Source organism: Nelumbo lutea, chromosome 1 (assembly GCF_056320005.1).
Source record: "Nelumbo lutea isolate HS-2025 chromosome 1, American lotus-T2T, whole genome shotgun sequence".
Lineage (NCBI taxonomy): Eukaryota > Viridiplantae > Streptophyta > Magnoliopsida > Proteales > Nelumbonaceae > Nelumbo > Nelumbo lutea.
The window spans coordinates 180139958-180212046 of NC_142684.1; the positions used below are offsets into that span (position 1 = coordinate 180139958).

At 38.6% G+C, this 72089-nt stretch overlaps 3 protein-coding genes across 3 annotated transcripts; all 3 read left to right on the top strand.

The window, feature by feature from the left end:
* The first annotated feature begins 6890 nt into the window (after positions 1 to 6890).
* LOC148879559 (hyperosmolality-gated Ca2+ permeable channel 1.8-like) lies at positions 6891 to 37616 on the top strand. The gene is made up of 11 exons (XM_088961136.1): positions 6891 to 7645; positions 12990 to 13142; positions 13737 to 13872; positions 29838 to 29939; positions 30022 to 30141; positions 30269 to 30349; positions 30561 to 30901; positions 33425 to 33670; positions 35238 to 35562; positions 35842 to 36075; positions 37115 to 37616. The coding sequence occupies exons 1-11, from the start codon at positions 7332 to 7334 to the stop codon at positions 37382 to 37384; spliced, it is 2322 nt and encodes a 773-aa protein (XP_088817262.1). The 5' UTR covers positions 6891 to 7331; the 3' UTR covers positions 37385 to 37616.
* An 18479-nt stretch (positions 37617 to 56095) lies between these two features.
* Positions 56096 to 61052, top strand: LOC148879560 (AMP-dependent synthetase and ligase family protein). The gene is made up of 6 exons (XM_088961137.1): positions 56096 to 57364; positions 58430 to 58619; positions 59162 to 59307; positions 59902 to 59969; positions 60098 to 60200; positions 60700 to 61052. The coding sequence occupies exons 1-6, from the start codon at positions 56300 to 56302 to the stop codon at positions 60820 to 60822; spliced, it is 1695 nt and encodes a 564-aa protein (XP_088817263.1). The 5' UTR covers positions 56096 to 56299; the 3' UTR covers positions 60823 to 61052.
* A 1501-nt stretch (positions 61053 to 62553) lies between these two features.
* LOC148879561 (tetrahydroberberine oxidase-like) lies at positions 62554 to 64518 on the top strand. The gene has a single exon (XM_088966354.1). The coding sequence runs from the start codon at positions 62635 to 62637 to the stop codon at positions 64285 to 64287; it is 1653 nt and encodes a 550-aa protein (XP_088822480.1). The 5' UTR covers positions 62554 to 62634; the 3' UTR covers positions 64288 to 64518.
* The last annotated feature ends 7571 nt before the right edge of the window (positions 64519 to 72089 follow it).

Sequence of the window (72089 nt, forward strand, 5' to 3'; positions counted from 1 at the left end):
ATTGATTTGGACAGTCAAACCGTTCAATAGTTTAATCATTTTTAATTTTTTTGCTAAAACAGACCGTTCATTTAATTCAAACAATCAAACCTTTTGACCCCAAAACCAAACCCTGACTGATTCATTATCCAGTTCAATTTTAAAAACCTTGAATCAAATTTAGCTGTCAACCCTAAAAGGCAGCAATACTTCATAGTGCTAGAGAACTATTTGATTATTCCTCTTCTTAATGGAAAGGGCTTTTGCAAATTCTAGGAAGGGCAGTTCTTCCACCATGAAAAGTTTGGTTTCTGACAAACTAACAAGGATGGATAAAGCAAAAGGGTCCACGGGCAGGCCCACAAAGCACATGTTAGTAAATTGAATCAATTGATAGTTCAAAATAACAATATTTTCCACTGTCTTAGGCCTCCCAAAGTTAAGGTTTATATGGTTTTTAATTGTTGGCACTTGGTGATAAGTCTGATGTGTTGACACTCTAGAGCTCCAAATTTGCACCGATTGCGGCACAATAGGCTCTTTAGGGATAACAAATCACACCACAAATGTCATCATCAAGAGAAGAAAAAGACTTTCTGCAGTTGGTCTTTATTCTTTGTCTTGTGCACCCTTGCCCACTCTCCAAAGTCCAACCCTTCCACCCACTTTGTCATGGCGGAGATATTTGCAGAGGAGGGGAAGATGGGATTATGTGCCAAGGCTTGTGGGAACCTCTCTCAGCCCGAGATAACATTTCCTGTGACCATGGTCGTAGGGAAATCCCGAAACCTTTCATTCAATAAAATGCAAACATGTATGTTTGAAAGAAAAAACAAAACATCACAATCAATTAGTTTTTGATTTAAAAAACTGGCGTGGTCTCTTCACATTCCATTGGGGTTGAATGCAATTGTGGTTGCAGGAATCTTATTTATTTTTTTATTTATTTATTCAGCCACTAGCTGGAGTAGAGAGGGTGAATTGGGGCAGTTTACTTTGTGGCCAATTAGCAAAAATTTAAGGGAAAATCTATGATTCGGAAAAAAAATGGTATGGGAAGAGTTTTGATCAATCAAAATTCATGAAATAACACTTGATTGATTATCATATTTATGATATTAGTTGATTGGTGGAAAATTTGCAGATATCATATCTTTCTGGCTATATTATAGTTGAAACCCAAAATTTAGATATGTGAAGAGGGTTTGTCATGTCAGTGAGTTGAGTTGACTCTGGGGCAAGGTTTATCTGTGTCGGTGCTTTTTTTTTGTTTTATTTATTGTTTTTCTTTTTGAAATCGGTCTAGAGGGGCCAGTTTAAGACCCGATTATCCTTTGAACCAGTAACTTATCCAATACAACTCCTATAAGGGCGTATTGAAAAATCACCGGTATGATACATATCGATACTTTGAACCTTGCTCTGGAGCCGGGCTTAACTCAATTTTTTTTTTGTTTTTTTGTTTTTTTTCTCAGTGCTTCTTTAAGAGGAATTTGCATGGGCTCCCACAGTAAATCTCAATAACTGTGTATTGAATGCATCTCTAAATAACAAATACGAGAGATATTCCTAATGCATGTTTAGATGTGTATATCGGGTGCCAATGTAAACTCGTCTGAGAGGGCTTTCAGTGGCAGCTTTTGGATTTGCAAGGTGGGTTCTTTCTGAAAAGCCTAGCTTAGCTGTCTTATTAAAGGAAGGCTTTTCCATTGAGATTCTTTTGATGGATTCTCTTAACAAAAACAACTCAAGCAAAGCTTAAAAGTTGATTATTTGGATACTATATTAATTATCTGATTCTTGTGTAAGTCATACCGGAAAGTAGAGTTTGGATTGTGCGCAAATTACAAAAGTCTGGGACTCTGAGCATGAATGACCCTATAAAGCGAAATTGGACTTATAACCCATTTGGGAAAGCTTGTGCGTTGCATTGACCGAGCCTTTTCGGAGAAGCTACCTGAGATCCTATTCTTGGTTTTCCAAATTTTTATCAATCGCGGTATCTCGGTTGATCTAGTGCCATAAACTGCTGTGTAAAAACTCTTCCAAACGGCCAAACGGGCACTTAATTAAGCTGAGCTTAGTTTAAAATTTAAACTCTCAGCTCAAACATGAAACCAGTTCATTACCAATCCAATCCAAGCTTGGCAAACCTTGACTTAATAGTTTAACTCATGGTTTTTAAATTGTTGATTCATATGGTCGGATCATTTGGCTCAAAAATCGTTCAAACAATTGGTTCTGTTTCACTTTTAACTCGTTCTTTGGCAAAAAACCATTAACTTGACCTGGACAATGATTTTAGCCTGATTTTATTTTAATTACTTTTATTTTTAAAATTAGAATGAGTCGTTCATTCAAACTAAACTGTCGAACTGCTGACTGAAGATCGGTGGCCAAAAGGTTCCGGGACAATTTTTAAAACATTGATTTAGTTAGCTAATAATCAATTCCTTTCATATGTTTTAACCTATTAATTCCCACATGCTGCAACAATTAAATCAGGGTTGGTGGTGTGAATGAGAATCTGAAAGGGAACCATGACCATGGAAGTGCACGACAATTGCAGCGCAAAAAGGTGCAGAAGATCAGGACTCTGCTGGGGAGAGGGTTGGCCAAAAATGTCTCCTTCTTTCCAATGTACAACCAAAGTACTCCAACCTGTTTTTCCACATCGATTTGGAATTCTAAAAAGAATGGACAGGTCCAATGTAAATTTCTGATTTTCACTGCAGAATTATAAAAGTATCAATGATTCACATTTTATACATCAACGCCCATCCGTGAATTAACATCAATTCGCAATTGATAACAGTACTTTCGACATACAAATTCTGACAACCGTTATTCTTCCTTTGAAATTTGGATCTACTCCTACTCCCAACAAACCCACTGCAATCGTACATCGGAGACATCTCCCTTGTCGCGACCACTCCGGCCGGTCAGATCCACCTCAAAGCACCTATCATCGTGTAAGCACTCATGATGAATATTGTCAACGATGGCGGATCTCCTGTGCAAACAATGTACCGAAAAGCTGCCAGCCTGCCATTTTTAAAAAGCAAGGTGTCTACCTACAGAGATGAACATTAAGTACAACGTTGAGGAACAATAAGAAAATACAATAAATGGCCATAATTATTTATTAACCAGGATAATCGGGTCTGATCTGATAAATTTAATTATACTGTCATTCATAATTATTTATGTTAATAACAAATTAAAAATTCATTTTTGATGATGTAATTTTAATAAGAATGAATAATAAAATAATATATTATTTATATATTAATGAACTAAGGCTTTGCTCACTTATAGTGTTTTTTAAGAAATAGTTACTTGGGTAGTTACCCATGTTCTTTTATTTTCTATGTAAACAAGGTAATGACCATTTAATCTATAAAAATTCATTATTATAAGGGGCATTTTTTATTCCATTCAAGTGTCGAAAACTTTCCCCCAAGGTGGGAAAATAGTTATTTATCCACATAGAAGATGGGGGGGGGGGGTAAGTGATACATAGAAAAATAAAATTTCCTTGGTCCGACATAAATCTAAAAAAGGAACATGGGATTCTTGGTCAATAAGAATCAAAATCTCATTGACCAATTTTCCCCATTTCAAAATCCAGAAAAAGAATGCCCCTAAATGTTTTCATCCAAATTTATCTATCAAATAAACCCTTTTAAACATAAAATATAATAAAAATAACAAAATAACTAGAAAACCTTTATATTTTATTAACTCAATAATTGATTCAAAACAATGATAACCGATCCTAACCCAATTACTGGTCGAAACAAAATCACAGAACCAAAACCGATATAACCAATTCGACCAATTTAGTTTTATTGGGTAGAACTGACCCATTAACACCAAGTGGCAGTTTCAACTAATGGGTCATTATTAGTGGATGCTTTTTTTTTTCTTTATAGTGGAGAAAAATATTAAGAAGAAAAACAAACTAAAGACAAACAACAAAAACATTTATTGTTGGGTTCACAACCTTGATCTAATGCCCTTGTTAACTATACTTAAAGACCATTGTTTTCAAACCATATAGGTAAAAATTGAATCGATTAGGTGATTGGTTCCGTTTTACCCTAGAATCGTTATTTCGCCAAAAACTATTGATTTGATCAGCAAACCATTGACTCAGACGATTGCATCTTTTGAACCATCCAATGGTTTTGATCGTTTTTATTTTATTGTCAGAATAAACCCTCTGTTCAGTTCGAACTATCAGACCATTCGACCTGAAAACTGGACTGGCCGATTTGGTTTTTAAAAACCTTGCTCAAAACAAAACATTTTACCTGGATCCTTGAAACATATTAAATAAATGTTACCAGGGATAAATTCATGAGGCATCCACTCGCCCTTGGTCCCGGTCCCATATGTAACAAACTGATCTTAACTCTGTCTGGTCGTATAAACACCATCCAACTGGAAACTTGTCCAAGGATTGATGCAATGGTTGATTCTCAATTAATTTCCAGGATTATAAATTACAAGAAAATCTTTTTGTTCAAACTTATTACTTGCAGTTCTTAACTTGTCGAAATTTCAAAATTTTCAATAGGTGTTGGATGAAATTGTTCAAGTAAATCTGTAAATGGCTTTCAATTTTGTTCACCTTGACTGAAAACTGAAACTTTCTGAAACTAGGGTGAAATTTAAAACCACACATGTTATACTAGATAACCTAAATCTGTTATGTGGATGATGATTTCTTCTTCTTCTTCCTTTTTTTTTTTTGTCTATTTGGTATGAAGGGGATGAGTTCACAATTCAAACATTGGATCATTTGATGATAACTTGACCAATCCAAAGCAATCAGATAAGAGGCTACATGCCTGTTCCTTGTCAACACCAGTATATTCACTTTGAATTGGTCCATCTCTTGATCAATGTTAATCATTAAAGTTTTGCATTTCTACTTTCTAAAAAGAAATCCTTTACTTTTATCTTCTTTTTCTTTTATTCTTTCTCTATTTTCTTCTTTTTCCATTTTCTTTACAACCATCAATATGACAAAACAGAATTCATATAAGCAACCTCATATAAGAGCCTGAATACAAGTAAAAATTTTATTCACATAATATTCAGTCATACATTAAGAATATCTTCTATATATATATTCTTAAATTCATAGGAAGATATTCTCAATATACAACCGGATTTCTATGCTTTCAGAGTGTATATATAGATTTTATTCGGAAAGAACCCCATCAACAATTATAGTCTTTTTCTTTCATATAAGTCAGAGACATACAGAGTAATCATATAAACAAAAGTATTGGACAGAGTAATCATATAAACAAAAGTATTGAGATTATATTTCACATTAATAAAGCATCACCTTTTCATTCTCTTAAATTTTTATATACATGTGGGGCACATTAACTTATTCTTTCTATCCATTTTTGGGGGCCACCACATGCTCCTTAGTTGGGCATGTAATTATTGACACACATGTCCCTAGCTAGTAGAGTTAGGGTTCTACATAACATATATAGTAGACCCAATTAGTGGGGTTAGTGGGTTAATAGTAGGCAAGGTTCAAAGTATCAATGTGGGTTTCACCTGTTTTTAATCTATGAGATACTTTATTTTTAATACATTTTTCATGATATAGGAGTTTTAAATATTAAATAGGAAAATCTATGATACTGGAAATATATAGTATTGGAAGAGTTTTGACCAATCAAAGCACCCCTTGAATTTTGATTAATACAATCTGATTGATCATCTCTTTTTATGATACCAGTTGATTGGCTGTGATGGATATGATAGTCTAACCCATGTTAAATATAGGACTTGGTATGATAGGTGATTCTTTCCGGTAGAGATGGAGATTCAAATTCGCTATCACCATATTTGGGAGGGGACTTCAAGTGTGATTTGGTACTCAAATTGCCCCTATGTAGGGGTGAGTAAGAAAAACCGAAAAACTAAATCGAACTGAAAATTTTGGTTAACCAAACCAGTCAATTTGGTTTTGGTTTGTTATTTAAAAAAAACAGAAGGTACCAGTTCGATTATGATTAACCAATATAGAAAACCGGCGATTAACTGAACTGACTGGTATACCTATATTTATATATATATATTTTATGTATATTATATATATATATATATTTTATATTTTCTATATATTATAAATTAATAAATTTGCATTATATATACAGATATATTTATAATATATATATTTTTATTTAAAATATAATATTATATATGTTTTTTAGTTTTTTATTATATTTATATATATTTTTATAATATATTATAAATATAAAAAACTGAAAGACTGATCTAATCAACCGATTAACCGATCAACTTTATTTCGATTTCAATTACCAATTTTCCAAAAAACGATAATACCGGTTCAGTTTGAAAAATAGAATCGAACCATGAGCCCCCGTAGCCATATAAGGGGTGTATCACCAAATACCAAAAAAGCCTATATTTTCTTCGTGACATGAACAACAACTGGACCTCCGGTATCTAACGAGCGAAGAAGAGATAAAAGGACGAAAACTTCATCAATTTTGAAGTTGAGGGTCCCCCCACCCCACGTCCTTGGCTCTTTACTTTGATTGAGGCTGCACTATTTCCTGCATCACCCTTCAACTAAATTAATTGGGAATTTGGGATTCACCAATCAGCTTCAACGATGGAAATTTCGGGATTACGTATCTTTTGTCTTCACATTCCATGGAGTTTTATTTTTGTAGCCAAACAGCTAAATCTGAAAAATAACGGATTCAGTTTTCCTTTTCCCTCAGTCCAAGCACACTGAAAGCTGCACTTTTCTTGATTGGACAAGATAAAAGGAGCTGACATCAACATCTTTGACATCTACCATTAGATTGGAATAATTTGACCCCCAGTGTTTCCACCATTAATAAAATAATCAAGAGGTTCCAAGCCAAAGGCCACCAACGTCTGGTGCCAGGCTGAGATCCAAGATGTACTCCATCAAATCCCAACAAGTTTCTTTCATCATGGTTGCAGAAAGCTTTTCAGCTGAGCGGAATAGCTGAAAGGCTGAAGCTGAGACGTGAGAGATGAGAATGGCTACTCTGGCAGCTCAACAAAGATGGCAAGCAGAGAGCCACCATTCTTTCGCACTCTAACTTATTCTAAGCATTCAGTAAAGGAAACCCAAAAAGCCAAACACCTTGTCACACCACCAACTTAACAATAATATTCTTGTTTCCACTTATTCCATTCTTGCTTTTTTTATCTTCTTCTCTGTAATTCTGTAACTCTGTTCACATCTGCACCGACCCATCTCTTCTTCTCAACCCATTTCTTCTCTGTTGCGTATCTCGGTGTTCCCCTGAGTTTCCATGGCGTCCCTTTCAGATATTGGAGTATCCGCATTCATTAACATAGTCGGTGCTTTTGCTTTCTTGCTGGCTTTTGCTCTTCTGAGGATTCAGCCTGTGAACGACAGAGTTTATTTCCCAAAATGGTATATGACTGGCGGCAGGAGAAACCCGAGGCATGCTGGGAATGTGGTTGGCAGGTTTGTCAACCTCAATTTCAAAACTTACCTCACTTTCCTCAATTGGATGCCCGAGGCTCTGAAGATGAGCGAGTCGGAGCTTATTAACCACGCTGGCCTCGACTCTGCTGTTTTTCTTCGAATTTACCTTCTTGGGTATGCAGAGTTTTCTGAGTTTCTTTTGTTTTTCCTTGAATTATATTCTTGGTTTTGGATTTCACTTTTATTGGTTCTCTCTGTTGGTATGGAGGTTTTCAGCTTTAAACATGGAAAATTGTAGTTAAATTTTGAAAACTCACACTCACTTCACTGGAAGACTTACTAGGACAGGCTGATTTTCAAGTTCATTTCCTAGAATATGCACAAGGATTTAATCATGTCGATTCTGTTGCAGAATTGGGCTACTTTATTCTTTTTTCATCTTCTTTTCCTGGGAAGTAATTATTCTAAGTGGCTCTGGTTTTCTTGACTTCAAACAAGCATAGAGAAAAGTAGTCGATTTTGACTACCTTACCCGGCGTTTGGCAACATTTCGACAGAAACATTTCTGGTGCTTCCTGGAAGAGAAAAACAACTAATTTTTGCTCCTGAGAACACCAGAAACGTTCCCCTGGAACATTACCAAATGGCGCCTTACTCTTTCTGTATTTCCTACTGAAATAGATTGCTTTGACTTTAATCTGTAACGTGCAGAGAATTTTCCGTAGATGTTACCTTTATTAGAGTAATACAGAAATGCCTGGTCTCTTCTTATTCTTTATTTCTTTCTTCCCCCCATTCGTTCCTTTGAGTTACACAGAAATTGCTGGTGCCCAAAGCCTCCATTGTGGAATTTGTGATTTATGATTCCCAAAATGCAGAAGTACTAAAAAATGATATGGAACAGTGAGGTGAATAAGATTTATTATCTGGTTCTACTAATGAATGTATTAGCACAGTCACACAACAGAGTCCTATCAATGTTATGTGGACATTCCTCTTTATATGATAGTGAGAAGATTCAAAATGGGTTGCCAGAGAATGTTATATAGGTCTTTATAAAGGCCCACCAGTCATTAGGTTTCTACATTGTTCAGCCCATCTTGTCAGGGTTACATCAACTCATCAACTTAAACATCGATGGGAATTCAGTCTTCAAAGCATTTATGGGTATATAAATATTGAAGTGAAACTATAATCAAATATTCAAACTCTTCCTGGTAACACTACACAAGACTGTACTCAAAGTTTTACTTAGAATCTCTTACAGATGCCTTAGATGATCTCAGTAATCTTCCGGAAAGAGTTTCTACACCAAACACCATGTGGTATATAGAAATTGAAGCAAATCACCAGGTCTTCCTATCTAGACTAGATCATGCAAAAAATAGGTAGATAGGGGGGGGGGGGACTCAATTCTTTACAGAATCCAATAAGAATTGAATCATTGGACCTATAAACTTTTAAGAAGTTCAAAAATCTGAAGTGCCATGTTAGATTAAAACAGTCAAGTAAAAATCATGATGTTTGATTTTTATAGATTTTCAGCCAGAAATCTCTAGGATATTTTTCTAGGCATCAAAAACTACTTGAAAAATTTTCCAAGAATCCTTAAAACCAAGAGATTCAAGAATGACAGTCACATAGCCAATAACATTATAACACATAGGCACTATTTTTAACAAAACGAACCGTTTACAGTAATTCTCATATTTACTACTTATAGAAAATCATGACTTACTATTTTTAGTAATTATTGTGTATAGTAAAATCAGATCTAGTAATAGGAACTAGGAGAGTATAGAGTGAGATTAAGAGTTGATCAAACTAACAGGACTATTGATAGAAAACCCAAAACGCTAAACAATAAATATGAACTGAATGAAATATAAAAAGAGCAATAAGTAAGAACTATAGAAGAAGAAAAATAGATGATTAAGATATTTAATTTATGGATCTGAAGTTGACTAATAAACCTGAAGACACCATCATCAACATCCTTTGTTTTTTGGTAAACATCATTAACATCTTTTCCAGACCGTGATGTCCCCATTGCTGTTAGGAAAGGGAAGCGGAAATGTACTGCACACTGCATTTCCAAACACCTTTCTTATGACCTGCTTTCTCCTTCATACTTTGCCTATCTCTCTTCTGTTGCTTCTAACCCCATTCCTAGGTCTGTCTCAGAAGTTCTTGGGATTCTAGAATGGAGAGATGCCATGGAAACCGAAATGGATGCTCTACATGCAAATGGTACTTGGGAGGTGGTGGATTTGCCTGAAGGGAAGGATCTGGTTGGGTGCAAGTGGGTTTTCACCATTAAATACAAGGCTGATGGAACTATTGAGAGGTACAAGGCTAGGCTTGTTGCAAAAGTCTATACACAGACATATGGGATTGACTACCTAGAGACTTTTGCCCCTGTTGCCAAGATGACATCTGTGAGGGTTCTTTTATCTCTGACAGCTCACTTTGATTGGCATCTATCAGTTGGATGTAAAGAATGCATTTCTGAATGGTGACTTACATGAGGAAGTCTACATGTGTCTTCCCCCAGGGATGTATGGGAAAGATATGCAAGGAAAGGTATGCAGATTGAAGAAATCTCTTTATGGTCTTAAACAATCTCCTAGAGCCTGGTTTGAGAGATTTAGAGCTGCACTTGTTAAATTCGGCTATGTTTAAACACAGTCGGATCATACTCTGTTTGTAAAGAAAAGTTGATCTTTGGCAGTGTATCTCATTGTGTATGTTGATGACATTATAGTGACTGGTGATGATGCCTCAGGCATTCTGGCTCTTAAGTCTTTCCTCCGTACAGAATTTGAGATTAAGGATCTGGGGGAAGTTGAGATACTTCCTTGGCATAGAAGTTGCCAGATCCAAGGATGGGAACCTTATTTCCCAAAAGAAATATGTTCTTGATTTATTGTCTGAAACTGGAAAATTGGGTGCAAGACCAGCTACAACTCCCATTGATATGAGTTACAAACTTTCAGCTACAAATGGAACTCTGTTGGAAGACAAAGGAGTTTTTCAGACTTCTTGGGAAGCTTCTATACCTGTGCATGACTAGACCAGATATTGCGTATGCTGTCAGTTGCATTAGCCAATTCATGCATGCTCCTAGAGATACTCATATGGCAGCAGCAGAACGGATTTTGTGCTATCTGAAAGGCTCTCCAGGGAAAGGAATCCTATTTACCAAGCATGACCACTTGAAACTTGAAGCCTATACTGATGCTTATTGGGCTGGAAATATGGATGACAGAAGATCTACTTCAGGATATTGCAGTCTGGTGGCTGGTAATATGGATCTGAAGTTGACTAATAAAACCCTTGGAGTTGTTTACCAATCCCCCCCCACGCCCCCCCCCCCCAAAAAAAAAAAAAAAGAAATAGCAACTGAATGGAAGAACAAAGGGTCCTGCAACAACTTCCATAAGTAGTTGCCAGATACAAAATCTGATGTGGTGAAAGAAAATGGTCCAAACTGAAAGTCCAATACAAGCAGACATTTGTCCAAGCAATAATAAAACCAATATTTTTTCAAATCTTTCATACTTAAAAGCTAAATGCAGCCAAAATTTGTATCTTCACTGAGATTTACTCAACCAGCAAATTAATAGAACAGTCTACCACTTCATATAGATTATCCACCAACATAAGATGAAGAGCTTCAAGAATATTATTGCCAGAGAAAACAAGAACTCCTAGTCATTAACCAAAGAGCACGTGAAACATTAGGTATTCTTTGCCAAGGTCACAATGCTCAGTGCTTCATTGTTCTAAGAAACTATCTTTCCTGCTGTATCTTAGCAATACCCCAGTGCATAAAGTTCCTTACTGTGGGGCTAGATCTTCCTGACCAATACCAAATTCCTAGAACCAGATGTACATGTTGGGTCACTTGAACCTGAATTGGTGGAGTCATAAGAATTCAGATCTAATGCCCAGTCAACCCCATTTCCACAACATCTTCTTCGTGCAACAGTAAGCCTAGTGGAAACATCAGTATCATCATTTTCATGGTTTATCCTCAGAAACTTTTCTTGTGACTTATTATCTGAGATAAAGGAGTTTCTGATTGATGGTTCATGCTTCCCTTTGACATAATGTTTTCTGGAAGCACTTAAGTTGTGTGAAGGCTCAAGTGGTATCCTAATGCAGTTTTCTCAGTATATTAGTACATATAAAACTAACTTTTATAAAGTATCAGAAAGTAATCATAAAGGAAAAAACATAAAAGCAATGTCACTTTGTAAAATGCATTGCTATCTTTAAGGGTAATTGGGATCTAAAATGTAATTTGATATTGGGGTTATCAAAGAAGTAGGAATAAGTGGACAATTATTACTTTGGTAAATTACTTACACCTTCCCTGGGTTTTTGGTCAAATACCAAGACTTCCCTTTGGGTTTACCTATCAAATTACCCCTTGCAGCATGGGGTTAAGTTACTTGTTCCACCCTTCTGTTAACATGATGTTGGTTTTAGTGAATGGAAGTACTAATGCAATGTGATATTTAAAACTTTTCAGAAGTTCATTTTACCCTTTCAGGTGACTTCTTTATATTATATGGATGAAAATACCTGTCTTTATACTTTTTGGAGGGACGGACTTTTCTCACCAAAGGCTGTAGCATTAAGGTGGGATGGGAAAAAGTTGAAAAACAGGATCAGAAAAAAAAGGAAGAAACACTAAGATGATAAAATTGTATTTTGTGTTTATAAATGAGGGTATTTTTGGAAACAGCCTCTCTGTATGTACAGGGTAAAGCTGTGTACATCTGTCCCTCCCCAGACCCAGCGTTGGTGGGAGCCTCGTGCACTGGGCTGCCCTTTAAATGAGGGTATTGTTGTTAGTTTCAAAAAATTATATATTCTTGGAGGCAGAACAAATACTTTTATTGTTAAGGGAAACTTTGTAAAATACCTATTTCCATCTTAATTTCACCTCTTCCATTAGCAAACCCCTGTAGTTTGTGGTCAAAGGGGTATAAGTTATTTGGTAAACCCAAGGGGTGGTATAAGTATTTAAATGCATTTTTCCATAATATAATCCAGTTAATATCAGTTCATTTCTTTCTTAAGTTTTCCTTTTGACTCTGAAACATATCAGTGCAGACCGGTGTACTTGGTTTTAAGGTTAGGAGTTGTTATTGGTTTAGTTCTGCCTATAAGAAATAATAAATTTGCCAAAGTACTCATGGTTGTTTGTACTTCTATTACTTTCTCTTTGTTCATCTCTCTCAATGTATCTAACTAATAATTGCTAATTTATCTTTTCACATTCAATGATACACCTTTGTTTACTTCAAAATTTTGGATCAGGACAATTTTATGGTTGATTCATTCATTTATTTTTCTGAAGGGGATATAGAAAATCCTACTGTTAAGTATATTATGGTGGCACTACAGATGATTGTATTTTAGTTTCTATTTCATTTTGTCTGATAGGATAACATCTACTAATTTGAGTTTAACAAATTATGTTTTTTTTTTTTAATTTATCTTACAGTTTGAAGATTTTCATACCTATGACAATCCTTGCAATCTTAGTTCTTATTCCATTGAACGTGTCGGGTGGAACGCTGTTTTTTCTAAGAAAAGAATTAGTAGTGAGCGACATTGATAAGCTTTCAATATCAAATGTTCAACCTAAATCTCAGAAGTAAGTTTATGTTTCTTTTATATACTGTTATCTTTTCTTAGATAATGAGAAAAACTATGTTATGACATAGTGCTATGTATAATCTTTACCTAATGGTTAGTCTTTGGGGCATAGATGGTCTGGATACAGAGATATGTTTTAGTAATAATTTTTGTTACTGATAAAAGAAAAAACTGTGTTTCTGCATGCGCTTGATATGCTATCATGGTAAATTATACGTTTTGAAACAGAAATGCTAACACTATGCATAACAAATGAATGTTTCATCTGCTCATGCATCCCTGACAGCTAATCTGGGATATTGTTATTAATTTCAGTAGTTAATTATCCAGATTGGGACACTATATTCCATAACACTGTTGTTATTGGATGCTATATGCATTTATTATGCACACATTATTATTCCCCATTTTGAAATATATAGCTGGTGTAAGGCCCACCTTGTTTTCCAGGGAAATTGGCAATATTGTTTCATTCCATCTGTTTCAAAGCCTAGCGGAATGTGTAGGCACTTAGTTGTGTTGGTATGGATTTCCATGGATGTCATTATAAAATTATAAAACCAAGAGAGGAAATGTTGTGTGTCATTTTCAGATTTTGGGCACACCTATCAATGGCATATTTGTTCACGATATGGACCTGCTACATGCTGTACAAGGAGTATGGTAGAGTAGCATTTATGCGGTTGCATTATTTAGCATCGCAACCTTGGCGTGTAGATCAATTCACTGTGAGAATCTCTTAGACTTTATTTTGGTAAATTATTGTGGAATATTTATGCATGAACTGATGCTTAAGCAGGAATAACCACATTGGAAAAAACTATGATTTGCTTGTGTCATCAATTGTAGGCTTGAATATTGAAAAAAATTACCCTGTTAAATTCAATCATCAACTTGTAAATTTTCAGTAGGTTATTTTTGTTATTGCTATCATTATTATATGGAAATTTGAGTAAATGGGTGATCTAACATGGCTGTTTCCTGTTAATAATTTCTGTCTGGTCACTACTCACACATTGTAGTTATTGGCAGAATGTTTAGGTTTATTGTTATTGCATGCTAATTGGTTTATTGTGATCTGTAGAGAAGATGGGCTGAATGGCCCATAGGCTGCTATTCTAAGTTATATTTATGTTCTTCTCTGTAATGGGCCTTATGTTGGGCCCATACTCTTCTATGCTCTGTTTTTTTTGTAATTTCTTGTCCAACCAAGGGCCTCTCTTGTAATTACTCAAAGATTAACTTATCAAAAGTGTGTTAGAGTGTTAGAGAGAGGTTTAGTTCGAACCTCTCATCCTCTAACCCTCTTTGCCATAGCTCTCTCTCTCTTAACTTCTCTAATCTTCTCTTGTTTGTTCTTTCTGGTTTTCTTGCACAGTCCCATACTTCTAGGGCTGTTTTTCATCTTGGTATCAGAGCAGGCCTGAGCTTGGCGTGGCTCTCATGTGGTTATAGTCCAACCGACTGCATGAGGGTGTTATAGGGCTGGGATTTTAGACTCATTTGCCAGATTCTTGGAGGTCATTGGAGGGTGCCCAAGACTATATTCGCTTGTAGAATAGTTCGGTGACTAGGAAGAATCAGAGAGAAGGATTGTTCGGCCTGATTTGAAGCTCAAATCAGAGATTCATACAACTGTAAGTTGCTTCAGTTATTACTGGGTTATTTTTTCTGATTTGGGGAGCTGTTAAAGTACTCGAAACCCCTCTATATCTGCTCTGCTGTTCGGCTGTTGCTGGCCCGATTTAACTCAGAGATTTCTGGGTTAATTTCTTATCTTGTTGGACTGCCAAGTGGCCGAAACTTGTTTAGACTCAGTGGTACGAGTCTCTACTTCAGTTCAGTTACTTCTTGGACCTATATAGAGTGCTCTTGAAGTGATTCCTACTAGTTAACAGTGGGGTGTTGACTGCTGCATACATATTGTTTGTAAAAAGGCCTCTTAAGTATTGTGGACTGTATTTTGCTCTCTTTGGGGCAATTATTGTTGGGAACCTAGAATCCCTAACTAGAAAGGAACTCCAATCGGATACATAGTCTTTGGAGGTCTACTAGTTGTCTCTTGAAGGCTGAATCAGATCTTCTTCTTCTTGAAAGAGCTGCCACCGAACTTGGTTCTCACGACTGTCAGGTCTGAACTGAGTTTGTGAGTTGTTGTGTTTGTTGCCGATTCAACTCAATCTGAGTTCATCAACAATCAGTACACTAGTGGAGGCTTATCGAAACCCTAATTGAAGCTTTTACATGATGGACTTCTCAGATATTGAGAGCAAGAGTACTGCTGAATATGGACATACTTTGGAAACCTCAATTGATTCTTTGTTGGCTGTAACCGCAGTTAAATTGGATGGAACCGACTATTTGGCAAGGTCACAATCCGTGAAAATTCATATTTGTAGTAGAGGAAAGTGGGGGTTATCTCTGGGAACAAGAAAGCTCCCCCAACGGATGATCCCTCTTATGAGAAATGGGTGCAAGAGAATTACACCTTGATTGGGTGGCTCATGAATTCAATGCAGCCACAGATTAGTCAACATTATCTCTGGATGAACTCAGCTAAGGAAATTTGGGATAGTGTTGCAGAAACCTACTCCCAGAAACTGAATGTAGCCAGAGCCTATAAACAGGGGGAGAAATCCCTTGTGGCATATTTCTCAACCTTGAAATCTCTGTGGCAAGAAATTGATCTGATAGAGGCTGTGACATGGGATACTCCCAATGATGCAGAAACCTACGGGAAATTAGTTGAAAGGAACAGGGTTTTTGAGTTCTTAACTAGGATAAACCCTGAATATGACATCACAAAACAAAATATTCTGTCCAAGGAAAGTGTCTCATTATCACAAGCATATGCTTTAGTCAGTAGTGAAGAAAGCAGAAGACAGGTACAGGTTCAAGGAGTTGGCACTAATGCATTTGCAAATATGGAGGTTAAACCTAAAGGAGTTATAGGGGCTCCTAGTGGCATTGGAAAGGAGGTTGTCTGTGAATATTGCAAGAAGCCGAAGCACACCAAGGACAAGTGCTGGAAATTACATCCCGGGCTTGTTCCTGTTCGATTCCAGAAGAAAAATGATAGTAGGAAGATAGGGAGTGCAAATGCAGCCACGGGTACAGATGCTGAAGTTGAGTATGCCTGTGCACAGTTGGCAGCCATGAAAGTTGAGTATGAAAAGTTTGGAAAGATGATCAGTCATCTTGAAGGAGTGACTTCATCATCCAACCCTTCAGGAAGTTCAACCACCACTACATTTGCTCACTCAGGTATAAGAGCTTCTGCTAACCATGCAACCACCTCAGGTAATCGTAGGACCCTCTGGATTTGTTTCAGGACTTGTGAGGCAATTTAATGAATTTGTTTTAACTCAGTTTGTTACTAGAATTAAGATTTTCAGATCTGACAATGCAAAAGAGTATTTTGAGAAGAGTTTATCCTTGTATCTCTTACATGGGAGTTATTCATCAAAGTTCTTGTGTTAGAACCCCTGAACATAATGGAGTTGCTGAAAGAAAAAATAGGCATATTGTTGAAGTTGCAAGGAGCCTTTTATTTGCCTCACATGTTTCCACAAGATTTTGGGGTGATGTTGTTCTCACTGCTACCTATCTCATAAACCATATGCCATCCCCCTTCAATCTAGACAATGATTTCTTCCCGAATCTTCTTTGTGTGTTTGGCTGCACTTGTTATGTTCACATTCTAAGTGCCCAGAGACATAAGTTTGAATGAAAAGCCCACAAATGCATATTCCTTTGTTATTCCCCCACACAAAAAGGTTACTGTTGTTTTGATCCAAAGAATGGCACTCGGTATGTCTCAATGGATGTTACCTTTGATGAACTTTCTCCTTTTTATGGGTCCTCTCAGGAAGGACATTGTCAACAGGGGGAGAGTTTGTCACAAGTGTTTGCTCTTCCTCTCCCTGTCCTAGTTGAGTCTCTTGATGAGCCTGTGTCCTCACCAAATGAATCAAGGGAGGATCTATCACTTCATTTTCCTTGTCCTAGTGCTCCTATCTCTTTACCTCCTCGTTCTACCCACAATCCCAAGGTTCACAAAGGCAAAGATCCGGGAATGAGCAGGTTGTTTCCCTTACAATAGATGAGCCTCATACACTCCCAATCACATATGAGACAATAGGTGCTGTTTCAACCTCTTTGGAACCATTTTTCCCGGATCTTGATGTTCCCATTGCTATTAGGAAAGGAAAACGAAAGTGCACTGCACATTGCATTTCCAAACACCTTTCTTATGGTCTACTTTCTCTTTCATACTTTGCCTATTTCTCTTCTGTTGCTTCTAACCCTATTCCTAGGTCTGTGTCAGAAGCTCTTGAGATTCTAGAATGGAGAGATGCCATGAAATCTGAAATGGTTGCCCTACACAAAAATGATACTTGGGAATTGGTGGATTTACTTGAAGGGAAGGATCCGGTTGGCTGCAAGTGGGTCTTTACCATTAAATACCGGGCTGATGGGACTATTGAGAGGTACAAGGCCAGACTGGTTGCCAAAGGCTACACACAGACGTATGGGATTGATTATCTGGAGACCTTTGCTCTTGTTGCTAAGATGACATCTGTGAGGGTTCTCTTATCTCTGACAGCTCACTTTGATTGGCCCCTTTATCAGTTGGATGTAAAGAATGCGTTTCTGAATGGTGACTTACATGAGGGTCTATATGTCTCTCCCTTCAGGAATGTATGGAAGTGATATGCAGGGAAATGTATGCAAATTGAAGAAATCTCTTTATGGCCTCAAACAATCTCCTAGAGCATGGCTTAAGAAATTTAGAACAACACTTGTAAAATTCGGCTATACTCAGACATAGTCAGATCATACTCTTTTTGTGAAAAAAAGTGAATCTCTAGCAGTATATCTCATTGTGTATGTTGATGACATTGTTGTGACTGGTAATGATGCCTTAGGAATTCGTGCTCTTATGTCTTTCCTTCGTACGAAATTTGAGATTAAGGATCTAGGGGAGTTGAGATACTTCATTGGCATAGAAGTTGCTAAATCCAAGGATGGGATTCTTATCCCCCAAAGGAAGTATGTCATTGACTTGCTCTTTGAAAATGGGAAGATGGGTGCTAGACCAGCTGCAACTCCTATTGATATGAGTCACAAAATTTTCTGCTTCAGATGGAACATTGTTGGAAGATAAAGGGGTCTTTCAGAGACTTCTTGGGAAGCTCCTGTACTTGTGCATGACTTGGCCATATATTGCATATGGCAGCTGCAGAACGAATTTTGTGTTATTTGAAAGGATTTCCAGGAAAAGGGATTCTGTTTACCAAGCATGGACATCTGAAACTTGAAGCCTATACTGATGCTGACTGGACTGGAAATATTGATGACAAAAGATCTACTTCAGGGTATTGCAGTCTGGTGGTTGGTAATGTTGTCTCTTAAAGAAGCAAGAAACAATCAGTTGTGGCTCGATCCTTAGCAGAAGCAGAATATAAGGTCATGGTACATGGAGTCTCTGAACTGTTGTGGCTAAGGTCATTGATGGAAGAACTTGGGATTGATTATGACAAGCCAGTGATGCTGTACTGTGATAATCAGGCTGCCATCAACATTGCCCACAACCCCGTACAACATGATAGAACCAAACATATTGAGGTTGATAGTCACTTTATTCGAGAAAAAGTCTCTTCGGGTGAAGTGTGTCTACCATTCATTACTTCTGAAGGACAATTGGCAAATTTTCTCACCAACGGTATTCCCAAGGCAAGGCTTCAGCATGACACTGGCAAGCTGGGCATGATTAACATCTATGATCAGCTTGAAGGGGAGTGTAGAGAAGATGGGCCGAATGGCCCATAGGCTGTTATTCTATGTTATATTTATATTCTTCTCTGTAATGGGCTTTATTCTGGGCCCATACTCTTCTATGCTCTGTTTTTTGTAATTTCTTGTCCAACCATGGGCCTCTCTTGTAATTTCTCAAAGATTAACTTAATAAAAGTGTATTAGAGTGTTAGAGGGAGGTTTAGTTCGAACCTCTCATCCTCTAACCCTCTTTGCCGCAACTCTCTCTCTCTTAACTTCTCTAATCTTCTCTTGTTTGTTCTTTCTGGTTTTCTTGCACAATCCCATACTTCTAGGGCTATTTTTCATCTTGATCATTTTCTGCTTATGTTACTTGATCTTGTTATAATTTACTCCTCTTTTTTACAACATGATTCCTGTTAGCTATTATCTCTTTGATTAATTGAAGCCAATGTTTTAGAAGGCACACATTGAAGTGCACTAGTGAGGCACATTATAAGGCTTGATTGAACCCAGGCAATAGGCATGCACTTGGTGAGCCTAGACATGTGCTTGGGTCACCTTGGGCCTAAGCCTAGGCACAATCCCTTTTTTTAATTTCCTTCTTTGGTTGTTTTTTTGTACATTTTTATGTTTTTACACCTTTTTAGTGGTCTATTAACTTATAAACTACCTTTTATTAGTGCACATGCACTGGTAATGATTTATTAACTGTTAAAATAAATAACAACAATGACCTTATGAACCTGAAACCCTAGTTTCTGCGGATTGGATCACATCTAGCAATAACAATACAACTGATCTCTGATTCATAACCCTAAAACAGAATGAAATGTGATTAACCAGCCCCTTTATATATATTGACCGAAATTTCAGGTTGGGGACACTGCCCCTGGCCTCTGCATGGACTTTCCAAAATGGCCCTTTCTTCCTGATCCAGTCCTGTCATCCCTTCATCTCTATAAAAGGCTCTAATCTCCTAGGGTTAAGAATGCAATGTGTCTAACATCACTTTAGCTACTTGAAGTAATGAAATTAGGAGAAAGACAAACATGTTGAGCCTTAACATGTTTGAATTATTGATTGCTTGAAACAATTTGGTAAGATCTACATTTGTTTGCTTTCACTTTTACTTGGAGCTTGTTTTATCTGTTTTTCTGAGCTAGCATGTTTTTTAAAACAATTAATTTCATTTAAAATTCTTATTGAATATAATATATGTATTAATATTTCTTTTTTATTTTTATTTTTATTTTTCCAAAAATATATGCCTTGCTTGCTCTGGGAACAGCCTTGCCTTGCACCTTGGGTGCTAGAAGGCCCTTGCACTTTTCTTGCACTTCTCACTTTTAAAACACTGATTGAAGCAAAAGTCAATTATCTGACTGAGCTCTAATTATCTTGAAATTTAAAATTCTAATCTTGTGCATGGTATTGTTCTGGTCATTCCTCAGGCACTATAAGGCCATTGCATTTTTCTTGTTCCTCTTTCTTCTAAAACACTGATTGGAGCAAACAGAAAATGGTTTGACTGAGCTCTAGTCACGTTGAATCGAGTTTAAAATGCTAATTTTATGCATGGTATCAGTCTTTGAAGTATAAAATTTACAAGGTGAATGCACATAATAATCTTTGGATGCATTCAAAGTAGTTTAAAGAAAAATGTGAAGTATATGGACTATTATCATGACAACGATGATTATGACAGAAATCAAGCAAACTGTTTAAGATAAGAGAGATCAACTGTCGTAGTTCACACCCATTTATTTTCAGAAAATTGGTTTTCAAAGAAATCCTTCAAATTCCTATATATTTTTCTTACCAATAATTATCTCTTCCACTAAAGCTTCCATCCGACTCCAGGAAAATGGACCACAATAAATAATCCCTTTCTCTTACTTTAAGATACATTTCTGAGAAGCTATCATTAAAAGCTTGATGTTAGTTTGAGATAACAATTTATAGATCACTTCAAACTCCTACTCGTTGATGCATTAATGTATCCCAACCTTGTTATTTTTTGATGAATGAAGAAATTTATTAATTCAGAAAAAACACCACTGAAGAGGCACGGGCTGTTACCTCTTCAGAAAAGTATTACATCAAGATAAAACAGAATTAACCATAAATAAAATTACAAAGCAGCTCAAAATAGCTGCTCCCTTGTAACCCCCTGCTTAGCTAACCCATCCGCTAAGGTGTTTGCTGATCTATCCACCCATAGAGAGGTAACAGTCATATTTGTTGTAAGCCAGTTTACTCTCCTTAATAAATCTATGTGTTGCCACATGGCTGAAGCTGGGTCTTTCAACGACCCCACCACAATTTGAGAGTCTCCTTCAACTGCCAAGCGCTGAACCCCTAATTGTTCTGCAATTTGAATACCTTGTACCGCTGCTAAAATCTCAGCTCTATTAGAGTCTCCTATTCCCACGGGCCTGAGAACAAGGCTAATATGTTGCCCTCCATGTCTCTCAGCACCCCTCCTATCCCCGATGGGCCTGGGTTTCCTTGGCTGCTGCCATCAAAGTTCAGCTTTACCCATCCTTCAGGCAGAGGGGTCCACACTACAGATTCCCTGTCCTTCCTTGTATGGCTGTTAGCCACCACTACCCAGTTTCTCCAAATATCATCAAAGGAAAAGGAATGAAAGAAGTCCAAAGTTCTCAACTAGTGAATGACCCTAGTCAAGATACAATCCTCAACAGCCTGAGTGCTTCTTTATTTTTCTTTGAAAATCCTTGCATTTCTTTCTTCCCAAATTGTCCACAATGCAGCTGCTCTAATACATCTCCACATCAATTTTCCTTTTTTTGTAGGCCACACAAAAAAGGAGGGATCGAACAGTTGGCTTAAGTCTGTGGACATATTCCACCTACACCCAAATAAAGAGAAAATCCAACTCCAAATAGCTCTAGAAAAGGAACAAGATACAAGTAGGTGGGAGTAATCCTCACTACTAGCCCTGCAAAGTACACACCAGTTAGGGGATAAACACATGAAAGGCCTTTTCCTCTGCAAGAAGTCCAAGGTATTAATCTTTCTATAAAACACCTCCTAGCAGAAAATAACAATTAGGTGTAACAGGTCTAGACCAAATCTCCTTAGTTGGAAAACCCCACTGACTCAAGGAAGAGCAAAGAGCCTTGAAAAAGGAAGCACAAGAAAAGTAACCTTTTGGATGAGGGAATCATAATCTCACATCTACACTAAGAGGTAAAAAAAAACATTGTCAAGCAGAGACAATAGGTTTGAAATGTTGGTTCAGCTGATTTAATGTATATGTTTGTCACTGCTGGGTCTTAAGTCATTAGTTAGTGGGCCTAAACTTGTTTAATGTTTTATTTGTCTAGGTGTCCCATCACTAGTCAGGGGCATTCTAGTTCATTCATGTAACACTATGTAATAAACATATATATAAGATAGTAGGGTCGGCTGAAAGGTTTGTAGCCGCCATTCTTAAACTTTCTCCTCTTCTTCTTCTCTTCTTCTTCTTCGGCTATTGTGCTCCAGCAAACATGGTATCAGAGCATTAATCCATCTCCTGGTTACAGCCACCGCCACCTTTTCTACTCTTATCTATTCCTTTTTTTTCCTTCCCTATCTTGGTCGCTGTGAAGAAACCCTAGGATTGATCGTAGAACACAACAAGATCTGTACCTAGGGTTTCCCTTGGTTGTAGGGCCCAAGGGGAGTGTGCCCCAGAAGCTGATGCCCTACTATACTCCTTACAGCAGGTAGTAGCCATTCGGCTGCTAAGAGAGATCTGTGTGGAACAGATCTAGGTGGATGACTGATTTCGATAGTCCTGGTACTGGTCGTAGGTGACTACAGTCTACGACAGCAGAAGTCAAAGCCCAGCAGAAGTCAGCACTGTGCAGCAGTGGGTTGCTCTCGGTTTCAGATCTGTTATGTGTTCTCAGGACTGTAACAACTTCGGTAAGTCTGAAACAGTATTCTTTGTACTGAGTTTGCAATCGTGATCAATGTAAGAGGGAGGAGATGTCTTCATTATCCGGGGAAGTGTCTTCTAGGGATAATAGATATGGTGGGAGGTCTCCTAATCTGGAGAATCCAAATCTGCACAGCTTGCAAATCACCAGTGTGTTGTTGGACGAATACAATTTCAGAGAATGGTCTGTTTCTGCCATGCTCTTCATTACTTCCCGGGAACTTACGGGTTATTTAGATGGGCAGAAGAAGGAACCTGAAGTGGGTAGTGTGGAGTACGCAGTTTGGCATAAGGAGAATGCTACTGTTATGTCCTGGCTGCTTGCTTCAATGACTCCAAGAGTAGCCAAGACTGTTCAACACTTTTCCACTGCTGCTAAGATTTGGGAGAAAGTGTCTAAAACCTATGGACAGAGAAAGAACAATGCCAGGATTTATAGGCTAAACCAAGACATTGCTACCTTGAGACAAGGAGATATGACAATTGCAACATATTTTGCAACCCTAGAAGGATTGTGGGAAGAACTTGATCACCACCTTATTCTTGATTGGGAGAATGCCAGAGACAAGGAGAGGCATGATAAACAAGTTGAAGAGGGTAGAGCCTTTAAGTTCTTGGCTGGTTTAGACCCAATGTATGAGAGCATAAGGTCTCAAATTTTGGGAAGGGATGAAATGCCAAATTTACATCATGTTTATTATCTAGTAAGGAATGAAGAGGTTAGGAGGAAAGAGATGCAAGTTGAACAGCCTGTTGAACATTCAGCCCTGATTTCTTCAAATCAAAAGGGGAACAAATATTCAGACAAGAGGCATCTTAAGTGCACTCATTGTGGAGGTGAAAGGCATGTAAAAGAGAAGTGTTGGGTTCTTTATCCTCATCTGAAACCTGCTGCCTTGAGGAAAGACAAGAAGCACCAGAAGGGTCAAGCAGCAAGTGGGAACCTTGTTATTAGTCACAGTGGTGATAGCACACAAAACACATCAACAATTGCTTCTTCTCCCATGGGACAGACTGCTAATTCCCCTGTATCCGGGTCCTTGGGTTTCACTGCTGATGAGGTAGAGGTCCTTAGCCGGGCTTTAACCCGTCTAAGGACTAACTCTCTTGCTTTCACCTCTCTTTCCAGATCAGGTATTGTCTCTGCTTTTAGTGCAACTAGTTCTATTGACCCTACTTCTTGGATTATTGATTCCGGTGCAACTAACCACATGACACATATGTCCTCTTTATTTTCTTCCTATCACTTATTGTCTGGTCAAGATAAGATGAGAGTTGCTGACGGTTCTCTCTCCACCATCTTTGGGAAAGGGGTGGTTGACCTAAGCAAGGACCTCTCTCTTAAATCTATTCTGCATGTTCCCAATCTTACTTCCAATCTTTTATCTATTTCAAAGCTTACCAAGAATTTGAACTGTAGCATAACCTTTTTTTCTACTCATTGTGTCTTTCAGAGCAGATTGACGAAGAGAATGATTGGGAGCAGTCATGAGTATGGAGGTCTCTACTATTCTGATGCAGACATCAGTTTGCTAGTTGTCAGAATAATGTGGGGTCAATAGCTAGGTTACATTTTTGGCATGCTAGGCTAGGTCATTTACCTTTTTCATCATTAGAAGGGTTGTTTCTTGAATTATTTAAGGATATTTCAAGTAAAAGTTTAGTTTGTGAAGTGTGTCAGTTGTCAAAACAATGTAGAACTGTTTATATAGTTTCTAGTAATGAAATTCAAGTTCCTTTTGATTTGGTTCATTCTGATGTTTGGGGCCCTTCACCTCTTGTTTTTGTTGATGGCCTTCATTACTTTATTAGTTTTATTGATCACTACTCATGATGCACATGGATCTAGTTGTTAAAAGGACATGATGAAGTGCCACGGATAACCATGGCATTTTGTAAAATGATTGAAACACAATTTGACAAGAAAATTAAGCAATTCCGGTCAGACAATGCTACTGAATATTTTGAAAGATCCTTGAAGCTATTCATGGAGGATGCTGGCATGCACCATCAGTCATCTTGTGCTAGTACCCCTCAACAGAATGGGGTTGCTGAGCGCAATAATAGACACCTATTGGAGACAGCTCGAGCCTTACTATTTCAGAACAAGGTTCCCAAGCACTACTGGTCTCAAGCAGTCCTTACTGCATCATATCCGATAAATCGGATGCCACCCAAGGTGTTGGGTATGAAAACTCCTTTCTCTGTCCTTTGTCCTAATCTTCCAGACTTTCCTCTTCCACCTAGAGTCTTTGGTTGTGTATGTTTTATACATGTAAAGGATCCAACGAAGACCAAGCTGGATCCTAGGGCTACGAAAGGAATCTTTTTAGGGTACTCTCGTAAATCCTCTTCAGGGGGAGACTAGTGGGATGGAAGAGGATTCTTCTTCCCCCTCCTTTTTTGTGCCTCTTTCTGCCTCGGGTGAACCTAGTGAGGCTCCCATTGTGCCCGTTACCACTCTTGATGTTGCAGATGTTCTTGAGGACTCCAGTAGGCAACAAAAAGATATAAGAATCACTTACAACAGAAGGAAAAAGGGCCCTCTAACTCATGGCAGCAACCAATCGGACTTGGATCAACCTGTCTTAGCAACTCCAGGTAATCTTATCACACATACTTCTGATTTGGATCTTCCTATTGCTCTTTGTAAGTCTACCCGTTCTTGTACTATCTGACACCCCATTGCTGATTTTGTTTCTTGCTCACGTTTGCCTCCTTGTTATTATTCCTTTGTGTCTGCTTTCTCCTCTGTTCATGTCTCTACTAGGTACTCAGAGTCAGTGTCTAACCCAAGATGGAAAGAGGCTATGAATGAAGAAATGAAAGCCTTAATGAAAGTAAGGACTTGGGAATTAGTGGATCTACCAGAAAGGAAGAGCACTGTCGGATGCAAGTGGGTGTTCACTGTAAAGCATAGGGAGGACGGTTTCATTGAAAGGTACAAGGCCAGACTTGTGGCAAAGGGGTTTACTCAAAAGGAAGGGATTGACTACAAAGAAATTTTTGCTCCAGTAGCGAAGCTCAACACAATCCGGGTTTTATTGTCATTAGCTGCAAACTTTTCATGGGAGCTACATTAGTTGGATGTGAAGAATGCTTTCCTAAATGGCGATTTACATGAAGAGGTATTCATGGATCCTCCACCAGGCTACGTTTTTGATAGGGAAGTGTGTAAATTGAGGAAAGCATTATATGGTCTTAAGTAGTCTCCTCGGGCTTGGTTTGAGAAGCTTTGTGGGGTCATGAAGAAAGTGGGGCTGATCATACCTTGTTCATAAGGAAACAAAATAGCAAACTTACAACGCTCATTATCTATGTGGATGATATGGTGATTATTGGGGATGATCTAGAATAGATAAAAAGATTAAAGGAGTTCTTGGCTTCTGAGTTTGTGATCAAAGACTTGGGCCATCTGAGATACTTCCTTGGGATTGAAGTTCCTAGGTCAAAAGAGGGCATCTATATATGTCAGCGGAAGTATGTCCTTGACCTCCTAGAAGAGACAGGTATGATGGGGTGTAGGACAACAGATACTCCAATAGAACAAAACCATGGTCTACAAGAATCAGTAGGAGAGGACTACCTTGATAAAGAGAGATACCAAAAGCTGGTAGGGAAGTTGATATATCTGTCTCTCACTCGACCAGATATTGCTTATGTTGTACATGTTCTCAGCCAGTTCATGCACTCTCCAAAGATCCCTCATATGAGAGTAGTGGAAAGGATTCTTAGGTACTTGAAGACTTGCCCAGGAAAATGAATTATGTTCAAAAAACACAATAAAATTGAAATTGAAGCGTATATTGATGCAGAATGTGGTTGCTAGATCAAGTGCAGAGGCTGAATATCGAGCTATGACTCATGGTGTTGCTGAACTTCTGTGGCTTAGGACCCTTCTTAGTGAACTCGAGATAAAGATCGAGTGTCCTCTCAGGTTGTACTGTGACAACAAGGCTGCCATCAACATTGCAAATAACCTAGTGCAACATGATAGGACGAAACATATTGAGATTGACCAACACTTCGTTAGAGAAAGAATAGTCACAGGGGAACTCTGCATTCCTTATACTCCTTTCGAGATGCAGATTGCAGATGTGCTAACAAAAGGCTTAGCTTCAACGAAATTCTTGGACTTACTTGGCAAGCTAAACATGACTGACATCCATGCTTAGCTTGAGGGGCAGTGTTGGTTTGGATGATTTAATGTATATGTTTGTCACTGTTGGGTCTTAAGTCATTAGTTATTGGGCCTAAAATTGTTTAATGTTTTATTTGTCTAGGTGTCCCATCACTAATCAGGGGCATTCTAGTCCATTCATGTAACACTATGTAATAAACATATATATAAGATAATAGGGTTGGCTGAAAGGTTTGTAGCCGTCATTCTTAAACTTTCTCCTCTTTTTCTTCTCTTCTTCTTCTTCGGCTACTGTGTTCCAACAAACATGAAACACTATTAAGTTCATCATCCCTCAACTCTCTCCGAAAGCCAAGGTCCCGACTTAAGGATGAGGGTGAAAAAGGAGAAGGGAGAAAATGAGAGATAACTTTTTCCTTGTAAAGGGAAATAGAATAAAGGGATGGAAATTGGTCCTTTAAAGCAACAGAACCCACCCAAGTGTCTTCCCAGAATAAAACAGAGTTACCAATCATACCTGACAAGGTTGAGAAATTGAGGGAGGATACTCTGGATTGCTTTCCAAGGAGATGCCAACGTTGCTTGCCGTGATACACCTGCATTCCATCCATTTTCTAGTCTGCCATGTATACTCGCTATCACTTCGTGCCACAACCTCTCCCTTTCTCTAGGCCATCTCCACAACCATTTTCCTAAGAGGGCTTTATTCTTGAGAGTTAACCTTCCTAACCCCAGTCCACCTTCCTCTTTGCTCATACATACTATTTCCCAATTAATTAAATGATCTTTCTTTTCCTCCCTTGGCTCCCACGAAAATTTCTCATTAATCTCTCTAACTTCTTAGCCTCCCTATTAGGAATCCTAAAAGCAAATAAGAAATAGATTGGTAGGTTTGCTAGGATGGCTCTCAATAAAGTCACTCTACCCCTATGGAGATATAGTTCCTTTTCCAAGCAGCTAATCTTTTCTCAAACTTTTCCAAAACTAAGTTCCAAAAACTACTCTCTTTTGGGTTAGCCCCTAGATTATATCATTAGCAAACTGTAGATGGGTTACCCGGACATTGTTCATTCCTATCCTCCAACCACTCACCTCCTCTTCCCTATATGCCTTAGAGATTAATCTACTGAAAACATCTTCCACTAAGGTGAAAAGAAACGGGGAGAGTGGGTCACCTTGTCTAAGGCCTCTACAAGCTGGGAAAAAATCTCTGACCATCCCATTGACCAAGATTGAGTAATGGCAGGAACTAATACATCCCTTTACCCAGTTACACCATCTATCTCCAAAGCCAAAACACCCAAGGATTTCTAGCAAAAAACTCCAATCCACAATATCATAAGCCTTCTCTAAGTCTAGCTTACACGCAGAACCTTGGTTCCCCGACTTTCTCATGTCCTCCACACACTCATTTGCTAACGAATGCACCTTGTGCTTGACTAATGATGGATGGTAGTACTATTCGGATTCTCATGGACAACACTTTGGCCAAGATTTTATAGATGCTTGTCACCAAACTAATCAGCCTATAATCCCTAGGGTGCTTTGCATCTAGTTTCTTTGGGATAAGGGCTAAGAAGGTTGCATTAACTCTAGGGCTTACCTTTTTTTTAATCTACAAATTCCTGAAATATCCCAACAAGGTCTCCTTTAACCACATCCCAACAATCCTGATAAAAAGCCATTGTGAAGCCATCTGGACTAGGTGCTTTGGATTTATCCATTGAAAACACTGCATGCCTGATTTCTTCTTCATTGAAATCCCTTTCTAACCAATTTGCTTGTTCTTTTGTTATCCTAGTCCAATCCAAATCTTCCAATGTTGGCCTATTATTCAAAGGTTTCCTATAGATTGATTTGAAGTGATCCACAAACAACCTTTCTATCTCATCTTGATTTGTTACTTCCTCCCCATTCACCTCTAACTTGGCCACGGAATTTTTTCTTCTCCTCCCATTGGCCAGTGCATGGAAAAATTTTGTGTTCCCATCCCCTTCCTTAATCCGTTTATGTCTTGACTTTTGCCTCCATGAAATTTCTTCTCTTAAAAGGACCTCTTCCAAATCCTTCTTTAGGTTTCTTCTCAACACCCTTTCTTGCTCACTCATCATCCTTTGGGCTTCTTTGGAATCTAATTCCCCAATCCTAGATAATAACCTAATTTTTTGCTCCTCTATTCTTCCAAAATGTTCCCTGTTCCACTCCTTAATTTTGGATCTCAACCTCTTCAGCTTTTTGTGGAATCTCACTCCCTTCCATTTCATCCCTCTTAACTCTTCTCTCCACCACTCCCCATTCTGATGCACAAAGCCGGGTGAGTCAGCCACATATTCTCAAATATCCCAACCTTGTTCTGATGCCATATATTACTATAGGGAGATTGAAGTTCTCAAGGGTTCACTCAAACGTCACCAAAACCACAAGTGGAGAAAACAAGAAAAAATTTTAAGGGGTACCTAGACTTGGTCAACCTCCACCTATGAAAGGCCATGTACTTTATAAGAGAGGCTTATATGTACAATTACAACATTGCCCCCCTTTTTACAGGCACAACTTGAAAATTGAAATCTAAAGGGTAGATTATTGTATCTCTAATCCTTATCCAATGATGACCTACTCAGATTTGTTATTCCTTTTTTTTTTGCAAAACATTGTGCAATTTATATATTGACGAGAAGTTGTATATGAATTAATCAATATGTATTCTTATTCACTTATTGCATATCTGTTTTGTACATTATTAGAAGTTTATCATACCATTTAGTTCCCTATTAATTGAAAGTTGATAATGCAATGTTGTTTTACATCTGGATATTCTGCAGGTAGTGGTCAGAAATGTGCCTCATGTTTCTGGTCACTCGCTACCAGAAAGCGTGGATCATTTTTTCCAAACTAATCATCCAAACTGTTATCTTGGTCACCAGGTATTATTACATTTCCTGTTGTTTTGTTTGTGTATCTGCATGTGTGTAACTTATTGAAAGGGGTACTAATACCTTACTTCAGGCTGTCTATAATGCAAACAAATTTTCCAGACTTGTAAGGAAAAGGGAAAGGCTCCAAAATTGGCTGGACTATAACCAACTTAAGTATGAACGTCATCCAGACAAGAGGCCAACTAGAAGGGTATATATTTAGAATGTTTCAAATTTATTTGGACAACCATATAGTCATAAAAGCTAGTAGATGGTGTTAAAATTTTATGTTTCTGCGGAACTTTAATAAGTAGCTTATGTACCTCTTCACATTTCAGACAGGATTTCTTGGGCTTTGGGGTGAAAGAGTGGATTCTATTGAGTTCTACAAGAAGAAGATGCAGGACCTTGATAAAAAGGTAAGTTGGCACTTATTACATTTATAGAAACTAATCATACTTGGTTCTTTTATTTTAAATATGATGTCTCTATTATTTTTTAAATGCTTTTGTATCACATAGGGCCAATGCATATTACTGTGGAAACTTGATTTAAAGATGGAATGATCTCAAGAATCCTTTTAATCAATTTTCTATTGTGTATATATGTTATCCTTGTGTTTTTCTTCAGATGGCATTAGAACGCACGAAGATTCTCAAAGATCCAAAGGCTATCATGCCAGTGGCTTTTGTCTCATTCAACTCGAGATGGGGAGCTGCTGTATGTGCACAGACACAGCAGAGCAAGAATCCCACACTATGGCTTACTAATTGGGCTCCAGAACCCCGTGATGTGTACTGGAAGAATCTTGCTATACCATTTGTGTCTCTAAGTATCCGAAAGCTTGTAATATCAGTGTCAGTGTTTGCTTTGGTTTTCTTCTACATGATACCCATTGCATTTGTCCAGTCACTTGCAAATCTTGAGGGTCTTGAAAGGGTTGCTCCTTGGCTCAGGCCAGTCATAGAATTGTAAGTAATTTCTTTCTTGTACCTTTCAAAAAAGTAATTTCTTTCTTGCCTTGGTGCCTTTATAGTTTATGAGAAATTGCATTACTTCCAAACCACATTATTTTCAATGAAACTGCAGAGGTTTTAAAAAATGGAATTTAAACTTGAATGTTGCAATATATATTTGAAATTTAAACTTGAAAGTTGTTACAGATCTTCTATTTATCTCTCTTTATTTTTTTAATCCATACTAAATGGGTATGTACAATAAAGAGTATGGTGGGCTAAATAATAGAATTTGTAGTTTTATTTGGAAAATTGCTCTGGAGATTTGGTGGGTAAAGGGGTGCTCTATAGAGGAAAATGGTTTCTTAGATACATGGGTTGGAAAATGTGTGATGGTTTAGAACCATTGGTGTGTGATTGGAAAATGTGTGATGGTTTAGAATTAAGATAAGCTTTTTATTTCTCCTTCGTAGGTGATGAGTCATTATTACTAATACAAATATGCAATATGCAAGATGTGCAAAAAGATTCACTCATGGATGTTGTGGTCCCAATGCAGTAGGATATGCACCTAATGAAAAATACACAACGTGACTTCATGACTTTGCATTGGACAATCCAAGGCTTGGTGATGTAGGATGGAAGAAGAGAAGTCATGCTAGGGTGAATGTGGTGGGAAGAAGAGGGAGAATTAAGAATCTGAATTATGAGGGTAAGAGATCCAGATCTGAATGGAGAAGAGAAAGAGAAGAAAGATTGCATGTTTAGAAAAACAAAAGAGAAAATACACTATTATCCACAGATAACTCTGAATAAGCTTTCTATTTCATTAATTCCCCTCTTCAATTTCAACTAGAATGATTATTTATAGACTAATCGTAAGGGTTTGGATCTCCCTTTACAGATTCCGACTTCAATTAAGAAACTTACTCAAAACAAATTACCAAGACTATCAAATAGGGACTCTGACTCCAAAAATAACTGTAATAACTCATTACTAATCTTAATTAAAACTAACTTATTGTAAGGACAATAGAAATTACTAAAAATAGTAAATCCAAAAGTTACCATAAATCGTAGTTTGGGTTTCTACCAAGAATAGTAAATGTGTGGAAGATGAAACTTAATCCTACCCCTAAGACACCAAAAACCTAGAAAATGAATTTTGAAGAACTCAAAAATAGAAAAATTCAAAACAACCAATGAGGAATCAGAACAAAGTGGGTTTCTTTTCCATGAAGAAAAATGGTTTCTTTCACTATTGGTTCTTTCCTTTCTTCGACCCCTTCATCACTTGGTCATGATTCATCCAAAGAAAGGCTGTCTGAAGTCCTAGTATTAGTTGTGGTGCTTGTACTTGGATCATCACTAGGCTTTGAGCCATATGAGATGTAAACTTTTAAAAGCACTAACATTAAGTGAAAATTTCAATTATCCACATTCTCTTATTATTACCCTTGATTTACAAGGTATTTTACATCTAATACTTAATGTTATTGCTTACTAGTCACATGGCATGTATGATCTATGACAGATGGATTGGACATATGTGTTCAATGGGTGAAGAGAGAGAAGTCCAAAAAAAAAAAAAGAAAAAAAAAGAAAAAATGTGGAGATTTTAAGTGGAAGGGAGAAGTTTGGGAGTTGAAAATAGAGGGAATGAAACTCTTCCTATAATACAAACATGGTTTGCAATTTCAATATAGATGGACATTTTTCCATGTAAAGCTGGAAAATATAAAAAGTGAAGGAAGTTTTCTAAAAACATGGAATTTATTAATAAACCTTAAAGGAAACTTTAGAAGAATCATGAGAGGCTTCAAGAGGTATCTTTCTCTTTGTCTCCCTTTTAGTCTTTTATCTATCTTCTCTTTATTATTTATTTTATGTCATTTACTTTGCATTTTGGTTTTTCTCCTTTTTGTCATTGTACATTTTGATTAGATTGAGAATCCCCTTCTGTAGTTTAGTTCCTTCTTTTTCTTTTGAATTATACTGACTTAGTAAGTGATTCATATCAAAATAGTAAACCAATCGTATCATCACTGAAAGCCATTTGTTCTTTTAGGAAAAGATTTTCAAAAACTATGATGGTTTAGTGAAATATCAAAAAATTTCTACTAATATTCTAAACTTTTAAACCTTAAATGTGTATTCTATCAATTAAATTGAAAATTTTGTTGACACATAAATATATCAGAGATTTTAGGAAAAAATATTATTGGATAATTTGACATTGCCCCTAGCAAAAATGGGAAATTTCAGAGAAATTTGGCCAAATGTCACTGATTTATAATTTAGGCTTTACATGATTTTATCTCTCCCACTTATGGGATCGCATTGTGATCTTTTGAAAAGGAAACATCATGCTTTGGACGAGGTTAGTTCATCTGTTGAGACCCTCTTCCTTTTGGTTGCTTAGTCATATCTTTGCATAAGCAATGCAATCATTTCATTAGCTTCTTTAAATAACTGTGGAGTAATTTTTTGAACTTCTGTTCAGCTTTACAAACATTGACTGTGGATACTTGTATGCAGGAAAATCATCAAATCATTCCTTCAGGGTTTCCTTCCTGGTCTAGCCCTTAAGATCTTCATGTACATTCTACCTACAGTTCTGATGATTATGTCAAAGGTTGAGGGTCATTTATCAATATCATCACTTGAAAGAAAGGCAGCGGCTAAATATTACTATTTTATGTTGGTGAATGTCTTCTTAGGAAGCATAGTGACTGGAACAGCTTTTGAGCAACTTGGTTCCTTCCTTCATCAATCACCCACCCAGTAATCTTCCATATCCTTCTGAATAGACATTACCATTTTTTCTTTTTAATTTCTGTTAGGATAATGGGTGTTAGTATTCTGTTGATAGATGTTGTTCATGGACTTTATTCTTTTTCTTTTATATTCTTTTTTATAGTTGTTGGGCCTTGATCCATAGTGCTTTAGTTAATTGTTGTTTCAGTGGCCCTATTAGGGGCATATTTGTCCTTGTACCTTTCTTGATGGTTTTAGTATAAATATCAATGGTATGGGGCAGCCATATATTTTTGGCTCCCCTTTCCTTCTCTTTTACTTTTCCCCTCCTTTTCTTCTTCTCTTCTACTGCTTGGGACACCTTTTTCTTGTTCAGTTACCTCCTTTTATTCTTTTTTTTTTTTCAGGTTACAGCTTTCTACTTATTCCATTTCTATTATCTGTTCATAATGAACCAAAGGAGTTTTACCCTTCTCTAGTGAATTAATAGTTTTTTGTTCTTGGTAACTATGAAAAAAGAATCATTACATTTTTTTTTTTTTTTTTGTTTCATTTGTATCCCATATGATCAAGGACTGGTAGAGTATTGGTGCAGAGAATGCTTATGGACCCTAGTACAAAGCTATTTTAGAAAATGCTCCTTTCACAGGGGAGGCTCATTTTCTGGGTGTGCCTCACCAACTTGTTGCTATAATTTGATGAACTAGCCTTGAATTTAATGTTTGAATAGGTTATTTGCCATGTAGTAGGTTGTACTGATGATTTTTGGAGTTTAAATAATTTATAATATGTAGAATTTAACCTTAAGGATACAACCTTTGTGTTAATGATATGGTGCTCTAACTTATTGAGCTAGTACGATTTCATTTCTTTCAGAATTTAGATTTTCATATTGTTATATATTAAGTTTTCTTTTTAAGTTTTTTTGTTAGTGGTGCCTCAATTCAAGCACATACGTCATTGTGCGGCTTTTAGAATCCCTCTGTTTTAGTTGTGAATTGCACTTATAAAATACTAGTACAATTTTATTTGAATTTTTCTCAAACTAAAGCTGATGGAAACAAAAAAGCTTCCAAGTTTATACCAAGAATGTAGAATACAATAATTCAAGTATAAATAGGTGTCCAGAATAGTTAACTCCCACCCCCAAAAAAAAACTTTTATTTTTTTAGCCGTTAAACCTTATATATATTTTAGTATGTGAGATTTTATATATAGAACCACAAGAATGCCTATTTAGGCCTAAGAAAGAGCAAAAAGAAAAACAGAACAAATAATACAGTGCTACTGCTTTACATGAACAAAGTGAGTTGGCTATGTAGTACAATCCCTCTTTTCACAATTTAATAGTAATGTATTGATTAAAGAACTGGTGATCTTAGGTCAATTGAATAGCATATATTTTGAAACATTTGAATTCACAAGTTTCTGACAGAGCTTAAAAAATTGAATTTGTTTTATATTTTAAATTTTTTTATGGTGGAGACATCATGTAGTCCATAAGAGATCCATCTGTCTTCCTATTACATCTTTCTTCTGCAACTGCTATCTCACAAAGATTTGAGTGGTTGATACAGTTTTGTCCTTGTTGCAGAATCCCTAGAACCATTGGTGTTTCAATACCCATGAAGGCCACCTTTTTTATTACATATATAATGATTGATGGATGGGCGGGCATTGCAAGTGAAATTCTAAGACTGAAGCCACTTGTAATATATCACCTCAAGAACATGTTCCTGGTGAAAACAGAAAGAGACAGAGAGAAGGCAATGGACCCTGGAAGTGTGGGGCTTCCAGAGACTCTTCCGACACTCCAACTATACTTCCTTCTTGGAATTGTGTATGCTGTGGTCACTCCAATCCTTCTTCCTTTCATACTTGTCTTCTTTGGCTTTGCATACCTTGTTTATCGCCATCAGGTTACTCACTTATCACATTCTGGGGTTTTGTTTTCCCTTCATGATGCATCTTCATGGTGCTTATTGATGCAGCAGTTCCAGCAAAATAGTTGCTGGACATGGTTGAAATTTTTTGAATACAATAGAGATTTGGACTTGTTACTATGGGAAGATAAGCTAATTAATAATTTTTTGACACACTTCTATGATAATTCATCTTTTTCAAGTTGTACTCTCTATTTTAATTTTTTCTTGCTTTGAGTCATTGGTGATGGAGCTCTCACTTGTTGGATCTTTCAGATTATCAATGTGTATAATCAAGAATATGAGAGTGTAGCTGCATTCTGGCCACATGTCCACAGTCGCATAATTGCAAGCTTGTTGATATCTCATCTTCTTCTAATTGGCCTCCTCAGCACAAAAAAGGCTGCTAATTCTACTCCTCTACTTGTTGTACTGCCCATATTAACTCTGTGGTTCCACAAATACTGCAAAAGTCGATTTGAACCTGCATTCAGAAAGTACTCACTAGAGGTAAGCTCCCTCCTTAGCATGCTTGACATATTTTTGTTTCATTTGCACCACATTTTGATGGGAATGGGAAATTGTATGTGATAGGAGAATACCATATAGGGCCAAAAACAAGGTTATGTAAAATGGTCATTAGGTCAGAAATGTCGTATGGAGCAGAGTGTTGGGCAGTCAAGAAACAACATGTCCAAAGAAATGAGTGTAGAAGAAATGTGAATGTTGGGATGGATGAGTGGGAAAACTAGGAGGATTAGGATCAGAAATGAGCATACTCATAGGACCTCTGTTGGTTAGAAAGTTTTTCACCAATAAAGATACAAAAGAGTTGGTAGCCTAAAAGATGATAAAATGAGTGAAAGTAGACTAAAATAGTTTGGTCATGTGCTGAGAAGACCATCTATAACAACAGTGAGAAGTGAACTGCTGAAAGTTGAAAGGTCTAGAAGAGCTATGGGTAGGTCAGAAAGGACGCTGGTTGAAGTAGTCAGAAATATTGGGAGCCCATTATTTACCAATGGATATGTCACTGAACATAGTGGAATGGTGGAAAATGATTCTTGTAACCAACCCCACATCCACTACACCCGGAGGAGGTTAGTGGTGGGCTTCAGGCTATCGTTGGCTCAAGCCCTCCACATCCATTACAAACCTTGATGAAATTTTCCATTAAGATTCTTTCCCACAAAAGAACCTTGGGGTCAGATCATGGAGCGGGCCACAAACTGAAATTCAAGGCACAGCTCAACATATATACTAGCATTGTGGATCAATATGTTTTTAATTCTTCACCATTGAAGGTCGAAAAGTTGTGGAGCTTTGTCCATTCTCAAGTTTTAAAATTAATTGTTCCATCTTTTAATGCTAAAATTTCCTGTTTTACCATAACCGAGATGGTCTATGTGTGGTAAAATAAATTGCAAATTATTTTATGTTAAGAATATTGGCTTTGGCATTATCTCTTGTTTTGTATTTAATACTTCAAATGGGTATTCCATTCCTAAATTTTGATGAACTACTATGTTGTTTTTATTTAATTTTTCAGGAGGCCATGGCAAAGGATACAATGGAGCGAGCTTCAGAACCTAACCTCAATCTAAAAGCTTACTTGGCTGATGCATACCTGCACCCTATTTTCCAGTCATTTGAGGATGTAGAGTTGGTTGAAGTCAGAGTAGATAAGAACCAGTCTCACATGACTACCAACCAATCTCCTAGGACCACCCCCTCAATGAGTGAACTAAGTTCTCCTTCCCCACCTCATTATGTTTACCATTATGAGAATAATGTTTACCATTATGACAATTATCCCTGAATTGGCAGTATGCATACCTGCAAGGTACCAAGCCTGCATTGTCATCTGCTGGCCTGTTGTAATTTTTCTTTCATTCGTTTTATTGTAAATGGGTAGTAACCTTTGCTTCAGACACGAACTTGAAAGTGTTCTTAGGATTGAAATGCCCAGTTCTATTTGTTTGAACTGGTAATTGTAGATTATTATAATATTTTGAAAATTATACGTAAATTTGTTTATATTCTTATTTCTACAGCTTGGCTCCAGATTTCAATGGCATAAAATGGCAGTTCTTATTGTAAATCAACTTGTATGAAAAATACTGTGGCGGATACACAGAAATATTGCGGTTGCTGATGCATGGAGCTTGATGGATCTCCTGCTGCAACCTTAAACAATGGGATGTTTGGTACAGTGACGTTGCATTGCTGCTGCGTTTTGGGTTGATTGATAGGTGTCATTTCATGATTAATCATTACTATTTATGGCTGAAATGTCAAAGTTGACATTTTGGGTAGAATGGTTTTGTTTTCTAAAACAAAAACAACTGCCATATATGTTGGCAAAAATGTAACACCCCCTTCAAAAATGTTGGCCGGTTATAACTTGCAACGTGGCTTTCTTACCACTGACATGATAATCTATTTGAATGTGCTTTGTTTGTTTATGTTGCGACTTAGTTATCATTACAACTCTATGGGCCCAATACAGTGCAATCCCAAATTAGAAAATAATTGTCTAAGCCATATATATAGTTCATTTGTAGCATCTTTCATCGAATGATATTCAGTTTCTGCAAATAATCTAGACATGGTATATATGCTGCTTCTTTATTTTCCAGAACCGAAAGTGGTGAAATACCCTGTAATCGATCGATTTGTCATGGGACATGCAACCCAATCAGAATTGCAATAGGCACATAATTTGAGGTCACTTGAGGAGGACATGTGGATAGGGCCATAGGGGTGCAACTTGGGTGAAATTGGGTCAGTAATTTGTCAAAATTTGAACAGGCCCGATCCAAAAACCCAGACCCGGTGCAGTGTAAAGTCGACCCAGACCCAGATTAAGTACACAGGGAAGAAATTGGGATTGAAAATAAGCAAGCATATCGACTTCCTTTAAGAATGTCCAAAGTGCATATTTCTTGTTGACATAACTACATAAGAGCTAGGAAGATGCTAGCTTGTGAATATGCTCAAAGAATGTTTCAGAGCTCCAAGGTCCTTGACGACAAATACAAAAAAGTTATTTCTTGTGATGATTAAATCAACAACATGGACCAAAACCATTGGCAGATTTTACAAACCAATTTTGTGAGGCCTGCTTTAATTTAGACCAATACAACAATTTGTGTAGTTTGCATATCGCGTGTCACTATCTCTCGACAGCAGCACGACGGTAACAAGTTTGACAACTCGGATGCACAAGTTATCCTTTAGCGATAAGACGTGCTTTGTAACATTTTGTGGTTACTGATGGAAAAGTTCTTCATGTCTTATTTGGGTGTAGAGCTACAGTCTTTTTTATCCATTTCTCGTCGTCAATGTGGGTCTTATATTGCTGAGGAGGAATTTGTGGGATCATCACTATTTGAAACACTTGCTATAGGCCGACTAAGTGGGTTTGAATCGACATAATAGTTGGATATTGGGTAAGGTGTGCTGGTATTGGGCTGTGGGCTTGTGATGAGATAGTTGGGTGTAGAATTGTGATGCAAATTGCCATTATGCTTAAAAAAGCACCAAATCATTTTATATACCCCTGCTATTTATAGCCACTATACGTGGGCATCAATAGTTGAAATTGAAACGATCTGACGGTCCTCATGAAAAATGGCTGTGCGACTTTCGAGGGGAAATCAATCTAGCGCGTTTTTTGATGTTCACGAAGCCTATAACTCGCGTGACGTCCGCACGTAGACCGTATGCGACCCGAGCTACGCCTGGCAGAACCGAGCAAAAAACCGTTCCAACCTATGAGCTGGCAAAGAAGGAAGTTTGGACTCCGAGCCAAATCCACTCGGCAAATTGCGGGACTCCCCGCGCTAGGTCAACACCCCTAGCATGGGGAGTGGGGGGCAATTGATGTTGGGTGATTTGGCCCAACCTCATAGCACAGGGACACATGGACATGACCTGACATAAGTGACAACTCAGCATGACATCTTGGCCACTACTCGACACAGCGAGCTTGCTGAGGCCCGGCCAAACAACTCGGCGGGTGTGACAGCTCGTCGAGAAGCAAGGCCCAGTTCGCCCCAAACCTGAGGGTGGAGCACCCTGAGCTCCCCCATGCAAAGGGACCTGAGCTCCTCCTAAGGGACTCCGAGCTCTCCCTTCCTAAGAAGGAAGCACCCAAACTTTTGGCTAAGTGTCCCGAGGGAGAAACACCTCGGGACAACACCATCGAGACTCTTGTTCATACTTGCTTAAGGCTCACCTCTAGTGTAGGCACCTTGGTGTACCTCGACACCTCGGTGCAAGACAAGCCTGCCCCAAGTGGTTCGGTGTACAGTAGCTCGGCAGACTGTAGGGAGATCTGCTTGACATCCGTGCATGCCTGACATCCATACCTGCCAGATCCGGTGGCAGTGCTTGGATTCCTTGCCAGGCGGCATTCTGCCTGTCGTCTCTGAAAGGCATGGCACGCCTGACGAGTCCGTACCCTATAGCAACAGCCTGCACGTGCCACCCCGACCCTCACGAAGCAAAGGTATTGAAGCTAGCACTTTCAGCACTCTTAACTCTCTGTGTCTTCTTTGAGTTTTTCTCAGAGTTCTAACTTAGTCATCGGAGTGTTCCCTCAGGGATAGCTCCCCGGGAACCCTTCACCTTCTTCTTCCTCTCAGGTGTCGTCCGTCATAGCTAGGAGCCAACTCTCAGCCAGTTAGGAGTGCCCAGATTGTGCTACATCACTTCTTACCAAACAGACTTTTAGTTGTTTTAGAGTTCCCTTTTTTAGAATTGACCAACTTCCCCCCCTCTTCCGAAAAAAGAACGCCCCCTTAAAGTGACTTCCCTTTATTAGAGTTCTTTCACGTTATGTCAACATTCTTTCTTTGATTTAATAAATCATTATAGAACGACTTGCGGAGCAGTTCGCGGAGCGAGCCGCGACTACCGAAGAGACCATCCCCTTCCTGGCTTCAGCAGAGGACCCAGCCCGGGTACTTCAGATCGATGCTTCTGTTGAAGAACCCCTGTAGTCTTATAACTCATAGGCCCCTGCATTATAAATCATAGGCTCAACACTGATCCTGTAGTTAGGCCCGTTAGATAGAAGAAATACAACCTAGCACAGAGCGATGGAAGGCAGTCGACGAGTAGGTTGGAAAGCTCCTTGCAGCCGATTTTATCAGGGAGGTTCATTACCTGAGCTAGGTGGCCAACCCCGTTCTGGTGAAAAAGGCCAACGGTAAATGGCGCATGTGCGTCGACTACATCGACCTGAACCAAGCTTGCCTAAAGGAATGCTTCCCACTTCCCAAGATCGACCGTCTAGTGGATGCGACCCCGAGGCACGAGCTGCTGAGCTTCCGGGATGCCTATTTGGGCTACAATCAGATCAGGATGGACCCAGCGGATGAAGAGAAAATTGCTTTCATAACCGAGTTCGCTTGTACTGTTACAAGGTCATGCCCTTCGGGTTGAAAAACGCTGGGGCCACTTTTCAAAGACTTGTAAACAAACTGTTTGAGCTACTAACTGGCAAAAAAATAGAGTGTTATGTAGATGATATGGTCATCAAAACCCAATTTTCACATGAGTTAATACAACATTTACATTCAGTTTTCAAAATTTTGCGTAGATTTAATATGAAGCTAAACCCCAACAAGTGTGTCTTTGGTGTCACCTTGGGTAAATTCCTAGGGTACATCGTTAACCGACGAGGCATTGAGGCCAACCCGGACAAAATCAAAGCCATCCTAGAAATGAGACCACCCTGGAAATTAAAGGAGGTCCAGAAGCTGAACGGCCGGTTAACCGCTCTGAGCCGCTTTATGTCCAAGTCAGCAGATCGCTGCCTACTTTTCTTTAAGGCCATAAAAGGCAAAGGCTTTGAATGGACCGAAGAGTGCCAGCTTGCGTTCGACGAGCTCAAAAGGCACCTTGCCAGCATCACAGTCTTAACCCGACCCGAAGTAGGTGATGTTTTAGAGCTATACCCCTTGGCAAGTGACGAGGCAGTCAACTCATTACTAATAAGAGAAGTAGATCGGGTCCAATGACCCATCTATTATGTTAGTAAAGTGTTGCAGGGAGCAGAGACAAGGTACCTAGAGATAGAAAAGTTAGCCTAGGCACTGGTCATAGCAGCCCGAAAGCTCCGCCCGTACTTCCAAGCTCACACCATCGTTGTCCTTACCAACAAACCTCTGAGGCAAGTTTTGCTCAAACCGAGGTCTCGGGAAGGTTAACAAAGTGGGCCATCGAACTCAGCGAGTACGAACTCCAATATAAAGCACGAACTGCTATCAAGGCCCAAGCCTTGGCAGATTTCATCGCAGAATGCACCTTTAGCTCCAAAGTCCCCAAGCCGGTGGAACACGAGGCCCCCAGTACGGGAGAGCTCGGGGTCCCCGGGCTGGTTGAACTCGAGCGTCGTTAAGTAGCAACCAGCACGACATCTCTCCTAGTTAGGCCAAGTGCGATCTGGGATGAGGAACCCTGGATCCTTCACATCGATGGCTCGTCAAACCGGCAGGGCAGCGGGCTGAGATCGTTTTGTACGATCCAAGTGGTGTGAAACTAGAGTACGCACTATGCTTTGAGTTCGCGGCATCCAACAATGAAGCAGAGTATGAGGTGCTACTAGCCGGGCTGGACCTGGCAAAGGAAGTGAAAGCCAAACACATTGTCGTCTGCAATGATTCCCAACTCGTGGTCAATCAGGTTATGGGTGAGTACGAAGCTCGCGAGCCAACCATGGTAGCATACTTAGCCAAAGTGAGAGGAGCTCTACTCAACTTCCGATCACACTTCATCCAGCAAGTCCCGAGGTCAGAGAACGCTGAGGCCGATGCCCTATCCCAGTTATCCAGCACTAGTGATAACACCATGAGGACTGTGTATACAGGGAACTTGCCTCGGCCTAGCATTCTTAGGGGGGCAGAGGAGGTCACTGTCGTTGTTCAAGCAGAGCCGAGCTGGATTGATACGCTCACGAGCTTCTTGCTACACGAGACTCTCCCTGCAAATAGTAATGCCGCTAGGAGGGTTGAACGTCAGACAACCAAATACGTCATGATTGATGGATGGCTGTACCAAAGATCCTACACGCTCCCCTACCTGCACTGCCTGCGACCCTCTGAAGCCGAGCTCGTCCTCCGCGATACTCATGAGGGCCTGTGTGGTGGGCACTTGGGGGGCATATTCCTCGGTTAGAAAGCACTACGATAGGGGTATTACTGACCAATTATGAAGGCAGATGCGACCGAGCTTGTCAAAAAATGCGACAAGTGCCAAAAGCACGCCAACATCCACCACCGAACTGCCACCGACCTAAAGTACTTCACTAGCCCGTGGCCATTTGCACAATGGGGTATTGACATACTTGGGCCATTCCCACCAGCTACAGGACAAAGGAGGTTCTTGGTGGTGGCAGTCGACTATTTCACGAAGTGGGTCGAAGTTGAACCTTTCGCAACAATCACAGCCCGAAATGTGTAGAACTTCTTTAGGAAGAACATAGTGTGTCTATTCGGGTTGCTTCGGGTACTAATCTCCGACAAAGGTAAGCAGTTCGAAGACATCAAATTCCAAAAATAGTGTCGAGACATGGGAATTCAGCAAAACTTCACCTCGGTGGCGCACTCTCAGGCAAATGGTCAGACGAAAGTCACAAATAGAGCTATTCTCTGCGGACTAAAGGTGCGACTAGTCCGAGCTAAGGGACTATGGGCAAATGAGCTGCCTAGCGTATTGTGGGCCTATCGCACCACAGAAAAGACAACCACAGGAGAAACCCCCGTTAACCTCACCTACGGCACTGAAGCAGTCATTCCAGCTGAGATCGAATTCCCCTTGCTAAGAGTAGAAGCACATGATGATAGGGCGAATGAAGACAAGCTACGCACCGATCTCGACTTGTTTAAAGAAGTACGGGACCTTGCATACATCAGGACTGTGACCTACCAGCAAAGGGTAGCTCGGTACTATAACACTAGGGTCAAAAAGCGGACTCTCCGCATTGGCAATCTGGTTCTCCATAAGGTTATGGTGCCTGGACCCGTTGTTGGAAAGCTCGGTCCAAACTGGGAAGGACCCTACCGAGTAAAGCAAGTACTCGGGGAAGGAACGTATGAGCTTGAAACCCTAGAAGGGGAACAAGTACCTCGGGCATGGAATATTGTCAACCTAAGGCAGTATTACCTATAAATAACTGAGTGAACCACGAGTCATTCTCAGGGCTTAAGGGCCAAAACGCCGAGTTGACAGAGACCTCGGCACAATAAAACCCAGTCGCTCCTATGCCATGGGCGAACACCGAGAGCAGGCCACGGGCCTCTTAGTGCTCAAGGGCCAAAATTCTGAACTAACAGACTCCGGCATAATAACCTAGCCACCCCGATGACGCGAACAAATTCTAAGGAGCTAAGACACCGAGCTGACCAAGGAGCTCGACACCACAATACATGATGCATCGAGGGCGCAAGCAGACCAGCAGATTACGTGACGCTTATCTCACCTCGGCATATGACCAGAAGACAGTTTGGTCACATGCCGTACTATGCCTCACTATCAATCACCTCGGTGCACGCCACAAGACAGTTCGGGCATGTGCCTTGCTATGCCCTACTATGTCAATCATCTCGCATATTCAACCATGATAGCTCGGATAAAACAACATTTGGGAAAGAAATATCAATTTCATTAACAAGTAAGTTTTGTACAGTGAGCTTGCCAAAAAAAAACTACTACAAAGACTGAGCTTGTAGGCTCAGAATACAAGGACAATCACTTCGGGGGCTCTTCGTCTCCGTGTGAGACCTCCTCAGGAGCTTCGGGCTGGTCAGGGGTGTTCGCTTCTTCGTCACCATCGTCCTCCTCTGAATATGGATTCTCTGTGGCTTGATGAGCTATTCCATCCGTGATTCATGAGGTGGTGATGGCACTTGTGTCAAGCTTGGGGTACGTGTGCCTTATCAACCACCTACTGAGCTTGAACCCCTTGCAGTAAGCCTCCCCCAGAATGGCATCGAATTTATCAGACTGGATGTACTCCACGACAGCCTCTATCGCTTGAGTGAAGATCTCGGTCTTCTTCGAGGTCCGCCTTCAGGAACTTCACCTCGTGCAGGAGGGCCTTCTTATTCTCCTTAAGGCCTTCTGCCTCTACCCTGAGGGCGTCCAACTCACCCCTCAGCACACCCTTCTCGTGTGCCAACTCTGCTTTGAGGGCCTCCACCTCGCCCCTCAACATGTCCTCGCGTGCTAGCACGTCCTTCTCGTGTGCTAGCTCGTCTTTCTCCACTGTCAGCACCGTAATAATATCCCTCTGGCCCCTAGTGCCACTCTCCAACTGGTGGATTTGCTCGCGAGCTGCCCGTAGATCGGTATGGGCAGCGCGGGAAGACTCCTCGGCGGTCAGAGCCCTCTTCAGGTTCCTCTTAGACTGAAGAGCAAGGGCCTGCACAACGAAGTTCGCTTGACAAAGGAAGTTAGTTAGTACTGAAGAAAAGTACACACACATATATATATATATATATATATATATATATATATATATATATATATATATATATAAGAAAAGGAACGGAAAAAGAAGAGAACTTACCACCATAGTGTGGGTGGAAGCCCGAGCTCCGAGCTGAGCAAGGTTAAGCAAATGAGCCTAGACCGAGATTTCCTCGTTGTAAACGACCCCTTTGCTTTTTCGAAGGCCGCACTAGGGGACCAAGATACTTCGGCTCCCATCTGGGCTCCCCGAGCTAGAGACCGCCTTCTCGGCTATACGAATGGGCTCGGTGGAGACTTAGGTTACTACGTCAGCAGCCCTGGTGGTGACCTCTGGCTTAGCTGCCGCCCTCATAGCGGGCTCAGCCGAAGGCTTGGGCACCCTAGGTGGTATTTCCTCTTCCAAGTCAATAATCGGAGGAGCCCCAGGGAGATCGGGCTCGGAGGTTGGAGCCGGCAGAAGCTTGGGCTTAGGAGTGGGGGCTGGAGGTGACTCGATATGGGCTCTCTTAGCGGCCCGCTTCTTCCTTCCCTTCATGTGCTTGAAGAGCCGATCTCCCTTAAGTTTGTCTGCCTCCATGGGACTTGCAACAAAGCTCGACATTAGTACTTGAGTAAAAGAAAGGAGCAGGCCAGACAACTAAGGTACTAACTACCTACTTGGACTCAAGCCAGCCTGGATGAGCATACTCTCGGTGATGAAGTCCTTTGAAACTGCAACCGACTTCAGCCCATGATTGGAATGTCTTCCTAGTTTCGTGTCGAGGATCAATCCGGGGTCTTGGATAGGGCCACCCTATAGGGTTCTGGATTACGAAGTAGTCCTAGTTCCAGGCCAGGATTTGCTAGGAAGCTTATGCATCAACTTGAACCCCGGGCGAGGGGACAAGTAGTAAGCCCTCCTGTGCTCGGGGAGAACGCATGAAGCGCTCTTCTTGATGGTGAGGATAGAACAAAATATGTCCAAGTTAAGGGGGAGGACATACTCGTAGCAGAGGGAGATGATCCCGACCACGTTACGGATCGAGTTCGGGTGAAGCCGGTCTATCGTAACATTGAAGTGGTTCAAGACCTCCACTATGAGTGGATGGACGGGAAGGCGCAACCCGGCTATGAGCTGCTCCTGGAAGATTATGACCTTGTCAGGGCCGTGCTCCCATGGGAAGTTACCCGCAGGAATACTGTAGGTGTACTCCCTGGGCAGGTTGTACTGCTGAATGAGTTGACAGAGCCTCTCCAGGGTCATAGTGGAAGGCCCGAACTTGTCTGGTATCCGACCTCGGTGAGAGGTGGACGCCAAGTTACCCGAGGCCACCGGCGCCTCGGGGGATTGGACTCTGGTAGGGTTACCCACCTCGGGCACCTTGGGCTCATCTAACTGGCTATCAAAGGAAGACATAATGAAACCGAAGAACAACTAGGGTGACTCACCGAAAAGAGATGGACCGGACTGGGAAGAACTGACCTAAGCTAGAGGCTTTGGACGCGAGCTCAAAACTACAGCTGAAGATTTGTGGCGAAGGAAAATGGCCAGGACCCCCGCTATTTATAGCCACTATATGCGGGCATCAATGGTTGAGATCAAAATGATCTGACGGTCCTCATGAAAACCGGCTGCGCGACCTTCGAGGGGAAATCTGTTTAGCGCATTTTTTGGCGTCTGCAGAACCTATAACTCGTGTGACATCTGTGCATAGACCGTACGCAACCCGAGCTATGCCTGGCAGAACCGAGCAGAAAACCGGTCCAACCTATGAGCTGGCAGACAAGAAAGTTTGGACTCCAAGCCAAATCCACCCGACAGACTGCGGATTCCCCGTGCTAGGTCAACACCCCTAGCATGGGGAGTGGGGGGCAATTGATGTTGGGTGATTTGGCCCGACCTCGTAGCACGGGGACACGTGGACATGACCTGGCATAAGTGACAACTTAGCGTCATAGCCTGGCCACTACACGGCACAGTGAGCTGGCCGAGGCCCGACCAAACGACTCGGCGGGTGTGATAGTTCATTGAGAAGCAAGGCCCAGTTTGCCCCGAACTTGAGGGTGGAGCACCCCGAGCTCCCACATGCAAAGGGAGCTCCTTCTAAGGGACTCCGAGCTCTCCCTTCCTAAGAAGGAAGCACCCCAACTTTTGGCTAAGTGTACCAAGGGAGAAACACCTCGCGACAGCACCATCGAGACTCCTGTTCGTACTTGCTTAAGGCTCACCTCTAGTGCAGACACCTCGGTGTACCTCGGCACCTCGGTGCAAGACAAACCTGCCCTAGGTGGTTCGGTGTACAGTAGCTCGACAGACTGCAGGGAGATCTGCTTGACATCCGTGCATGCCTGACATCCGTACCTGTCGGATCCGGTGGTAGTGCTCGGATCCCTTGCCAGGCGGTGTTCTGCCTGCTGTCTCTGAAAGGCATGGCACGCTTGACGAGTCCGTACCTTGTAGTAGCAGCTGTAGCAGCAGCCTGCACGTGCCACCCCTCCCCTGGCAGTAACGGCTATGGTAGTGGCGGTTACGCCTGATGTGACCGAACTCTGGTATAAAAGGACCCCAACCCTCATGAAACAAAGGTATTGAAGCTAGCATTTTCAGCACTCTTAACTCTCTATGTCTTCTTTGAATTTGTCTTAGAGTTCTAACTTAGCCATCGGAGTGTTCCCTCAGGGATAGCTCCCCGGGAACCCTTCACCGTCCTCTTCCTCTCAGGTGTCATCCGTCACAGTTAGGAGCCAACTCTCAGCTAGCTAGGAGTGCCCAGATTGTGCTACATCACTTCTTACCAAACAGACTTTTAGCTGTTTTAAAGTTCCCTTTTTTAGAATTGACCAACTTTCCCCCCTCTTAAAATCCTAAAAAAGAATGCCCCCTTAAAGTGACTTCCCTTTTTTAGAGTTCTTTCACGTTATGTCAACATTCTTTCTTTGATTTAATAAATCATTATAGATGTATTTTTATTCTTTCATTCTCTAATACCAAAAAGGAGATAGAAATCCAAAGGTTTTAGGGTCACTAAATTCTCCTAAAGGGGGATAGAGAGAGGTTGAGATTTTATTCATTCTAGCAGGGACCAGGTTACCCCCTTCCCCATCCTTCCGAGGATCTCTATTTCCCACGATTTTTTATGATATCAATCATTTTGTTTTTTTATTGGATACTATTTTAAAAATTAATAATAAAATAATTAGAATTTGCAATTTATTAGAAAAGATCTAAATATATTCAAACATATTCAATCATATTTTTAAAATATTGATATACATACAAATATACATACATACATACATACAAGTGGGAATCCCCACGGGGTCCAAGTTTGATTTCATAAATTTATCTAACAATAATAAAAATAAAGTAAAACTGATTTCATTCATAGAAATTAATAAAAATAAAGTAATTTAAATTCCGATTAAAATAATAAAAACATATTTTGCAATTATATAAATAAATTTATCCTTAAATTTTACTAAAAATTAAAAAATCCATTTAGAACTAATTGTTGATGAAACTAATAAATATTAATGATTAATTAAAACATTCAAGATTTAAGATAAAAATTATTGATTGTAAATTTAATTGTTATTAATTTAAAGTTCATTTGAATTCCATTTTAAAATTATAAAAGCAAATGAAATCAATACAACACTTGTCTAAAAATATCAAATATGATGTTGATTAGTATGTACATCTATCTCGTCTTCTCCTAAGTGGGGTTCCATGGTTGTCTTTTCTCTACCACTTGCAGGAAGGGCCGATTATTCGCATTTATATCACTACCACCTCTCTTATTTCTTAATTTCATAAATCTCTCCAGTCATATTCACTTGCTCCACACATTCAAATTAAAGTTATGTCTACATTCTTTCATTGATTTAGTAAATCATTATAGATGTATTTTTATTATTTTGTTTTCTAACACCAAAAAGGAGATAGAAATCCAAAGGTTTTAGGGTCACTAAATTGACGAAAAGGGGATGCAGGGAGAGGTTGAGATTTTATTTATTCTAATTTAGTAAACCAATAAAATAGTATCCAATGATGATTCATGATTCGGTTTAATATCTCACAAGATACATGCCCTGGTCCACGTATCTAAGGGCTAGCAAGTACCAGGTCATGCACGGGTCCACATATCTAAGGGCTAGCAAGGTTTTAGGGTCACTAAATTCACCTATAGGGGGATAGAGAGAGGTTGAGATTTTATTCATTCTAGTAGGGACCAGGTTATCCCCACCCCCATCCTTGCGAGGATCTCTATTCCCCATGATTTTTTATGATATCAATCATTATATAAATTATTGGATACTATTTTAAAAATTAATAATAAAGTAGTTAACATTTACAATTCATTAGAAACGATTTAAATATATTCAAACATATTTAATCAATTTTTTAAAATGTTGATATACATACATACATACATACATACATACATGAAGGGATGAGAGATCCATCATATGGATGGTTGAACCCTGCAGGAAGGTTGGGCGAAATTTCAAAAATTTATCTCTCTCCCATCTGCGAATCGCATTCCCTATTTTAGAAAATTGCATTTTCAAGGATGGTTCTCTAAGATGAGATGGCAAAATAATTGGAAGTTTTGTCAGCAAATTACTAGGATATAAATTTATCTAACAATAATAAAAATAAAGTAAAACTGATTTTATTAATAGAAATTAATAAAATAAAATGATTTATATTCCAATTAAAATAATAAAAACATATCTTGCAATTAATAAAAATAATTTATCCATATATTTTACTAAAAATTAAAATCCATTTAAGATAAAAATTATTGATTGTAAATTTAATTGTTATTAATTTAAAGTTCATTTGAATTCCATCTTAAAATTATAAAAGCAAATAAAATCAATACAACAGTTGTCTAAAAATAACTAATAAAATATAATTATTAATAGAAATTAATAGCTAGTAAGAGTAAATAAAACAATTATATGAGTTCTCTTTTTACAAAACTCCTTTTTCTACTCTACAAACGGACAAGTTTGCAAATTCTCCAATTAAAGTATTAATTAGTTATATAGAGGATCTTGATGGAATCCCACCTTTGTTTTTTTTTTTTTGAAAATGAATCCCACTTTTGTGAGGAAAGAAGGCTAGGCCACTTTCTTCTCGTTTGTACCTTGAAATCAAAAGCTCGAAAATTATGGATTCAACTAATGTCAACGACTCCACGAGAGAAGAAGGTCAATTCACAGGGAGGAAATGCATGGTTTTATTCTATTTTGGCCATATTTTGAATAGCTGCATTGATTGTTTTCTTTTGGTCTTTTTTCTTTCTTTTGCACCGCTACAAAATGGAAGAGATTTTCTTTGCAATAAGTACAAAGTTTGGAACAAAGCCACTATCGATTTCTTTACAGTCTTTTTGTTTTTGGCTAACGGTTTCTTTACACTCTTTACAATCAAGGCATCCTTTACAATGATGAAGCTTCAAGGCATGTGCATGAGATCGGTTAGGCTGCAATGGTTGAACTGTTGAAGAACTATGTTTGGTCGCGCAAGCCTGAGTTGGCCATGCTTGAAAGCAACCTGACATGATTTGATGTGTAAATGTGATGTGAACATCACTTTCTTCCGAAATGTACTTTCCGGACAAACTTATATAACACAATATGATTGTAACGATGAGATGACCTGCAGAGTGTAGACATGAGACATCTCCCACTATCCTTGGGCTCTCATCATCAAGAATAATTTCCTGATGATGATTATTCAGGATGTAATATACTTTTAAGAAGTGGGCATTTCGAATACAAAACACGTTTTGCTCTTTTGGATCATAGAATAAGTAATCCATAGAGCCTTTGGGGTAGCCTATAAATAGGTAACAACTGGCATTTGATTCCAATTTTTCAGCACTAGTTCTTTTAACATGTGCCAGACAACCCAAAATTATCAAGTGTCTCACACTTGGTTTTTACCAGTCCAAAGCTCATAGAGAGTTTTCGGAATGGATTTGGTTGGAACTCAGTTCAGCACGTATATCACAGTCTCTAATGCGTAACCCCAAACGGATGTGGGTGGTTCCGAGTGTATGAGAAATGATCAAACCATATCCAATAAAGTCCAGTTCTTCCTTTCTGACACATCGTTTAACTGTGGTGTAGCAGGAGGAGCTAGTTATGATACTATCCCATTGTCCTTTAACTAGTCCCTGAATTCATCAGAGAGATACTCACCACCTCGATCTGATCGATTTCTCTCCCTAACTGTTTCTCGACTTTTTGTTTGAATTCTTTGAACTTTTCAAAAGATACAGACTTATGTCTCATTAGGTACACGTAACGATATCGTGAGTAATCATCGGTAAATGTTATAAAATAAACATGCTGGTTATGTGTCCTAATATTCAGGGGACCGCATACATCGGTATGTATAAGGTCAAGTGTGCCTTTAGATCTTTTAGGCTTTCTCGTAAATGGTCGTTTCGTCATCTTACCCTGAAGGCAAGGTTCACAGGTTGAAAGATCTTCTACAGTTAGAAAATCTAAAGGACCATCTGTTACCAAACTTGTGATACGATCTATGTTAATGTGGCCAAGTCGGTAATGCCACAGGCACGTTGGACTAACTGTATCACAAGTCCTCTTCTTGGGGATTATTTTTGACGTAGTTTCGGTAATGTTTCCTTTTAGAGAAGGATGGAGAACATAGAGACCGTTCTCAAGTTTTCCCTGAGAGAGTTCCATTTTAGGATAGGCCCCTCCCACATAGGTCTATGATGCCCCTATCATCTGATGAAGCAATCCAGCCAACTGCATTAGCAGATGGATAGCCCCATTTTTTGGTGCATCCCCCCACTCACCAATACACTCAACCTTCATACTAATGATGGAAGGCCTTTAGAGAATTCATCATATGAAATTCCCTATCACATGCACTTATGTTTAATGGAGGGATAAAAAAACTCCCTAGATCTAATTTAGGTGAAACCAAAGTGGCTCCTATTGGCTTTCATAAAGTTAGATTTTGATGGGCCCTAAACGGCTAGGGTTCCGCATGGTTCATCTTGGGGAGGAAGCTGGAGTGGGGCCCACCATGTAGGGAGATCATCCAATGATCTTAAGGACACCATGGCAATCATGTGCATTCAGCCATGGTGTGCGTAAGAGTCACTATCGAAACAGCATGGGCCCAGTGCTTATGGCCCATGAACGTATCACATTACACATCCATACATCACATGCATGAAATCCATAATTGATCCAATCAATTAAATAACTGTAAAACCCATATATAAAGCCCATTTGATTTCATAATATTACCAATTAATATTATCTAGGTATATGGGTGGAACTGCAAAAAGCAGTTCGACCCATATAGCATTTATGCTAAGTTGGGCTAAAGCAGTTTTAACAGATTAAAACTGGATTTTACAGATGTGGGCCGAATTGCATCTTGCAATTAACCATCAATCCCTCGACCCATATAGAAAATTTTAGGGCTGAGAACTGCCCCTTATCGAACCACAGATTCGGTCCAACCAGTTTGGTCCAATCTAGTTCGAATGGGTCTAGGGTTTGATGTTTAATTCAAGATTCAATTCAAGAAGATGATATGAAATTAAACAACTGATGCATGACAATCAAGAATCAGTAAGAGGGCTGTTTGTAAGACTACTACCCTGCAAAACAAATATCAGTTCGCAGTATGCAATTTCCAAAGCTGCAAATCACAGATTGCTAAACCCGAATCTATGAAATTCTCTCCTCTGCACTTTCTACTTCGTCTTTGAATGAAACAAAATAGAAAACCTAATTTTTCTATTATTATTATTATTATATCAGATTCGAATTTCTATACATTCTGTCTAAAAATTAAAAAAATAAAATTAATTACAAACCAAGAATGAATAGAATAAATCAGTAGGTGCGCAGATTTCTTGCGCCAATAAAAGAATTAGGTTTCCACCATACGAACAATCCATAATCCAAGAAAAATATATAGAACAATTCTAAATACAAATCAGATTAATAAAGATTTAAATTCAGATCATTCGCCCAAAAACTAGGAATTGATTTCCTAGAAAAACGTTAACTGCGCAAATCGGGTAGAACGCCTTCTGCCCATTTGTGCAGAATCAGATTTTGTTTAATTCGGTTCAAGATTTGAACCTGGCTTTGATACCACTCTGAAGGGATGAGAGATCCATCATATGGATGGCCGAACCCTGCAGAAAGGTTTGGCGAAATTTCAAAAATTTCTCTCTCCCATTTGGGAATCACATTCCTTATTTTAAAAAACTGCATTTTCAAGGATCAATTTTGAACCAAATCGGACCAGATCTGAAACTAAAAGGGAGGACAGGGATATACCTGATACGGAGTAGCAGTAACTCCCAATGAAGGTGTTAATGCCAAAGGAGAAATCCAAAATCTGTTTCCATTGAATATGACACAATGTGAGGTGAAACATGATCAGTAGATGACTCTTTTGCAAGAATGGGGTAGAGGGCTGGTGAGCATGACTTCAAATTGCCTATTCTGCCAAGAAGCAATATCAAGAACAATTATTCATTACTCCCACAAGTGGAGATCGAACTGGGTAAGGGCGGCAAGAACAATGGAGAACTCTGTAGATTGTTGTAATGTCTATTATGTGTTTTGTATGTCTGCCATGCTCTCTTATTTATAGCCTTAAAGAGACAACCTCTTAATTTGATTAGGAGTTTCCTTATGCAAATCTTTATTTGGATATTGACTATTTAAGTGATAAGGATAATCCCTTATCTTATCAATAGTTTAAGATCAGCTTAATTCTAATCAAATTAGGAGTTTCTTTATCCAAATTTTTATTTGGATCTAAACTCTTTAAGTAGATAAGACTTATCCTCTTATCCTTATTTACTGATTCAAACCCAGATTTGCCCCTATTTAATTAATCTAATTAACCCAGTTTGAATTGGGTTTTAGACCCATTAAGTTTATGTGTTCACTTAACCTCTTAACCTGCTGCTAGTTGGCTCTCCTTGTATGACGTGGGACCCAAACATTGATCTACACATCAGTCACATGGGTTCAGCCCTGCCTTTGTTACATGGCCTGGCCGAATTCACTGTAGAAGACAATGAACCCTTGAGTCCATCACCATGGGCTTTTAATGGGCCCAACATTTACATTAAATGGTCATTGGGTCCAGCCACCTTATGAAAACCCAAGAACTGTGGGCAGATGCAAGATTAACCCATCAGGTATTACCCTCAATGGTCTTACACTTAACCTCTCAGCCCATAATGATCAAACAATACCCGATAAGAGAAGACATTGTCGGACAAAGGGGTTGATCTTATCACTATGATCACCCACTCAGATGAATTCTCGGACTATCCCAACATACTCAGGTTTTGACCCCCTCTAAGGATCTCACTGATTGGCATATCAAAGACAACCCAATCCGACACCTGGTGCAGTACCATAATCGAGTCTAGGGGTCAGGTGTAACATTATAGTTTTACCCATCTATCTCCAAGGTCCAGGGCAATATTGGAATTTTGGTCCAATTCAGGGCTTTAAGAAAACCCAACTGCATGTACCTCAGGTCTCACCTTAGCAGATGAGACAAGCCACCCCAACCAACTTGGCGATACATCAGTGTCAGCCTTGGCAGGATAAATCTCCCTAGATTTATCCAACGGCGATAAATATTCTAAACTAACACGAGTCTCATAAGTGTGCAATTTAAGGATATTACAAAGAAGCACACAACAATGATATGAATCACTTATGTATTTTATTCATTTACAATAAATGTCAAAAGGTACATCAATTTGATTGGAGTTAAGGACATAACTATCTAATAATACATACATACATATAAGTGGGAATCTCCACAGGGTCCAAGTCTAATTTCATACGGGGTATCTCCACAGGGTCCAAGTCTAATTTCATACGGGGTCTAAATTTTTAGAAGGGATGGTTCTCTAAGAAGAGATGGCAAAAGAATTTGAAGGTTTGCCAGCAAATTACTAGGATATAAATTTATCTAACAATAATAAAAATAAAGTAAAACTGATTTTATTTATAGAAATTAATAAAATAAAATGATTTAAATTCTAATTAAAATAATAAAAACATATCTTGCAATTAATAAAAATAAATTTATCCATAAATTTTACTAAAAATTAAAATCCATTTAGAACTAAATATGGATGAAACTAATATATATTACTAATTAATTAAAACATTCAAAGTTTAAGATAAACATTATTGATTGTAAATTTAATTGTTATTAATTTAAAGTTCATTTGAATTCCATTTTAAAATTATAAAAGCAAATAAAATCAATACAACAGTTGTCTAAAAATAACTAATAAAATATAATTATTAATAGAAATTAATAGCTAGTAAGAGTAAATAAAACAATTATATGGATTCTCTTTTTACAAAACTCCTTTTTCTCCTTTACTAACGGACAAGTTTGCAAATTCTCCAATTAAAGTATTAATTAGTTATACAGAGGATCTTGATGGAATCCCACCTTTGTTTTTTTTTTTGAAAATGAATCCCACCTTTGTGAGGAAAGAAGGCTAGGTCACTTTCTTCTCGTTTGTAACTTGAAATCAAAAGCTCGAAAATTATGGATTCAACTAATGTCAACGATTCCACGAGAGAAGAAGGTCAATTCACAGGGAGGAAATGCATGGTTTTATTCTATTTTGGCCATATTTTGCATAGCTGCATTGATTGTTTTCTTTTGGGTCTTCTTTCTTTCTTTTGCACCGCTACAAATTGGAAGAGATTTTACAAAGTCTGCAACAAAGTCACTATCGATTTCTTTACAGTCTTTTTGTTTTTGGCTAACGATTTCTTTACACTCTTTACAGTCAAGTTACGATGATGAAGCTTCAAGGCATGTGCATGAGATTAGTCAGGTTGAAGAACTCTGTTTGGTCGAGCATGCCTGAGTTGACCATGCTTAAAAGCAATCTGACATGATTTGATGTGTAAACGTGATGTTAACCCCACTTTCTTCTGAAATGTACTTACCAGACAAACTTTATCTAACACGATATGGTTGGAACGATGAGACCTGCAGAGTGCAGACACGAGACATCCTCCTCTGCATTTTTTTATAATTTTTTTTTCTCTCCCTGCCGACTGTAACATCCAAGTCGAACACCTTCAAACAAGTTCCTCTAACTATCAAACCTCTGTATCCTCGACGACCCGGATTGATAACCCATCTTCTTGAGGAGAAATATTAGCTGGGTGTAAAGATCAAGCCTCAGTAACCGCTGCAATGGCCCAGATTGAGAACCCATCATGTCAAAGAGAAATATTGGCCACCAATCCAAAATGCTCGAGCTGTAACTGGTTTTCTCCGGAGACGGGTATCTACATCAGCAAGCACAGATATAGACAGCTTCCTTCAAACCCATTTCTTGATGTTGTGTCCTTCATTTTCTCACACAGTCACAAAGGGGTCTCAGCTCTTATAGATTCCTCATCTGGGTTTTCCATTTCTTATTCGAAACTGCAGCAAATGGTGAAATCCATGGCTTCTGGTCTCAATGAGATTGGGGTTTCTCAAGGGGAGGTTGTTTTGATTCTATTACCTAATACCATTTATTATCCTGTTGTTTTCTTGGGTATTTTGTCCATTGGCGCAATCGCCACCGCCATGAATCCTCTCAGTAGCCCTGCAGAAATTAAGAAACGAATAAGTGATTGCAGTGTAGTTCTTGCTTTTGCCACATCTGGTAGAGTCGGGGAAATTGAGAAGATGGGTGTTCATGTTGTTGAAGTACGGGAGAATGCAGCCTCTGATTCAAGTTGGTCTGAGTTTTCCTGTTTCAATAAGCTTCTTTTGAGTGATCCCAATTCCTCACATAGAGCTGTAATTAATCAAAAAGACACAGCAGCAATTCTTTATTCGTCAGGAACTTCTGGTGTTAGTAAAGGGGTTGTTTTAACACACAGGAATTTTATAGCCATGGTTGAGCTTTTTGTCCGATTCGAAGCTTCACAGTATGAGATCCTGGCTTCAGACAATGTCTATTTGGCCACAGTGCCCATGTTTCATGTTTATGGCCTTTCTCTCTTCGCCATGGGACTGTTGTCTTTGGGATCCGCAATTGTAGTAATGAGGAAATTCGATGTGGATGAAATGGTCAGAGCTATTGATAGGTATAAGATAACACATTTACCGGTTGTTTCACCTATACTAATGGCCTTGACGAGAGTGAAGAGTTCGAGTGACTGTAGCCTGAGAAGTTTGAAACAAGTTTCATTTGGAGCAGCGCCTACAAGCAAGAAAATCATTCTGGACTTCCTCCAGAGATTCGCTCAAGTAGATCTTATCCAGGTTTGTGGGCTCACTTTATCTTTTGAATGTAGTTGGTTTATTTTAAACTGAAAGATGAACTCATTTCCATGGGGTTTAGCATTTAAGTGGAGTTTCTAGTTTTAATATTCAACCCTTGGTTCAAATATAGTAAAATATTGGTACTTCTAGGTGCTCTGGGTTATGCATTTGTGGTAGGGAAAGTACCTTATTAGAAGAGTTTCCAATAGAAAGTGGGGTAACTTGCAGACCTCAATTAACTATCCTCATTCCCCAATGGATACCTACTGATGTAAGATGGGGTAGGGTTCCTATGAAAAATATACTTTCTTGCTGTCCACTAGGGATTGTGCAAGAAACTAGAGGAGAGAGGGAGGGAAGGGGAGGGGGGAGAGAAATTTCTGGTAACAGCCAGAATTCAATAAACTAAAACTTATTTCATCAAATCAACTCTTCTTGAACTCCAATTGTATTGACTCTATTTATAGACTCAACCTATATACTCAGCTGTACAGAGTTTAATTTGGACTAGGAAACTGACCTAAAACAACTTTTATTTGTTCTAAAACTAAGACAAATCCTTAGGTGATCCATAAGGACACAACAAGGACTCAACTCCTAAACAACTCTAATAACGCTTTCCTAGTCCTACTAAAACCAATTTAATGTAAAGACACCAGAAATTACTAAAAATAATCACAAGAATCACTATACATAGTAAATTTGGAAGTTACAATAAATAGTAATTTCAAAACAGCAGCAAAATAAAAAAAAAAAAAAAAAACAGAACCATGTTCTTAAGATTCTGAAATTGGTGTAGAAATTGGAAAACTGATTTCATTCTCCATGGATTCTTTCCTAGCTTCTGTATCTACATTACCTACTTGATCTCTGGACTAGTCCTCCAAATTGATCTTTTAACAACAAAATTGGTGTTTATCTTGTTCTTTCTTGTTTCTTCTTCAATTTACTTTATCAGTGTCCTTCAACTTTTACACTTCAAGTTATTTAGTTTGTTATTGGTTTCTACATGCTGATTTCATTAATCATGAAATTTTGTTCTTTTGTGAATTTTATCATTTTCAGGGTTATGGAATGACTGAGACAGCTGCAGTAGGAACTCGTGGCTTCAATACCGAGAAAATTAGAAGGTATACTTCAATTGGACTGTTAGCTCCAAACATGCAAGCTAAAGTGGTAAATTGGATCACTGGTTCCTGCTTGCCACCAGGTGAGGCCGGTGAACTATGGTTACGTGGACCTGCTATTATGAAAGGTAAAACACAGGTCTTCACACAATCCTCTTTGCTACCACCCCCCTTTCAAATATGGGAATGCCTAATTTCATCTTCATGAGCATTTGGATTCTCAAAGGATGGATTTGGTTCTTTTTTATTTTATCTTGGATATTACCTCCTTCATCTCATTTATTATAATCCAAACAGCAGTATTCTGTTTTAATGTTCATCACCCACTAAAGCACCTAGAAAGCCCATTGCCCAATGTTGATCTCAACCATCTGGGGTCTTGGGAGGGATAGACTGGATGCAGTCCTAAAATTTGGCATTTTTTTCTTTTATACACAAAGTGGTCGCTCTCAGAATTGAACCCACGTTGTCATACTTGCTAGCCTGATATTTTACTCTTACACCAAGTAATGGCCCCTCACTAAAACACCTAAATACTGAAGACTAAAATGATTACCTCATTTTGGTTGTAGTCCTGTCCATCCACTTGATCTCTGTGGCAGTTATACATGATGATTTATCACTTTCCTGATTCTATTGAAGCATATCACTGTTCCATATGAAATTTCAGGGTACTTGAACAATGCTGAAGCAACATCATCAACAATTGATAGAGATGGTTGGCTGCATACAGGAGATATAGCCCACTTCGATCAGGATGGCTACTTGTATATATTGGATCGATTGAAAGAGATGATCAAATACAAGGGGTATCAGGTAAAGAAACACCATTCATGAGATTTCCAATTTTCCAGAGTTAATGATCAACTGAAACAAGTTATTCAACTTCTTTGTCCATTTTAATATACACATAAATAATTTAAGTTTATAAATCTGTTGCATTACTTGACCCAAAGCAATAGTAGCATGATGTGTTGAGGTACATGATTTTCAAATCTGTTAGGCTACCCACGGGAAAAGCCTCTGCTGTAACATGACTTTGAGAACTTGATCCATGCAGGATTCCTCTGAGCATTAATAGTACAAGTTAATTCTATTAGTAGATCAACTGAAATTCTATGTTACCAACGTTCATCTCCCAATTTCTGGAGGATCTTATATGTGAAGTCAAGTTATAACAAGGTTTTAGAAGCAATATGGAGCTAAACCCAGTCATAATGGTGATGAGACGAGGGAGTTTAGTTATACAATATAATTCTCTCCTCTCTAGTAATGTATGTGTAAACTGATCTGTATCATTTCCTTTACCATGCTACTTAATATGGTAGCAGCCAGGTAGACTTGCATGCTCCCCTGCAGTAAAATGTCTAGGTATGGTAAATTTTCTTGTTGACAAGATGTTGCTTGCAGATTGCTCCTGCTGATTTAGAGGCTGTATTAATTTCTCATCCTGAGATACTTGATGTTGCTGTAGCTGCGTAAGTATTAGTTGTTTATGAACTTGGTTGGATATATCCCTGTCAAACCATTAGCTGAAATGTTCATTTTGGCTACTTGTATAAATGAAAATTTCATATCATGTTTTGCCATGCCATGTTTCTTTCAGAGTAATAGATGAAGAAGCTGGGGAATTACCAGTTGCTTTTGTGGTGAAGAGGCCTGGAAGTGCACTTTCCCAAGCAGATGTGATCCACTATGTAGCTCAACAGGTGATTTCTGTTCAGCTTAATGAGGCTTTGTTTCATCGGGTTTTTAATTGTTCATTTTAAGCTTTAAACCACGTAAAAGGAAACTCGATATAAGAAAGAGTCACATTTTAACCGGTTATGCATTATCAGAACCTAGTCAAGTTAGATTGATGTCTTTTGTCATGAGCTCATTCAGGGACATATATGTTCAAGTTCAATTTGTTGCATCTTCTCTGAATGTATTTTATTTATTTTTTTTTTTCTGGAGAATCTAATAGGTTCTATTTTAAAGCTAACTCAATATAAGAAAAGAATCATTCAACGGAGATCCCCATTGAATGCCCTAACCCCATTGATACTTGTACTGCATTTCTGTTACCCATGAATGATTTGATGTCATATGAACTCATTTCTTTTTAAAATAGTATATTTCAATGTTGTCAGAATCAGATTGGACACAGAATTGTTTTAGTTGAATTGGTTTCTATACTGGCTAATTTTGACATGCCTCTGTTTTCAGGTTGCACCTTACAAAAAAGTAAGGAAGGTGGTGTTCACCTCCTCCATTCCCAAATCTGCAGCGGGAAAGATCCTCCGAAGAAGGCTTAGCAACACCATTTCTAACTTGAAATCTAGAATATAGGGGTTGAAAGTAAAATTTGAGATGGTCATTTGGAAATTAGATGCTAAGGCAAGCATTAGCATCATATAGTTAAGATACGCTTTATATATATATATATATATATATATATATATATATATATATATATATATTCATGAATGTTATACTTTTAATAAAGAGCCCTGGGCTCCAAGTTTTATATACAAGGTATTTTTAATTCATTTTATTAATAATATATAATATTTTGATCATTTTTAGTTTGTTAATGCTACTCAAAATCCAAAATGCAATCCAAATTCAATTTGAATCTAATATAAAACTGATGGATAAGATTTGATCCAAAGTTCGAAAGTCAAAGTTGGATCTAGGTGCATCCGATGATCCTTTTGCTGCAGCAGTTCAGGTTTTATTTTATTTATTTATTTATTTTAGGGGTGTTACACGTAGGGGTGCAACGTGGGCATTGTCAAAATTTTAATGGGCGAGCCGAGACCCAAGCCTGAACAGTGTAAAATGTTAATTCAGGCCAACCCGAGTTTCACCCATAATTACAAAAGAATTAGGGGACAAAGGTCAGTCACCATCTCATCTACTGGGTGTTAGCTGGAGGGAGACCGAGCCTACCACCATCAGTTGAATGTGTGCCCATTTGAGAGGGCTGAGCGGCTTCTGGCTTTTCGAGTTTAGCCTTACAAAGACACAAAGTTACATTTTGGGGGCGTTCTTTTTTGGGATTTTGAGAGAGAGGAAAGTTGGTCAATGGGATTTTGATTCCCATTGATCAAGAAATCTATGTTTATTTTTCAGATTTACGTGCAGACCAGTGAATGTTTATTTTCTTGGGTATTGCTTTATCCGGGTAGGTGATACCCATCTCTTAAGTGGGTAAATTAACTTTTTCATCTAAGGGAAAGTGGCCAATAATTTGATGGGACCAAAATGCCCCTTTTAATTATGCAATTTTTATGGCTAAGATGGTCATTGCCTTATTTACATGAGAAATAAAAGAATATGGATAAATGCACTTACCTGTAAGCCTTTCCTGGGAAACACTTACCCAGGTATGTGCATTACCCAGGTAAGTGACTTGTCAAAGCTTAATGTGGAGTGCTTCAAAACAGCTAAACCAGCTTAGCTGAATCTTCCGCTCATCCCTTTGAAATGGCCGTGTATATAAAGTTGCATGTAGTATTCCGAATCAGTTTTGTCTAAGCAGCAGCCTTGCCCTCTCTGAACACAAGTGCTTATTTTTTCAATTACAGAGTTGTTGCACGCCATACGTCATAACATTACGAAAAAAAATGAAAGCCAAACATTTCAATTACTGGGTTGTTAATTGATTTGGGAAACTAAATTAGGTTAAATAAAACCTAATTAAGGACCTATTATCTCAGAAGCATTTGAGCTTGGTTTTTCTTTGATTTAGAAAGCTAAATAAGATTTGGTTTGTGATTAAAGGATCTAAGCTACATAACTTGAATTAGAAAACAAAACGTTTGTAGATCTATATCTATATGGGATCTAGAAAAAGAAATCTCTTGTGTGAGGGCAAAACCCTTTTAGACTATTGCTCAGTGGATGTCTAAGATTCTGGGATAAACTTGAGAAGAAAACAACTTTGAACTTTGGTGTGATATTTACATATTCTACTTGAATTTATATGGAAAATGGTATGTTCGGAGATTGCTGGATGAAGTCAGATTTTACTCTTTTAGGAAGCTTTCTTTCTCAGTTGTTAGCCAGAAGAAAAGAAAATACCAAACTGGGTTTTTTCATCATCTCTCTTACAGTATCTCAAATGTGGCAAAGTTTCATTAATGCACTAGGACTATAATGACTCGTATGGGGACTATAATTGGATTGCATATCCACTCTCCAACTACAAAGAACGAGATGGGGAATCCAACTTTTCCATTACTCTCCATACTTTCAATCCTCCTGCTCTATTTCTCAGTTTCATGGGCAGCCTCAGATTCAATCCATGAAAGCTTTCTCCATTGTCTTTCTCTTCAATCTGATCCTTCCCTTCCAATCTCCACTGTAGTCTACACACCCAACAGTTCTTCATATTCATCTATATTTGAATCTAACATACGAAACATCAGATTCTTGTCAGCCAATGCCCTCAAGCCTCAGTTCATCATTACACCTCTGACTGAATCCCACGTCCAAGCAGCTGTTATTTGCTCTAGAATACATGACCTGCAGATCAGATCCCGAAGTGGGGGCCATGATTACGAGGGCCTCTCCTATGTATCTGAAATCCCATTTGTCATTGTTGACATGGCCAACCTTCGAGCAATACATGTCGACATAGAGGATAACAGTGCATGGGTTCAGGCTGGTGCAACCATTGGTGAAGTATATTACAAAATTGCAGAGAAGAGTGGGATCCATGGCTTCACATCTGGGTTTTGCCCAAGTGTCGCCGCTGCTGGACACTTCAGTGGAGGTGGATACGGTACCCTGATGAGAAAGTTTGGCCTCTCTGCAGACAATATTGTAGATGCTTACTTGGTTGATGTCCATGGCAGAATACTCAACAGAGAATCCATGGGGGAAGATCTGTTTTGGGCCATTAGAGGAGGTGGAGGAGCAAGCTATGGAATCATTCTTTCATGGAAAATCAGGCTGGTTCCTGTTCCACCAACTGTGACCGTTTTCACAGTGTCGAAAACCATAGAAGAAGGTGCAACCGAGCTTGTCAATCGGTGGCAATACATTGCAGATAAGGTTCATGAAGATCTCTTCATTAGAGTGATCCTAATTTTGGTGAATTCCGGCCAAAGCGGGAGGAAAACAGGCCAAGCTCAGTTCAATTCCTTGTTCCTTGGTGGTGTAGACAAACTTCTCCCTTTGATGAATGAGAGCTTCCCCGAGTTGGGTCTGAAGCGAAGCGACTGCATAGAAATGAGTTGGATTGAATCAACTGTCTACTTTTCTGGATCCTCAACTCTATCTCTGGAAGTATTGCTTGATAGGCGTCCTCAGAGCAAACGAATGTTCAAGGCAAAATCTGACTATGTTAAGGAACCCATTCCTGAAATTGGAATAATGGGTATATGGAAAAGGTTTCACCAAGTGGAGGATCCTGTGATGATCCTCAATCCATATGGTGGAAGAATGAGTGAAATTGCAGAGTCTGCTATTCCTTTTCCACATAGAAAAGGGAACAAATATAAAATTCAGTACTTGGTTTATTGGGAGGAAAAAGGGATCGAAGCATCCCAAAAGCATATTGGTTGGATTAGAAATCTGTACAGCTACATGACTCCTTATGTTTCTAAGTCCCCAAGGGAAGCATATCTCAATTATAGGGATCTTGATTTGGGCACCAACAATATTGGCAATACGAGCTACTTGCAAGCTAGTGTTTGGGGTCATAAGTATTTCAAGAATAACTTCCAAAGGCTAATAGATGTGAAGACCAAGGTTGATCCAAGTAATTTCTTTAGAAATGAGCAGAGCATCCCAGTCAAGGAATAGAGTACATATCCCTCTGTTCAAATGAAGAAGAAGAAGAAGAAGAAGAATAGGTTTTGTCTGAAAGTTTCTTACCTAACCTGAGCTTGTCTTCTCCTGCACTTAGTATAATAGTATTAGAATTCCAACAACTGCCTTTTGAAAACGAAAAAGAAATATCAGTGTTTATTGTTTTTTTTTTTTTGGGTGGGGTTTAAAAGAGTGTCAAGGGAAGTTCTTAGTTTAGGCCCTACAAATGTGTAGCAGATGATATATGAATATATAAATATGGCAGTTTATAGTATACATGCAACACTATTTTCTTTTTGATTTACAGGTATGTTTATAACAAAGTTTAAATTAATTCCATAAACCCATGTTGTCTTTAATAATTTGTTCATAAATCATGATCATCTATCATTCAAGCCTTATCCCAGCCAAAGAGCATTGGATACATGAATCCTGTTTTGACATTCCGTTCTGTTTAATGCCATACCCATTGTTGTTTAAATTATGAATACTTAAATCATTTCTCACTACTTTGATCCATGTCCTTTTTATCCTATCCTTGTTTTTTCTAAACTTCTTCAACTTGCAACATTTCACTTCTTAGGGGGGGTGCTGTGGATGGTCTTGACCAAACCGTATATAAGATTCATTACTTTTTACTCCTGAATCTGTATATCTGAGAGCCTAATAGCATTAGCCTGCTTTCCGATCTGATCAACACATCACAGGCCTGATTTGGAGCTGGGAAATCTTAATTGTCATGATGTGAGACTCAACCTTACACAACTTATGTAACCCTAACAATAAGGTGACCAAGGGCGGAATTATTTTAAGACTTAAGTAACACTAATACGTCATGTATATGAGTTACAGATGGATGAGTGTCCTGTGTCTGATAATACAGGACCCATAGATGGGTCTGGATGGACTCTGGAATTACATGCTGTTTGGAAGCATGGCACTTTTTGAGACCGATTTTCAAGAAAAAATGCTCATTCTTCTAAGACCCATTTTTCACAAAAAAACACTTCTGTCACGTAGGCAGTGAGCACTATGCTGTTTGGTAAGGTGAATTTTATCACCGTTTTTCATATATGTGCTGACAGGTAAGCACCACATAGGGTATACATCAGTCAACCGTTGGGTGAAACGGTTCACCGATGCAAGAAATGCCAAGCATCGGTGGGGTCTCGATTTTTGAGGCATGTCCGATTTTTTAATAATCGGTTGAACCAAACAATAAGATACATGAGCGTTTTTTGAAACGCCTATGTAAATGCGACGTGGCACTACGTTTTTGAAAAACGGCCACGATTCCAAACATCCCCTTAATGGTCCAGAATTACCCAATTAAGAATTGACAAATCCCAACCTGGACTAAAAATTTAGGCAGATATCTAATCTAGGCCCAGAATAAGGCCCTTAACTCAAGTCCTCCATGCCGGGCTTGGGCTGAAATCCTCAGTGAACTTTGGATTTTGTGAACCGAAGATGGAATATAGCTTTTACTATTACTCTTACCTAGTATTAAATACTGAAACCTTCAGTGAACTTGGGTTCTCGAGGCCTCTGTAAGCACCACTAATGAAAAACTGAAACCAAAACAAGATTGAGATTTGTTAACGAGTTTGATTCAATCTATTCTGAATATCATGGAGAGAGGGCAACAAGCAGTGTATTGGCTGTCGGAAGATGGGCCAGATGGGCAGACTGTCCTTTTTTGGGCTCAGTTCCTTGGCACCTCCAAGCTCCAATACATTTGTAACATGGAAATTTGGGGTCGTCGAACCCTGATTTTGTGTAATTTTCTTCTGTTATTATTTCATGGGTCATTTTGTGCCTTTCTCCAATAATATATATCTAGGCTAACTATTGTTGTTATTGCAGAACCTGCATAGGGAAGTAACTTGGGTCAGACTAGGTCCAACCAACAAAAAAAAATAAAGAGTTGGGTTGGGTTGATTCAGGTTAGGGTTAGGAAACCTGACTTAACTTTATATTCGATGTGTTATATCGTATTTTTTAAACACCTGTTTTTGAGACCTTTATTTTTTTATTGTGTATATATATATATATATATATATTAATTTTTGAAAAAAAATTTAAAAATATAAAAGCACAAGGTTTTTGATACTGATACACCTCTGCCGATACACAGAGATGTATCGATACTTTGAACATTGATTTGAATGAAACCTGATGAGGGGTAATTTGGCTTGACTTGTTAGCACGAAGACACGTGGACCAACTTGATGACATGGATGACGATTCAGCATTCCTTGCCACCTCAATAGGCTAGGTCAGCTTGGGTACCTCGGGCACCTCGGCCAAGACCAAGGTTCGAGTAGCTTGTGATGGCCCGATCTGCCGAGGTGACACGTAGCCGACTTTTAGAAGCTACCTAGCTGTCTCCGACCTCTCTGGAATCACATCGCACGTCTGCAAGTCTTATCCTTATCCCGCCTGGATTGGACGGAATCGATAAGCCTAATAAGTTCACATGAAGTCCAGCTCTAAGTGTGGAATGGACTCCTGGAAACGCGGGTCAGGGATCTCGGAGTTGTTACGTAAGATCTACGACAGTTTGCCTATATAAGGGTTTCAACCCCAACGTTACAAGGTATATACAATTATTTGCTCACTATCCTTCTATCTCACAAACCTTCAGCTTGCAAGCAATTACCAACTTAAGCATTGGAGCATCCACACCGGGTAAGCCACCTCGTATCCCTCTGATCTCACTTTCTTACAGTTTGACTGACCAACCTAGCAGATTAACGTCCAGGCTGCCCTCTAGCTAAGAGCATCCAAATCATGCATCATCAAAACCTAATCTAAAAAAAGTCAGGTTAAGGTTAGGGATTCAACAACTAGTGTTGGGTCAGGATTAGTGATTGACCCCACCTAATCCAGCCTAACTTGCACCCCTGAATAGTTATAACAGAAACCGGATTCAGTCAGTGCAAAGCCCATTCAAACAGCCATCATAGTCTTTCATTGGAAATATCTCCCAATGAAATAAAGTATAGAAGTATGGAGATGTTCCCGATACAAGGCTGTAAAGGCTAGGGCAGTTCATAAGAAGGCCCAATCTGACCAAATTGACCAACTCGGACCGACCCAACCCGAGTCGGTCGAGTTTTCATCAGCACGGGTCGGTTTCGAGTTGTGCAAATTCCTAAACCGATGATTCGGATCGGTTTTCGGTTTTCACACAAGAAAATCGACCCAAACCGACCCGAACTGAACCGACTTAGTTCCTAGTTCAAACATGAAGTTCCAAAGTCCATTAGGCCACCTAGTTTTTGAATGGTTGCAAGAAAATTTGGATTAGTGAATAGTGATTAATGAACAACTTTTGTGATTAACTTTTCATTTAAATTTTATCATAGGAGATGGCTGAAATGATGTTTAATTTATGATTGTTTTTAAAATTAGCAAGATTTTATCACATGGATGAACTTAGAACCGAAACTGATCCAAACCGATCCAACTCGACTCAAACCGATCAGGTCAGTTTTGCTTAACACTGAATCGATTTCGATTTCTATGTCAGATAACCCGATTAAGTCGGATCAGTTGAAAAAACCGCAATAAACTGACGCAACCCACCCCATGAACAACCCTAATAAAGGCAGTTCGAACGGGGCTTGCACTGACTGAAGCCGATCTAGTTGTAAGAAGGCTTAGATGAAGATGATCTGTGTGCAAAAATCTGGAACGTTTATGTGCAGGATCTATGCACTGCCTCGGGCCCACACAGCCCACAGCCCTCATTCTGTATGTATAGAATTGCTGAATCAACAATAATTGAATTTTGTAACATTCAATAGACGGAAGATATGTTCTTTTAGTGCCGCGTGGAAAGCAGGATCGGATTGAATGTTACCCCACACTTCTAAAGCAATGGGCAAGGCATCCAATGGGCACCCATCACCTAACCCACCCACCAAGTGGATGGCTGGGTGGGTTGGATCGATAAAGTGGATTGGGTCAAAGAATTGCCACTAGAGGACTAAAAAGTTGGTTATAATCCAACTTCTCAAGTGCTTTGCTAAATCCCACGTTTTTATTTGACTTGAGTTCATGTAAGGTGAAAATTAAATAAAGATACATATCTTCATCTATCTTCAGACACTGAGACACATGTAATATTGTACCAGCACAAAGTAGAAGTACGATTTTGAATTTTCAGTAGGGTTATGTTTGACTAAGGTCCATTTGGTGTATGGGAATAGAGGTATGGAATTGGAATCGGGATGGGCCAATTTTATTCTCATATATTTTTAGTGGAGTGGTATTTCATCATTTGAGAGAATTATCATTCCCTCCCCCTTCTTTAGGAATGAAAACCCATTTCAGTTGATTTTAATTTCGATTTCGATTCCTGTCTGAATCAAACAGATTATAGGAATGCACCATTTTAATTCTAATTCTAATTCCAAATACAAACAGACCCTAAAAACCGAAAAAGGAGCCAGTTCCTCAAACGCCCAAGTTCCCTTTTTAGCTGTTGATTTCATTAATGGAGTAAAAATTCTGAAACTATTGCAGATTTAAGTCTTTAATGTTTTCTTTCTTGTTTTTTGCTCATCTGTTCATGTGGGCTCGTAACTTCGAATTATGAAAGCAGGGGAAGAAGTGGAATTCAATTCTATTTTGTTCCTGCAACCCAACATTAATGCTCCCTTTGATTGTAGTTTGGATTTCTTTTGCACAAGTGTAAATAGATAAGAGTGCAAATGGACTGAGTGTAAATCCTGGTTTACCTTTTGTTTTCAAGTCATAATTGGAAAGAGTGTAAATACAGGTTTAAAAATACAAAAAACAATGCTTTATGTTGTACATATTTACATTTGCATTTTTAATGAGTACAAATTTTGCAGCAGATAAGAATGCAGATTAATTATAATCACAAATAAATAGATGCAAAACAGAATCAGGTGCAAAATTAATATTCGGTTCAGATTTGCGTTGCAAACGAATGCAGCGTAAGGGAAGGAATTCAACTCTCGTCAGAGGAAGGCTTTTTCCAAAGGGTCGATATTGTTGATTATACCATGTGGACATAGTTTTATAACAAAGTTCAGTTTTGGTAGGAGGGAGGGACTACTGGCCCTTTTCATGGTGGATGTTAAAAAGCCACCTCAGCTCACCCAATCTTCTTGATCAAGAATTTTCCTTCTCATCCATTGTGAAAATTAAGGATGGTTTCCTCCTTCTGAAGCAAAAGTCTTTTCGAGTCCCTTAACAATAAATGTCTCATTCTCATCAAACAATCAACAAAAAAACACAACAAAATACCCACTTAAGCTCCTTGATGAGATGAAACGTTGGATCTTGGTCATCTGGAAACCAGCTTCTGATTAAGTAGAGATCGAGCTTCCTTATACGACCCGCATGAAGATGATGGTGATTGAACATCAACACTACACACCACGTAGGATTAGTGTTTTCCTCAAGTAACAATGGTTGTTGAAATTTGATCAAAAGGACTCCCTCTGATCATCACACATCAACTTCTTTTCTGGCTTAAAATTTTCCCATTAATAGAGAGGATTAATTGTGATAATAACGTAAAGTATATAGACTGAATCTACCAAGAAAATTACATTGAATTTGTAGACATGGGTTGATTTAATGGAAACTTTCACCATCACCAGCTCTGGTCTTGCTGTAGCACTGGTACTGTGCAAAAATGGTGGTGCCGTGGCAGATGACCGATGCACAAAGAATTCAGACTTGGAAACCAGAACACCAATAATGCATGGTATCTAGAAGGTCTTGTGGTTTGAAATCATATAATTAATGCAGTCATTATCTGCACTGGACCTTTACTTTTTTTGAAGAGAAAATTGATCAGGACCATATATAATGTGTACCAGATTAAATATATATAGATCTAATTGTATCCTCATACGAGAATGATCTTTCTTGCCACATCCTTTGCTCCATCTCTTTTATGTTAGCTAGTTAGAATATGCAAACCTTTCATTGGTAAAGGGGTTGTTTCTAATGGGCCTTAGACAAGGAGATCCTCTTTTTAATCCCCTCGACCAAAAAATTAGTATATATCAGAAACATCCTTGAAAGGGAGAAATCATCCTCAAATCTAATTTTTGGTTGAGTATAGGACACCAACAAAAAATCCCTATATTGGCATATGTTTAAATATTCAAGATTAGGGTTACGAAATCTGATTAGATTGTGTATAACACACATGATGGTATTCAAATATGCCGATTTTTTTTACTAAAATATTCAAATTATCCAAACAATCATGGAAGGGGTGGATGATGATGATGATAACAATGACAATCACAATGATAAATATTTTATGAATAAAATAAAACCGATATCTAAAATTTACCATTAAAGTGTGAATTAAAAATTATGCCAAAATATCCATTTTGATCATGACCTCTATGCCCATATTTATTTCATGAGCTAATAAGAGTGATATTCCATACCTCGGGTTGATTTGGTGTATCATAATTATTGGCTCAGTACTATCTTCCATTTCCCACAGATGATTTGGAATTATAATCAAGTGGATCAGAGCTGAAGGAGCCAATACTATAGGTATACTGACTTTCCTGCAGTATGGTTTTAATTTTCTAGTGATGGAGTGGAATTCAAAACCTAATGAAAATTTGGTGTATATATATTTCCATGTTATTGCCTACTTTAGAGTTTCTTGGGTCATTGGAACTGAGGAGAAAAATTCAAATTTCATTAATTTCCACTACTATCCAGACTCCATGTGGGTGTCTTACATAACATGTTAGGACCACCACCAAGCTTGAGCTGTTGACCATGCCATGAACAAAGATTATATTTTGCAGTTTACAAATTTATTATTTGCCCAGGTAAATGTTTTTTAGGTAACATTTGATCTGGATAAATTAATAATATAATGATTTTTTTTTTATTTATTTATAAAAAGTCAATGTTAAAATGAGTAAATTTGTATTATTATATTTTATAATTTTTTTTCCTCAAGTGAGAAATATATATCCACATGAGAAATGAATAAATATTTAAGTAAATAAAGATGACTTTACGGTAAGGCTCAATACTTTATTACAAAAGAAACACTATAAAGTTAGTCAATAGGAAAAAGATACACATTGACCGACTTTCCCCCTATTATTTATCGATAAACAAATGAGACCGAATGCAACATCATCGCAGGATAAACCCGAGTCCCATTAATAATGAACTCAACTCATATGCCTAAAATCATTCCATTAAATGTATGAGAGAAAAATATAATGCTTAAACAACAGACAATAATATCTTTCCCTAATTCTTCATGTGCCATTGCTACTACTGCATGAATTGTGGTTTATGGCTATCTTTTCAGCGCCTGAAAATGACTCTCCACTATCTTCCTTGAACAGGTCTATTGTGTATAGTACGATTTACATCTTTTAATGGGACCATGGACCAAATATTTACCATGCCTCAGGTTACGACAGCAGACAGACAATCAGTGCAATTGTGGAGCGCCTTTCAGCTTCCATCATCCACATGAATGCATCACAAGTTCAGATCATTTACCCCAGTTAAGCTAGCTCTTCTATCCTAACTGTTTGAAAATGAGATAACTGGCAATTTTGTAAGCATCAATTATATAAAGTAGGTATTTTCATTCAAAAGTACTTTTTAGAAAAATAAAGAGATGTTGCATTGTCATCCTCTATAAAAATAAAAAAACAATACAATTTTTTTTTTCCTATAGCAGACCATTTGCCCAATCTAATTGCAGATGTCTTAGGCTATGTTTGGTTTCGTGGGTATCTATTGGAAAAACG

Excerpts from the sequence above, each read along its gene's own strand:
- LOC148879559 (XM_088961136.1), top strand. The coding sequence starts at position 7,332 with ATGGCGTCCCTTTCAGATATTGGAGTATCCGCATTCATTAACATAGTC. Across the intron at positions 7,646-12,989 it reads CTTCGAATTTACCTTCTTGG|TTTGAAGATTTTCATACCTA; the intron begins GTATGCAGAGTT and ends TTTATCTTACAG. Across the intron at positions 35,563-35,841 it reads ACCTTGTTTATCGCCATCAG|ATTATCAATGTGTATAATCA; the intron begins GTTACTCACTTA and ends TGGATCTTTCAG.
- LOC148879560 (XM_088961137.1), top strand. The coding sequence starts at position 56,300 with ATGGCCCAGATTGAGAACCCATCATGTCAAAGAGAAATATTGGCCACC. Across the intron at positions 59,308-59,901 it reads TCAAATACAAGGGGTATCAG|ATTGCTCCTGCTGATTTAGA; the intron begins GTAAAGAAACAC and ends TGTTGCTTGCAG. Across the intron at positions 59,970-60,097 it reads CTTGATGTTGCTGTAGCTGC|AGTAATAGATGAAGAAGCTG; the intron begins GTAAGTATTAGT and ends TGTTTCTTTCAG.
- LOC148879561 (XM_088966354.1), top strand. The coding sequence starts at position 62,635 with ATGACTCGTATGGGGACTATAATTGGATTGCATATCCACTCTCCAACT.